This window comes from Atractosteus spatula, chromosome 6, assembly GCF_055471065.1.
Source record: "Atractosteus spatula isolate fAtrSpa1 chromosome 6, fAtrSpa1.hap1, whole genome shotgun sequence".
In the NCBI taxonomy this organism is placed as follows: Eukaryota; Metazoa; Chordata; class Actinopteri; order Semionotiformes; family Lepisosteidae; genus Atractosteus; species Atractosteus spatula.
This window is the reverse complement of record NC_142711.1, coordinates 19,260,171-19,321,118: the sequence shown is the minus strand read 5'-3', so window position 1 is coordinate 19,321,118 and position 60,948 is coordinate 19,260,171. Positions and strand designations below refer to the sequence as shown.

Sequence of the window (60,948 nt, the reverse complement as noted above, 5' to 3'; positions counted from 1 at the left end):
TGTCTGTATTGGGTGACCCATATAGGAATCACAGCCCTTTATATACATACTGTAGTTCCCCTATTTCAGGGGACCGAAGGTAATTGGACATTTGGCTGCTCAGTTGTTTCTTGGCCACAACAAAAATTGTGTCACTGTACTTACGAACTGCACTGTATAATTACTCAACCCATCAGTGCACATCTAGTGTCTCATTGGGCGGTGTTACGATTTTAGAAAAGAAATCTAACAACAATTATATAAGGAACATATGTTTACATACATACGCTCCACCTACAAAGACTTAGAAACTCCAATCATAATAATACAAATTCGCAGAAAATATGGAAAATGGCAAATATGACATGTCTGAATGATACAATCAAATAAGTGTCATCTCGAATTATTCATAAAATTGATCCTGGTAAACAAACATTATCCAGATTTAAACTTGAATTAGATGATCAGTGTGTATTTTATAACATGAATGAAGAAACTATATTTTATTTGTTCTATCAATGTATTCAAGCCCAAATGTTTTGGATTAACTTGGAACATTTATTTAGTTCTTTAACTATTAAGATTTCTTATAATGGATTTGACATCTTACTTTATTTTACAAGCCCAGACATGGACCAAAAGTTTATATTTATGATATAACTATAATAAATTTACTACCATATCCATAAAATGGTCAAAGTCTTCTTCAAATATTGGTTGAAACAGAAATGGAATTTTATGTTAAAAAACATGTTCAAAACATTAAAAGTAAGAAAGCTAAATGAACCTGTGAAATCTCAAGAGTATATTAAATTCTTTCTGGAAAGTAACACAGACTGGTCTTAAAATGTGTGTGTACATTATTTTGTTCAATGTTGCTTAATGTAATGTGTTTCCTGTTAATGGTCATAAATAAATCAATATATAAAATCATAAATAAAAGTGTAATTAATCACAGAATCTTCTGTCTTCATCTTCTCTGCACTGTACACACTGTGCACTGGTGATCCAGTCCCTGCACTTGTAACACTGTGTCCTACCCTGGTGATCCAGTCCATGCACTGGCAACACTGCGTGTCCTACCCTGGTGATCCAGTCCATGCACTGGCAACACTGTGGTCCCTGGTGATCCAGTCACTACACTGGTATTGGTGTCTATTGTTCCTGTTGCTGCACGTGACAATACACTTGTTCACACAACACCCAAACTCTCGGTACACTGTACATACACAGTCACACACCTGAGACTTGAGAAAATCAAACTTTAATTTCAGGTCAAGATTACAGTGCAAGAGAGAAAGTCATTTAAGGCAGCGAAACAGATTTATCTTCTTTTAGAACAAAACTGTTAATTAAAATAAAAAAACTTTGAAAGAGAAGAGTCTAGCAGTTTCCACAACAGATTAAACTGGACTCGTTTCCTCAAACTCGTTTGTGAAGGATTACAGTAACATTCCAGAGAGGGCTCGAGAGAATGAGAGAGAGACAGACGTACAGTACGCTTGGGATTTTGTTCTGAGCTGTTAAAAAGGGAACACTTTTAAAATCAGTTAAAATTTTCAATTTTTAGAAATTCATCCTGTGAGGGAAGCTTGTTTTTAATCATCTTCATGACCCAGGGCCAATGAATTACTTCTCAGCTGGGGCAGACGGGCTGACCAAGGTGCTGATGAGAGTCCTGGTCTCCCCCAGGGGGAGTATCGCAGCTGGAGGGCTGCAGCAGCAGGGGCTGATTCGGATGGGGAGACTGCCCAGGCCGACCTCTGGCTTCATTCTTACAGATCTTAAGTTGTGATCCACCGGGAGAGGACTGATCCCGATTCTGATCCACCGGCAGAGCACTGATCCCGATTCTGATCCACCGGCAGAGCACTGATCCCAATTCTGATTCACCGGCAGAGCACTGATCCCGACAGATTAACAGACAGTGGACTGATCCCGATTCTGATCCACCGGCAGTGGACTCATGGTGCTTCTGATCCACTGGCAGAGGAATGATCCCGATCCTGATCCATCGGCAGAGGACTGATTCGATTCTGATCCACCACCAGATCCCGTCTTCAGATCGGACAGGAGAGATCAGGAGAGATCGGACCCTTCCCGGAGTGTGCCGAGCCGGAAGATCGGGGAAAACTGCTGGTAGAGCTGCTGCAGTCGGGCCAATCCGGCAACACTGGTCTCAGACCTTCTGCCTGCGGTGCATTGTGGGAAAGGCTGGCAACTTCCAATTGACATGTGAAGCAGACTCCGAAGGGAAATCTGATTCCTGACCAGCCAGGGGGAAACCGGCTGACCTCTGTGAGACTCTCGGACATGGCAGGGGCAGTCAGGGGTCTACTCAACCAAAAACAGGCCAGAATTTCCACAGAGATCTTGAAGATTCACTGTGAGGAGGCCGTGCTGGGCAGCGAGGGGTTAACGACGTCTTTGTCTCAGCCGGCTGGCCGCCCAGGAGAGTCCTGACCGTTCGGCGGGCTGAAACCAGAGCTCAGACCCTCTCCTGCTGGTTTCATGGGGGTGTGGGGCAGATTTGGGAGAATGAAGACTGTTAGTAAAGAGCCCCAATGAGTTTCTGCATCATGAGGCTGGTTCATTAGCTAATTAGTTAACGAGAGGGTTCAGAACCGAAGCAAAGGAGAAGGGATTCAGCTTGTAGCCGGTTCCGGTGTAGAACTTGTTCTGGAACTCCACCCTGCGAGAGAGGGAGAGGAACAGAGTCACACACAGCCTGGTACTGCGCTGGAGTGCACACTCCCCTCTCACTCTCTGAGGAACACAGAGTCACACACAGCCTGGTACTGCGCTGGAGTGCACACTCCCCTCTCACTCTCTGAGGAACACAGAGTCACATGAGCCTGGTACTGCGCTGGAGTGCACACTCCCCTCTCACTCTCTGATGAACACAGAGTCACACGCAGCCTGGTACTGCGCTGGAGTGCACACTCCCCTCTCACTCTCTGAGGAACACAGAGTCACACACAGCCTGGTACTGCGCTGGAGTGCACACTCCCCTCTCACTCTCTGAGGAACACAGAGTCACACACAGCCTGGTACTGCGCTGGAGTGCACACTCCCCTCTCACTCTCTGAGGAACACAGAGTCACACGCAGCCTGGTACTGCGCTGGAGTGCACACTCCCCTCTCACTCTCTGAGGAACACAGAGTCACACGCAGCCTGGTACTGCACTGGAGTGCACACTCCCCTCTCACTCTCTGAGGAACACAGAGTCACACGCAGCCTGGTACTGCGCTGGAGTGCACACTCCCCTCTCACTCTCTGAGAAACACAGAGTCACATGAGCCTGGTACTGCGCTGGAGTGCACACTCCCCTCTCACTCTCTGAGAAACACAGAGTCACATGAGCCTGGTACTGCCCTGGAGTGCACACTCCCCTCTCACTCTCTGAGGAACACAGAGTCACACGCAGCCTGGTACTGCGCTGGAGTGCACACTCCCCTCTCACTCTCTGAGGAACACAGAGTCACACGCAGCCTGGTACTGCGCTGGAGTGCACACTCCCCTCTCACTCTCTGAGGAACACAGAGTCACACACAGCCTGGTACTGCGCTGGAGTGCACACTCCCCTCTCACTCTCTGAGGAACACAGAGTCACACGCAGCCTGGTACTGCGCTGGAGTGCACACTCCCCTCTCACTCTCTGAGGAACACAGAGTCACATGAGCCTGGTACTGCCCTGGAGTGCACACTCCCCTCTCACTCTCTGAGGAACACAGAGTCACACGCAGCCTGGTACTGCGCTGGAGTGCACACTCCCCTCTCACTCTCTGAGGAACACAGAGTCACACACAGCCTGGTACTGCGCTGGAGTGCACACTCCCCTCTCACTCTCTGAGGAACACAGAGTCACACACAGCCTGGTACTGCGCTGGAGTGCACACTCCCCTCTCACTCTCTGAGGAACACAGAGTCACACGCAGCCTGGTACTGCGCTGGAGTGCACACTCCCCTCTCACTCTCTGAGGAACACAGAGTCACACGCAGCCTGGTACTGCGCTGGAGTGCACACTCCCCTCTCACTCTCTGAGAAACACAGAGTCACACGCAGCCTGGTACTGCGCTGGAGTGCACACTCCCCTCTCACTCTCTGAGAAACACAGAGTCACATGAGCCTGGTACTGCACTGGAGTGCACACTCCCCTGTCACTCTCTGAGGAACACAGAGTCACATGAGCCTGGTACTGCGCTGGAGTGCACACTCCCCTCTCACTCTCTGAGGAACACAGAGTCACACGCAGCCCCACTGCATGACACAAACACACAATGACAACCTGTCAGAATGATACACACAAGCCCCCAGTCTCTGACCGCAGCCCATGGCCAGAGTCTCTGACCCCTGTCTGTGTCCACCATCCACTCCGGTCTCACCAGTGCAGCCTCAGGGCGTGCAGGAAGGCGGACAGGCCCTCCATCACCAGCAGGATGGAGATGGTGAGGACAGCGAAGACCGAGAACACCACGAACAGGACCACCGAGCCCACCAGACCGGACCAGGACAGCGCCAGGTGCATCACCATGGTCCACAGCACCTCGGACAGCTCTGAGAATGAGAGGGCATGCTGAGTGGACACTGGACACAGCACTCACAGGGGCAGGGTGTGTGTAGTGTATATACTGTAGCAAATGTAGCATATATACAGCAGTATATATAGTGTGTGTAGTATATATAGTGTATGTAGTGTATATACTATATATACAGTAGTGTATTTAGTATGTGTAATGTATATAAGTGCACATAAATAGTATATATAGATCTGTAGTGTATACAGTGTGTGTACTGTATATAGTACACATACAGCAGTGTATATAGTGTGGTGTATATACTATACGCAGTAGTATATAGAGTATGTGTAGTGTATATTGTGTGTAGTGTATATAGTGTATACAGAGTTGTTATAGTTAGGTCCATCTAGGTTCTGGTCTCCAGTTATCTGATATCACACGATGCTGCAGTTGAGAAGAGTGCAGTTCTGCAGGGAGCAGTGGGAGTGGGTGTGGGCTGTGACGAGCGGGTGGCAGGAAAGTGGACTCACGCGCGTGTGCCAGGCTCAGGGCCCACAGCCGCAGGTAGGAGGCAGTGTTGGAGATGCAACCCAGGCAGTACTCTATAGTGTGGATCGCCTGGTGCATGAACACCTCCGAGAACTGGAACTGCAACAGCACCAACAGTTAACACAGCCCAAAGCTACCGCATTAATACAGCACTATCAACCCCTCTCTCTCAGTGCAGTGTTCATGCACTGTAGTGTCCAGTCAGTGTGTCTGTACTGTATTAACCCCTCTCTCTCAGTGCAGTGTTAATGTACTGGAGTGTCCAATCAGTGCCTCTGTACTGTATTAACCCCTCTCTCTCAGACCAGTGTTAATGTCCTGTAGTGTCCAGTCAGTGTGTCTGGACTGTATTAACCCCTCTCTCTCAGTGCAGTGTTAATGATCTGGAGTGTCCAGTCAGTGTGTCTGGACTGTATTAACCCCTCTCTCTCAGTGCAGTGTTAATGTCCTGTAGTGTCCAGTCAGTGTGTCTGGACTGTATTAACCCCTCTCTCTCAGTGCAGTGTTAATGTACTGGAGTGTCCAGTCAGTGTGTCTGGACTGTATTAACCCCTCTCTCTCAGTGCAGTGTTAATGTACTGTAGTGTCCAGTCAGTGTGTCTGGACTGTATTAACCCCTCTCTCTCAGTGCAGTGTTAATGTACTGGAGTGTCCAGTCAGTGTGTCTGGACTGTATTAACCCCTCTCTCTCAGTGCAGTGTTAATGTCCTGGAGTGTCCAGTCAGTTAGCTTGTGCTCTCTCAAACCTCTTCATGCTCTGCTCCTTGACTCTCCAGATCTCCATCAGCAGCATTGATAGATGCTGTTTCTTCTGAAGCCAGTAGGGGGCGGCGGTCTGAATTAGAAGTGCGCTGAGAGAGATGAAAGGCAAGAAGAGTGAGTGAAAGAGATGAGATGCAGAAAGCGCTTTAACACTCTGTACGGAACACTGACACACTGTGTTAATAAATAAAACACATATCCATTGGCAATGCAACTCTCTCCTTAATGTCGAGCTCAGACCGACTGGCACACTGACCGTGTGTTCATGTTTATCACTGGTGACTGACATAACAATATAACTGATGCAACAAAATGATATTCATGCCCATCAGTGGGGCACAGACACTGTGTTCATGTGCATCAAAGTATATAACTGGCACGCTGACACAGTGTTAGTAGTATATACCTGGCACACAGTGTTAGTAGTATGTAGTGCCCCTGTGTCTTCAGGTTTGTGTTCCAGCTGAGGTCCTAATCACCTAAGTGACATGCTGCATGCTGGCACACTGTTAGTGTATATAAGTGACATGCTGCACTTTTAGTGCACTGTTAATGTATATAACTGGCACACTGTGTTAGTGTATATAAGTGACATGTCGCATGCAGCACTGGAACAAGTAATAGGTTTATTCCATGCTGAAAAAAAGAAAAAAAGAGAACACAATGTTTCGGCTGTGGAGCCTTCTTCAGGTGTCAAGCACTGTGTAAGTGTATATAAGTGACATGCTGCATGCTGACAAACTGTGTTAGTGTATATGACTGGCATGCTGACACTGGGCATGTTGACAGTGTGTTAACGTCGAAAATGGGCAGACCTACTCTCTGCATTAATATCTGTAACTGACTCACTGATGCTCTGTCTTAATGTGTATAAATGGCACTGATGTACAACGTTCAAGTACTGTATTGAAGTGGTGCATGACACACTGCCTCAATGTGTAACTCGCCTATTGAAGCACAGTGTTAATGTATGTGTATAGCACACCAAAGTGCTGTGTACACATATGTAACTGGCATGCACACATGCACGCAGACGAAGACAAGCCCACCTTGTTGCTGAGCTTGGCTCGGTGGTTACAGTAGGTATGGAGAGGTTTCCCAAGCAGCAGGACAGGCACTGCACACACAGCACAGATCACCAGCACCTTCTGGACAATGAGCTGAGAGAGAGACAGTGCGCGCATTACTGTACTGCAGATCAGGGAGTCTGGCTTGAACCCCAATCCTCATCGCAGACACGCACAGCTACAGAAGAGTTAGAGAAATTAGGGCAGACTGACAGACAGGTGTGCAGTCCAGGGTACAGAGACAGAGATACAGACAGGTGTGCAGACAGTACCTGTCCAGTGTGCAGTCCAGGGTACAGAGACAGAGAGACAGACAGGTGTGCAGACAGTACCTGTCCAGTGTACAGTCCAGGGTACAGAGACAGAGAGACAGACAGGTGTGCAGACAGTACCTGTCCAGTGTACAGTCCAGGGTACAGAGACAGAGAGACAGACAGACAGGTGTGCAGACAGTACCTGTCCAGTGTACAGTCCAGGGTACAGAGACAGAGAGACAGACAGACAGGTGTGCAGACAGTACCTGTCCAGTGTACAGTCCAGGGTACAGAGACAGAGAGACAGACAGACAGGTGTGCAGACAGTACCTGTCCAGTGTACAGTCCGTGGGACACAGACAGAGAGACAGACAGGTGTGCAGACAGTACCTGTCCAGTGTACAGCTCCGCATTGTCCTTGCTGCTGGAGAACAGGAACATGTCTATGAAGTGGATGAGGATGCTGGGGGCAGTTCTGGACTGCCCTGGTCCGTACACCACCCACTTGAACAGAATCATGAACACCAGGTAGCCGAACAGACACAGCATGAAGACCACCTCCGGCAGGAAGACCAGGAATATACTGGAGATTTCTTGGAAGTGCCTGGGAGAGAGAGAGGGATTAAAGAGCACAGCTCTGGCTCGATCACAGCGTGCCAACATGTAGACAAACAGGCAGCCTCACCTGTAGTTACACACACTGAGACAGACTCCAAATGTCATGTGAATGATCCCAATAATTACAGACATCTTCATCTTGTAGGAGTTGAGGAAATTCAGATGGTTGTTAGACAAACTCCAGATCTACAACAAAATATAATGGATTATGCCCTTCATTGACTTCTGATGACTTCAACACTACTGATTCGTGAAGCAATGAGAGACTGACACTCTGACACACTGAGGGACTGAGGGACACAGTGAGAAAGTGCCACACTGCCTGACATGGTGACACACTGTCACACTGACTCAGGGACAGACTGTTACACTGAGAGACCCACTGTCGCACTGACTCAGGGACAGACTGATACACTGAGAGACCCACTGTCGCACTGACTCAGGGACACACTGTTACACTGAGAATGTGCACACACTGTCTGCCACAGGGACACAGGGTCTGACACACTGTCTGCCACAGGGACACGCGGTCTGACACACTGTCTACCACAGGGACACACAGACACACGGTCTGTCCCAGGGACACACACACACACGGTCTGTCCCAGGGACACACGGTCTGTCCCAGGGACACACGGTCTGTCCCAGGGACACACGGTCTGACACACAGTCTGCCACAGGGACACACAGACACACAGTCTGACACATAGTCTGCCACAGGGACACACAGTCTGACACACAGTCTGACACACAGTCTGACACGGGGACACGGGGACACGGGGACACGGGGACACGGGGACACGGGGACACAAAGGGATACGGGGACACAAAGGGATACGGGGAACAGTGAGGAGACATACCGGGTCGATGCCAAAGGGGTAGGGTCCCTGGAACACTCCGGTGATGACGGGGTCCAGACTGAGGTACTGGTTCCCTCTGAGAGTCTGCTGACTGAGAGAGAGGAGAGCGAGACACAGGGGGGACAGACACACACCCACAGTTACACAGCGACCAACCAAGACGCCGATCTGTGAGACGAAACAGACCACCTCTCTAACACAGATGCAGAGGAACAGAAGTCCTGCAAGACTGGCCTCTGTAGCACAGACATATCCATATCATAAAAGTGTGTAAGACAGTCTGGCGGGATGTCTTGCAAGACTGACCTCCAGTTGTAGTTCTCGAACATGGGCCGGACATGCCAGGCAGAGGGGAAGGGGCTGAGAGCTTTGCTGAAGCACTCGTTATAGACGGCACCCGTGTAGATGGAGAACAGTCCCATCAACAGAATCAGGTATCGTCCTCCAAACATCATCTGCCAGATCTAGCACAACAAAGCAACACCACAATTAACACCATAACTGTGAGCTGCAGTTCACCCACTGAGCCTGTGCAGAGGGGGCGCTGTTTCTCACTGCAGGACTATATAATAATAAAATCAGTAGGAACACACTGGAGTATAACCCCTGTTCTTGCACAGTGAGTGACCAGTCTTTCTCATCAGATAACTAAGGAGACAGCTTTCTGGTGTGCAAAAAAAACTGATACACTATATACACAAAATGGTCAAAATACTCAATGTACATACCAACACAATCCACAGCCCTTACAAACCTCAAAACAGCCCAAACTGATCTTACACCCCCCTCACACACACACAGGGCACCCCGATCGTACACCCCCCTCACACACACACAGGGCACCCCGATCGTACACCCCCCTCACACACACACAGGGCACCCCGATCTTGAACCCCCCTCACACACACAGGGCACCCCGATCGTACACCCCCCTCACACACACAGGGCACCCCGATCTTACACCCCCCTCACACACACACAGGGCACCCCGATCTTACACCCCCCTCACACACACACAGGGCACCCCGATCTTACACCCCCCTCACACACACACAGGGCACCCCGATCGTACACCCCCCTCACACACACACAGGGCACCCCGATCGTACACCCCCTCACACACACACAGGGCACCCCGATCTTACACCCCCCTCAGACACACACACACAGGGCAGCCCGATCTTACACCCCCCTCACACACACACACACAGGGCAGCCCGATCTTACACCCCCCTCACACACACACACACAGGGCACCCCGATCTTACACCCCCCTCACACACACACAGGGCACCCCGATCTTACACCCCCCTCACACACACACAGGACACCCTGATCTTACACCCCCCTCACACACACACAGGACACCCCGATCTTACACCCCCCTCACACACACACAGGGCACCCCGATCTTACACCCCCCTCACACACACAGGGCACCCCGATCGTACACCCCCCTCACACACACACAGGGCACCCCGATCGTACACCCCCTCACACACACACAGGGCACCCCGATCTTACACCCCCCTCACACACACACACACAGGGCAGCCCGATCTTACACCCCCCTCACACACACACACACAGGGCACCCCGATCTTACACCCCCCTCACACACACAGGGCACCCCGATCTTACACCCCCCTCACACACACAGGGCACCCCGATCTTATACCCCCCTCACACACACACAGGACACCCTGATCTTACACCCCCCTCACACACACACAGGACACCCTGATCTTACACCCCCCTCACACACACAGGGCACCCCGATCTTACACCCCCCTCACACACACACAGGGCACCCCGATCGTACACCCCCCTCACACACACAGGGCACCCCAATCTTACACCCCCCTCACACACACAGGGCACCCCGATCGTACACCCCCTCACACACACACAGGGCACCCCGATCGTACACCCCCTCACACACACACAGGGCACCCCGATCGTACACCCCCCTCACACACACACAGGGCACCCCGATCTTACACCCCCCTCACACACACAGGGCACCCCAATCTTACACCCCCCTCACACACACAGGGCACACACCTCATTGGTGCTGCTTCTCAGTTTGGGGTCCTTCTCCTCCAAGACCATCCACAGAGCGAACACCGTCATGAGAATCCCGTGGCCCACATCCCCGAACATCACCGCAAACAGGAAGGGGAAGGTGATGATGGTGTAGAGAGCTGAGACACACAGAGTCAGAGCCAGTGAGAGACAGGCACACCAACTGGAGAGACAGACAGACAGTGAGACACACACAGACAGGTACCAGGGTTGACCTCCCGGTAGCTGGAGAGACAGACAGACAGACAGTGAGACACACAGACAGGTACCAGGGTTGACCTCCCGGTAGCTGGAGAGACAGACAGACAGTGAGACACACAGACAGGTACCAGGGTTGACCTCCCGGTAGCTGGAGACACAGACAGACAGTGAGACACACAGACAGGTACCAGGGTTGACCTCCCGGTAGCTGGAGACACAGACAGACAGTGAGACACACAGACAGGTACCAGGGTTGACCTCCCGGTAGCTGGAGAGACAGACAGACAGTGAGACACACACAGACAGGTACCAGGGTTGACCTCCCGGTAGCTGGAGAGACAGACAGACAGTGAGACACACAGACAGGTACCAGGGTTGACCTCCCGGTAGCTGGAGAGACAGACAGACAGTGAGACACACAGACAGGTACCAGGGTTGACCTCCCGGTAGCTGGAGAGACAGACAGACAGTGAGACACACAGACAGGTACCAGGGTTGACCTCCCACTAGCTGGAGAGACAGACAGACAGTGAGACACACAGACAGGTACCAGGGTTGACCTCCCGGTAGCTGGAGAGACAGACAGACAGTGAGACACACAGACAGGTACCAGGGTTGACCTCCCGGTAGCTGGAGAGACAGACAGACAGTGAGACACACAGACAGGTACCAGGGTTGACCTCCCACTAGCTGGAGAGACAGACAGACAGTGAGACACACAGACAGGTACCAGGGTTGACCTCCCGGTAGCTGGAGAGACAGACAGACAGTGAGACACACAGACAGGTACCAGGGTTGACCTCCCGGTAGCTGGAGAGACAGACAGACAGTGAGACACACAGACAGGTACCAGGGTTGACCTCCCACTAGCTGGAGAGACAGACAGACAGTGAGACACACAGACAGGTACCAGGGTTGACCTCCCGGTAGCTGGAGAGACAGACAGACAGTGAGACACACAGACAGGTACCAGGGTTGACCTCCCGGTAGCTGGAGACACAGACAGACAGTGAGACACACAGACAGGTACCAGGGTTGACCTCCCGGTAGCTGGAGAGACAGACAGACAGTGAGACACACAGACAGGTACCAGGGTTGACCTCCCGGTAGCTGGAGAGACAGACAGACAGTGAGACACACAGACAGGTACCAGGGTTGACCTCCCGGTAGCTGGAGAGACAGACAGACAGTGAGACACACAGACAGGTACCAGGGTTGACCTCCCGGTAGCTGGAGACACAGACAGACAGTGAGACACACAGACAGGTACCAGGGTTGACCTCCCGGTAGCTGGAGAGACAGACAGACAGTGAGACACACAGACAGGTACCAGGGTTGACCTCCCGGTAGCTGGAGAGACAGACAGACAGTGAGACACACAGACAGGTACCAGGGTTGACCTCCCGGTAGCTGGAGAGACAGACAGACAGTGAGACACACAGACAGGTACCAGGGTTGACCTCCCGGTAGCTGGAGACACAGACAGACAGTGAGACACACAGACAGGTACCAGGGTTGACCTCCCGGTAGCTGGAGAGACAGACAGACAGTGAGACACACAGACAGGTACCAGGGTTGACCTCCCGGTAGCTGGAGAGACAGACAGACAGTGAGACACACAGACAGGTACCAGGGTTGACCTCCCGGTAGCTGGAGACACAGACAGACAGTGAGACACACAGACAGGTACCAGGGTTGACCTCCCGGTAGCTGGAGAGACAGACAGACAGTGAGACACACAGACAGGTACCAGGGTTGACCTCCCGGTAGCTGGAGAGACAGACAGACAGTGAGACACACAGACAGGTACCAGGGTTGACCTCCCGGTAGCTGGAGAGACAGACAGACAGTGAGACACACAGACAGGTACCAGGGTTGACCTCCCGGTAGCTGGAGACACAGACAGACAGTGAGACACACAGACAGGTACCAGGGTTGACCTCCCGGTAGCTGGAGAGACAGACAGACAGTGAGACACACAGACAGGTACCAGGGTTGACCTCCCGGTAGCTGGAGAGACAGACAGACAGTGAGACACACAGACAGGTACCAGGGTTGACCTCCCGGTAGCTGGAGAGACAGACAGACAGTGAGACACACAGACAGGTACCAGGGTTGACCTCCCGGTAGCTGGAGACACAGACAGACAGTGAGACACACAGACAGGTACCAGGGTTGACCTCCCGGTAGCTGGAGAGACAGACAGACAGTGAGACACACAGACAGGTACCAGGGTTGACCTCCCGGTAGCTGGAGACACAGACAGACAGTGAGACACACAGACAGGTACCAGGGTTGACCTCCCGGTAGCTGGAGAGACAGACAGACAGTGAGACACACAGACAGGTACCAGGGTTGACCTCCCGGTAGCTGGAGAGACAGACAGACAGTGAGACACACAGACAGGTACCAGGGTTGACCTCCCGGTAGCTGGAGACACAGACAGACAGTGAGACACACAGACAGGTACCAGGGTTGACCTCCCGGTAGCTGGAGAGACAGACAGACAGTGAGACACACAGACAGGTACCAGGGTTGACCTCCCGGTAGCTGGAGAGACAGACAGACAGTGAGACACACAGACAGGTACCAGGGTTGACCTCCCGGTAGCTGGAGAGACAGACAGACAGTGAGACACACACAGACAGGTACCAGGGTTGACCTCCCGGTAGCTGGAGAGACAGACAGACAGTGAGACACACAGACAGGTACCAGGGTTGACCTCCCGGTAGCTGGCCACCCCGTAGGCATCGACGATGGTCTGGAACCCGGCCGTGAAGGAGTTGGTACGGAACAGCGTAGGAGGGACGTCCGAGGACGGGATGCGGTTATAAAACGAATCGACGCCTGAGCCGCTTTTGCTCTGACACCAAGAGAAACACAAAAAGAGGTCACAGGGTGCTCCCTCTCCCCCCAGTCCCCCCGGTCCCTCTCCGCTCTCCCCCGGCTCACCGATCCCTCTCTCAGCGCGGTGTTCAGCCGGTGCAGCTCGGTGACAGGGCACCACACCTCTGCGATCAGGCACTTCTCCGTCACCGACACGCTGCACATGTTCAGCACCAGGTAGACGGCCTTGCTCTTCCGGATCTGGACCATCCACTGGGGCAGCGAGGCCACCGCCTTGCTGAGGACCTGCTGGAGGAAGTGCTCCGTCTGGGACAGCACCTGGCACAGGGAGAGAGTGGGAGAGAGGGATCAGTGCTGTAGCCCTGCAGTAGAGACTGCAGTACTGCGGTACAGACTGTAATATTGTTGTTCCCCTGCAGTAGAGACTGCAGTACTGCGGTACAGACTGTAATATTGTTGTAGCCCTGCAGTACAGACTGCAGTACTGCTGTACAGACTGCAGTACTGCTGCAGTACTGCTGTATTACTGCTGTATCCCTGCAGTACAGACTGTATCCCTGCAGTACAGACTGAATCACGGCCGTATCCCTGCAGTACAGGCTGTATCATGACCGTATCCCTGCAGTACAGACTCTATCCCTGCAGTACAGACTGTATTACTGCTGTATCCCTGCAGTACAGACTGTATCACTGCTGTATCCCTGCAGTACAGACTGTATCACGACCGTATCCCTGCAGTACAGGCTGTATCATGACCGTATCCCTGCAGTACAGGCTGTATCATGACCGTATCCCTGCAGTACAGACTCTATCCCTGCAGTACAGACTGTATCACTGCTGTATCCCTGCAGTACAGACTGAATCACGGCCGTATCCCTGCAGTACAGGCTGTATCATGACCGTATCCCTGCAGTACAGACTCTATCCCTGCAGTACAGACTGTATCACTGCTGTATCCCTGCAGTACAGGCTGTATCACGACCGTATCCCTGCAGTACAGACTGTATCACGACCGTATCCCTGCAGTACAGACTCTATCCCTGCAGTACAGACTGTATCACTGCTGTATCCCTGCAGTACAGGCTGTATCACGACCGTATCCCTGCAGTACAGGCTGTATCATGACCGTATCCCTGCAGTACAGGCTGTATCACGACCGTATCCCTGCAGTACAGGCTGTATCACGACCGTGTCCCTGCAGTACAGGCTGTATTACTGCTACAGTATACAGACTATGTAAGTGGTGTACTGATACCCTGTATCAACAATAGAGACACCCTGTATTCACAACAGTAGAGACTGTATCGCTACAGTAGAGACACCCTGTATTACTGCTGTATTGATACCCCATATCACTACACTACAGACATCCTAAATTACTCCAAAACCAGTACAGCCCTCCAGCCCTGTACAGCCCTGCCTGAATTCTAATAAATGGTAGGGTCTGTTTCATGCCTTTTGATGGAGTGTTTAATGCAAGCACTGTGGCAATACTGTTGTAGACACAACTCCGTACAGTACTAACAATGGACTCCTCTCCAGGACAAGGACCCCAGATGAAGAGACTGTGTGTCACAAACCCACAGTGAGCTCAGATTTCTCAGTTTTCTCTGAAAATCCTCAAGTCTCCTCTGTCTTACAGTACGTAACAGGAACAGACTTGCTAAAGAAGAAGCTCATGACCTCAAACCCCTCCTCACCGATATGATCTCCTCTATTCGCTTTTCCAACCCCTCCAGGATCTCTTGCCTCTCGTTAGCAGTCTCTGGATAGGCAAAGATATTGGTGTGATAGCTGGAGGGAGAAAAACACTGAGTTAATACAGTCCAGACACACTGACTGGACACCCAGTACATTAACACTGCACTGAGAGAGAGGGGTTAATACAGTACAGATACACTGACTGGACACTACAGTACATTAACACTGCACTGAGAGAGAGGGGTTAATACAGTACAGACACACTGACTGGACACTCCAGGACATTAACACTGCACTGAGAGAGAGGGGTTAATACAGTCCAAACACACTGACTGGATACTACAGGACATTAACACTGCACTGAGAGAGAGGGGTTAATACAGTACAGACACACTGACTGGACACTACAGGACATTAACACTGCACTGAGAGAGAGGGGTTAATACAGTCCAGACACACTGACTGGACACTACAGTACATTAACACTGCACTGAGAGAGAGGGGTTAATACAGTCCAGACACACTGACTGGACACTACAGTACATTAACACTGCACTGAGAGAGAGGGGTTAATACAGTCCAGATACACTGACTGGACACTACAGGACATTAACACTTCACTGAGAGAGAGGGGTTAATACAGTCCAGACACACTGACTGGACACTACAGGACATTAACACTGCACTGAGAGAGAGGGGTTAATACAGTCCAGACACACTGACTGGACACTACAGGACATTAAGACTGCACTGAGAGAGAGGGGTTAATACAGTCCAGACACACTGACTGGACACTACAGGACATTAACACTGCACTGAAAGAGAGGGGTTAATACAGTCCAGACACACTGACTGGACACTCCAGGACATGAACACTGCACTGAGAGAGGGGTTAATACACTCCAGACACACTAACTGGACACTCCAGTATATTAACACTGCACTGAGAGAGAGGGGTTAATACAGTCCAGATACACTGACTGGACACTACAGGACATTAACACTGCACTGAGAGAGAGGGGTTAATACAGTCCAGACACACTGACTGGACCCTACAGGACATTAACACTGCACTGAGAGAGAGGGGTTAATACAGTCCAGACACACTGACTGGACACTACAGGACATTAACACTGCACTGAGAGAGGGGGGGTGATACAATAATAGTAACACAGTTGATGTAGACAATGTCAGTAAGGGTAGGGGTGTGAACCCCAGTGTCCTGACTGCTGGTCATTACAGACCCATCAGTAAACTGTAGACTACAATGCGACTTGAATGTCAACAATGTCAGCACATAAGATTTGTTTAGAACAAACAGTGAAACCAGAGGACACAAGTGGAAACTGTGGAAGAAAATTTAAAACGGAGAACGGGGGTGCTTCTCTACACAAAAGGTGGCGGGAGTGTGGAACAAGCTGCCCTGCCATGTTGTTGAAATGTATTCCCTGGTTTCCGTCAAGGAACAGCTGGATGAGGTGCTCAGATCAATCAACTACAGACGACTTAATTGATTAGGCGGGTCGAATAGCCTAGTCTTGTTTGCAACCCGTCTTGTGTTCTTGTGTTCTTAGCTGAGCTCCAAACTTCACTAGGACGTTTGTGAGAACAGGACATCAGTGTCCAGGACAGTGGCAGCAGCAGACGTTTGAGCTGATCGTGTGCAACAGGCATGGAGGTGTTGTTGCATTACTGCTGTGGATTTGATATCCAAAATGCTATAGGCTGCCTGGCAAGGGTTTGATCAGAGTGACAGGAAGACCCACCAATCACAGATCTTCTTCACTTTCTGGCCAATCTGGTCCCCCCAATAGGAGATGAGGAAAACTGTCCACTGCACCATCTCTCCCTGCGATTGGACGAGAGGAAATCCCGATCAACACCAGAGATCAGATCATGTCATGAAAGGCTTTGATTTCGGAACCAGAGGAGCTCCTTCGCCTTCTCTCAGCCCTACAAGGCAAGTCTAACAGGACGGAGGGAGAGGCGGAGAGAAACTCACAGTCTCGGGCACCTCCACCGGCTCCTCCATCTCACGGAAGTTGACGATAATGTAGCCGCGACAGGCCCGCCACAGCAGTCGCTCAAACGCAGGCACCTTCCAGGGGTGAATCACACCCGCTATGAAGCTGAAAGAGGGAGGCAGTGAGGACCATGGGAAGAGGCACCCAGCTCCACACGCGCAGTAACCCTCCCCCTGTCGCAGCTCCACACGCGCAGTAACCCTCCCCCTGTCGCAGCTCCACACGCGCAGTAACCCTCCCCCTGTCGCAGCTCCACACGCGCAGTAACCCTCCCCCTGTCGCAGCTCCACACGCGCAGTAACCCTCCCCCTGTCGCAGCTCAACACACACAGTAACCCTCCCCCTGTCGCAGCTCCACACACGCAGTAACCCTCCCCCTGTCGCAGCTCCACACGCGCAGTAACCCTCCCCCTGTCGCAGCTCAACACACACAGTAACCCTCCCCCTGTCGCAGCTCAACACACACAGTAACCCTCCCCCTGTCGCAGCTCCACACGCGCAGTAACCCTCCCCCTGTCGCAGCTCAACACAGACAGTAACCCTCCCCCTGTCGCAGCTCAACACACACAGTAACCCTCCCCCTGTCGCAGCTCCACACGCGCAGTAACCCTCCCCCTGTCGCAGCTCAACACACACAGTAACCCTCCCCCTGTCGCAGCTCAACACACACAGTAACCCTCCCCCTGTCGCAGCTCAACACAGACAGTAACCCTCCCCCTGTTGCAGCTCCACACACACAGTAACCCTCCCCCTGTCGCAGCTCCACACGCGCAGTAACCCTCCCCCTGTCGCAGCTCCACACGCGCAGTAACCCTCCCCCTGTCGCAGCTCCACATGCGCAGTAACCCTCCCCCTGTCGCAGCTCCACACACGCAGTAACCCTCCCCCTGTCGCAGCTCCACACGCGCAGTAACCCTCCCCCTGTCGCAGCTCAACACAGACAGTAACCCTCCCCCTGTCGCAGCTCAACACACACAGTAACCCTCCCCCTGTCGCAGCTCCACACGCGCAGTAACCCTCCCCCTGTCGCAGCTCCACACACACAGTAACCCTCCCCCTGTCGCAGCTCCACACGCGCAGTAACCCTCCCCCTGTCGCAGCTCCACACACACAGTAACCCTCCCCCTGTCGCAGCTCAACACACACAGTAACCCTCCCCCTGTCGCAGCTCAACACACACAGTAACCCTCCCCCTGTCGCAGCTCAACACACACAGTAACCCTCCCCCTGTCGCAGCTCAACACACACAGTAACCCTCCCCGTCGCTCCACACACACAGTAGCCCTCCCCCTGTCGCAGCTCCACACACACAGTAACCCTCCCCCTGTCGCAGCTCCACACACACAGTAACCCTCCCCCTGTCGCAGCTCCACACACACAGTAACCCTCCCCCTGTCGCAGCTCCACACACACAGTAACCCTCCCCCTGTCGCAGCTCCACACGCGCAGTAACCCTCCCCCTGTCGCAGCTCAACACAGACAGTAACCCTCCCCCTGTCGCAGCTCAACACACACAGTAACCCTCCCCCTGTCGCAGCTCCACACGCGCAGTAACCCTCCCCCTGTCGCAGCTCCACACGCGCAGTAACCCTCCCCCTGTCGCAGCTCCACACGCGCAGTAACCCTCCCCCTGTCGCAGCTCCACACACACAGTAACCCTCCCCCTGTCGCAGCTCCACACACGCAGTAACCCTCCCCCTGTCGCAGCTCCACACACACAGTAACCCTCCCCCTGTCGCAGCTCCACACGCGCAGTAACCCTCCCCCTGTCGCAGCTCCACACGCGCAGTAACCCTCCCCATCGCAGCTCAACACACACAGTAACCCTCCCCCTGTCGCAGCTCAACACACACAGTAACCCTCCCCCTGTCGCAGCTCAACACACACAGTAACCCTCCCCCTGTCGCAGCTCAACACACACAGTAACCCTCCCCCGTCGCAGCTCAACACACACAGTAACCCTCCCCCTGTCGCAGCTCCACACGCGCAGTAACCCTCCCCCTGTCGCAGCTCCACACGCGCAGTAACCCTCCCCCTGTCGCAGCTCAACACACACAGTAACCCTCCCCCTGTCGCAGCTCAACACACACAGTAACCCTCCCCCTGTCGCAGCTCAACACACACAGTAACCCTCCCCCGGGTTAACACAGTAAGACACGCAGTGCTGAAGACATCAGGCAGAAAGGTAGAGAGATACAGACAGACACAAAGAGACAGGAGGACAGACAGGCATTCGGAGAGACAGGAAGACACCAAGAAGCAAACAGAGGGGCAGAGAGAGGCAGACAGAGACAGAGACCCAGCGGCTGACCTCAGGCGGACATCCTGTCTGTGCTCCACTCCGGAGTCGACAGGAGACAGACTGACCTGTACAGACAGAGAGAAAAGAGGACATCAGCATCAGACAGACATCTGTAGTTCGCTACAACTGCAGAGTGGGGGCGCTCTTTATCCATATGAACACAGACTGTTTTTTATAGAATTACACTCATTCAAAGAGCTTTATAGGCAAAACAGATTAATTATAATGTTGCCAAGGCAATTACAATTAGTAAACATTCTAACACAGGACTTTTGAGATTCCTCCTCCAGTAGAAATGGAAACTGTTCAGGTCTGTCTCTGTCTAGTTTTGATGTCCAGGCTGTAGTCACCGAGTCTGTTCTCCCCGGACAGTCAGGTCTGTCTGTGTCCAGTGTCCATGTACAGACCGTGGTCACAGAGCCTGTCCTCTCTGGACAGTTAGGTCTGTCTGTGTCCAGTGTCTGTGTAAAGGCCCTGGTTACTGAGCCTGTCCTCTCTGGACATTCAGGTCTGTCTGCGTACAGGCCCTGGTTACTGAGCCTGTCCTTTCTGGACAGTCAGGTCTGTCTGCGTACAGGCCCTGGTTACTGAGCCTGTCCTCTCTGGACAGTCAGGTCTGTCTGTGTACAGGCCCTGGTTACTGAGCCTGTCCTCTCTGGACAGTCAGGTCTGTCACAGGGAGTGTCGCAGGGTATGCTGGGAATTGTAGTCGTGCCCTGACCTGAGTCAGCGTGCCCGTCAGCGAGTGAGTCTGCTGCAGGACTCTCTTGTACTGGGTCAGGCTGGCCAGCTGCGATCTCAGAGAGTCCCTGTTCCGGGACACCTCCCTCAGCTCCTGGGCCAGCCGCTCGCTCTCCTCCTGGATCTGCAGGGCCTCACGAGCCTGGGGGGCCGGGGGGGCCGGGACGGGCAGGGGCAGGGGCCCGGACAGCGGCGGGGACAGGGAGCGACGGATCTCCTGCTCCAGGAAGGCTAGGAAGACAGACAGGGGCTGATAAAGCACAGGTCACACAGTCAGCGCCGGCGGTCACTCAGACGCAGGGCGAGTCCAGAAATCAATACGGGGGCCATGTGCAGAAGGGACACAGCACATAACAACACACCTACGGCCTTCTGAGCTAATCCTGCTCGGCAGTCCCTGGATCTGCGTGTACCAAACACAAGGCATCAGAATCTCAGGGAGGAGCCAGAAAGACAGGCTGGGGGAGGCCATCCCAGAAACAGCAATCCAGAAGCCAAGAGCCCCTTCACACAGACACCTGATCCCCGAGCCCGGACAGTGACGTCAGCGTGCTCAGGAGTGCAATCCCCCCAGCCCCGGGGGAGGCCTGTGGAGCTGCAGGCACCTGGCCTGGACCTGTCACAGGGCGCCGTGGCCAAGAGACACTCACTGAAGGTCTTCTCCATCTCCTCGCACCGCCGCACCTCCCCAACATACTTCCTCTGAAAGGCATTGACATTGGGGTTCAACTGCAGGAGAGAGAGAGAGAGACTGACCGTCACTGACCGACACTGACCGCTCTCACTCTGGATTTTGTCAAGTAGACGACGACACTCACGTCTCGGAATTCCACCAATCCCAGCTCTCCAAGCTCGCTCACACAATTGTACGCTGATCCTGATTGGAGGAACAGCTGAGCAAGACAGACCTCTTCACTGCGGAACAGAGAACCCATTTCACCTGAAAGAGAGAGAGGGCTTAATACAGTCCAGACCCACTGACTGGACACTCCAGTACATTAACACTGCACTGAGAGAGAGGGGTTAATACAGTACAGACACACTGACTGGACACTACAGGACATTAACACTGCACTGAGAGAGGGGTTAATACAGTACAGACATACTGACTGGGCACTACAGTACATTAACACTGCACTGCAGAAAGACATCATAGTTTTAGTCAGACAACATGGGATGTTGTCTCCTGGCAGGAGTATATGAGTTAGTCTGTATGTGAACATGATTTGTCATTCTCCTGTGTGCTGGCTTGTCTGCTCGTGATCAGACAACTGCACTCAGACAGCGCTGACTAATGGTTATTTATAGTGAAATACACAAACTACTGATAGAAAAGATGAGAAACAGACTGAACGCTGTCCTTCCTCCTTTCTCTCTCCTTCTCCCTTCATGTGATGCTGATTAGTAGTTAAATTACCACTAATGGGAAATTACACTCCAGTACATTAACACTGCTCAGAGAGAGAGGGGTTAATACAGTCCAGACACACTGACTGGACACTACAGTACATTAACACTGCACTGAGAGAGAGGAGATAAATCATTACAAAATATCTTAACATTAAAATAACTGAAGAGAAAGAAAGAGTGAGAGGGAGAGGGAGAGACGAGAGAGACACAAGGAATGAAAGAGAAAATATTTCCTCTTTCCCTGACGTACATTCCCAAGAGCTGCACGTAGTGAAGAAATATCAGAATGTCCTGAACTCAGTTCGCAGGCAGACTTCCCCAAAACCCCCAGCTATTATTACTGCCAGTTTTAACGGTCGAATGAGTGAAACAGTCGCTGTGCGAGCTCTCGAAACACACGGTTAACTTCCTCAAACACAAACACAGACATCAGGCTCGGTCACTCCAACTGCAGACTCACACCAAACCTCCCCTCCAGGCTAAAACTCAGCTGCGGCACAAGCCCCTGCAGCAAACGGAGCGGTCACGAACACGGCACGCCTGTTATCATCGTTGGCTGGACCCGGGTGTCAGACGCAGACGCTCGGACGAGAGTGTTTTCTGGAAAGCGGTTTTTACACCTCAGCTTCACGGCTGGACAGGAGCCGCAATCAGATATATCCACACCCGCTGAAGATCTACGATCGCGGTCTTACCTCAGGTTTGTCACCCCGGCAGCGTGTCTCCGCCTGCGCAGCCAGACTCCGAGTGATCTCCGGGCGATCAGAGCCGCGGATAGCAACTGCCGAGACTTCCGCACCTCAGGCTGCGGCCCGGGTCACGTTACCTCCGCGTGCCCGGACGCCACCGGCCCCACTTCCGCGTTGGCTGCACTTCCGCCTCTGGCCGGTGGAGCCGAGAGGGCGCCCGGCTGGCTTTCGGAGGCGCGCAGTACAGATAAGCACATTTCAAAAACAGACCCGCGGGGAGATAGCTGGGTCTCCAGAAGCCCTCGGTCTGTGATTTCCTGATGTGGGGACAACTGTGCACAGAACAGCCGTCAATCTCGCCCGACAGAGCCTTATTGGCGCGATAAGATTGGACAAGTCTCGGCACAGCCTGGATACGTTCCAAGGGGAACAGGTCGAGCAGGCAGAGATGTCTGTAACAGACATAGATAAATACAGAATGACCAGCAGACACGTACGCTGCCTCCACACTCGTTTTTCAGGCATTACAGATTGTGTGCACAGCGTTCAGTATGCAGGCAAACACTTCACTGTTACCGTACCCGGACATGTCCTGAGCTCTCCGTCCGGGAGGAATTTCCCCCTTGTTTTTGTTCATTGTACAAATATCTATTGGTACAAATATCACCGGCACCCCCCTCCCTCCAGTCCATGGACTGTCCTCTTGAGTGAATGTTCGAATGTGGTGACCCCAGATTTGATACTTGACGTGATAGCAGGTTTGTTGGATATGATGTTGCTCAACTTGTCACGGGCAGTTCTTAATTCTGCTGTCTCTGTCCACCCCAGGAGTCACTCAGCCCGACCTGAGTGTCTCTGTCCACCCCAGGACACACTCAGCCCGACCTGAGTGTCTCTGTCCACCCCAGGAGTCACTCAGCCCGACCTGTGTGTCTCTGTCCACCCCAGGACACACTCAGCCCGACCTGAGTGTCTCTGTCCACCCCAGGACACACTCAGCCCGACCTGAGTGTCTCTGTCCACCCCAGGAGTCACTCAGCCCGACCTGTGTGTCTGTCCACCCCAGGACAAGCTCAGCCCGACTTGTGTGTCTCTGTCCACCCCAGGAGTCACTCAGCCCGACCTGTGTCTCAAAGAACAGATGCTTCCAATTCAGTGCCGCAAGGGGGCTGGAGTCTGTCCTGGCAAGCAACAGACTCATGGTACATCCTGGACTAGACACCAGTCCATCACAGGCCACACACAGACACCGACACTCACATACTCACCCCAGGGCCAATTTCCCCAGAAGCCAGCATGTGTTTGACTGCAGGAGGAAACCAGAGCACCTGGAGGAAACCCCCACTAACGCAGGAAGAACATACAAACTCCACACAGACAGTACCCCAGGCACTGACCCCAGGGCTCCAGTAGTGAGAGGCAGCGATGCTGACCACAGCACCACCTCTCGTTACACATGTGCTGCAGCACAACGATCACTCAGGACTGCTACAGTGAGCAGGAACAGCTTTCTCCTTCCATGGCAGGCCAGGAGAATGAAGGAGATACCGACCTGCGGCGATCAGGGCTCGCTCTCCAAGGATTCTCACCAGAACAAGTTAAAAAGGCAAAGTTTACAGGTCAGATAGCAAGAGCTGGACTTGTGTCCCTACTGGGAAAACAACATGTGGGTTGACATTTCACTATCAGGCAGAGCCCTTATCTTAAGATTGCCCTTGTTGTGAGGCAGAGACAAAGCTGTTCAAACACACAACGCTCTTGGCCAACGTCTGAAGTTACACAGCTGTTTTTAACTGGTCAAAACTGCAGACTGCAGCCTTTCTTTCAGCTAGGGAATATTGCCAATAGTAAGAGAAATAAGGAACTTAAGACAGGTCACAAAAGGAGGCTATTCTGCCAATCCCAAGCCATTTGGTACTTGATAGCTAATTGATCTGAGAATCACATCCAGACCTATTTTAAAAGTCAGGCCATCAGAAGAAAGCTGACTGCTTGTCCAGCTGCTGACGGGAAATCCTTCAGAGCATCTGGAAGGGATGTAGAAGTCCGCGCATCACGCGGTAGGGAGCAGTGAGTCAGGATGGCGTGTGGAGATTCTTCATCAGGGTGGAAAATCAGGGCTCTTTGCAGCACAGACAGTTTCCTCCCTTCTACCACTTAAACCCCCGCCTGGCACAGAAACACTACTTCTTCAAGCATGTCTGAGGTCTTCATGGTTGTTAGAATAGACCTACAATAGAGAAATTCTTCTTTTATGCTACCAGTGTCCAGACCTAATAAAAAGTAGCGCTTGACCGCACTGCGACACGATATTCTCTTCTGTACCCTGTTTCAGAATACCTCAAGAGATGTCGACAATTCAAGAACAAATTGCCTCATCTGACCAAGGAACTTCTCCATCTTCTATCGCTGCTCCTACCCACAGAGCAGCCCACCCATCTCCATTGCACAAGGCTTGACAGGAATCTCTGCAATACCTTAAAGCTTCTGATTTCTGCAATCAAAAACCAGACTCTTTAAGATGGCTCTAGCCATCTTCTTCAACAGTACCAACATTTTAAAACCTAGGTGTGCATTTTTAATGATCATTTCAAGTTTTATTAAAAGGGTTAGTCCTATTTAATTCAACAGTTAAAATAATTAAGCACAGATTATACAAATCCAAAAAGGAATCTGTGTAATGAGTATGCACCCTGTGTATTACTCCTGCACCCCCAGATTAAGAACCCCTGGGCTAGACAGTGTACACGATGCTTTCACAATGTTAACACTTGCGTCTTGTTCGTCACTCGCCTCTGCTAGCGCAGCGCTGCCCTCTTCGCCAGCCGATGGGAAGCCGCAGGAAGACCACTTTTCCCAGCCCTGCTGCTTGGGCATCTCGCACAGGAGCACAGCACTCTCCCGGGTGTGCTGGGGCACTGATCCGAATTTCTCCGGTCTCCCCTCAGCTCCACACTTTTACAGAGAGAAGCTCTCCCTTGTGCTCCCTCCTGGAGTCTTAAATTAGAAGAAGGCGACTTTTCCAGCACTGCTGCAGAAGGAAACCAGTGGCTCTCGCTTCCTGGACAGGAGGGAGATCCGGAGCAGACCCGCAGAACGACAGAAGGAAGAGGCGGACACGTGCCGGGAGTAAAGGATTTTATTATCAGGATTATTACTGCGTACAGATACGGACCGGTTTCGGAAATCTTTCTGCCACTATAAAAACAGCAAAGAAACGGACACTGAGCCCACCGGGCCAAGGGCGATACTCGCGCTGGGATCTCCACACGCGCCCAGGCCAGACGGGGGCGGCACATGACTGTATAGAGCTCATGAACAGGCCCATGGGCAACTTGAAAAACCTACAAGACATCTGAAATAAAAACTGAACTAGAAGGTGGCGTCAGAGGCCTGCATGACTGCAGACAGCCACCAGGGGGCAGTCTGCACACACCGCACGGGTACAGAGGAAGGGTTCGGCAGCGCTGAGGGAACGTGGTACATATACAGGCTAGAAGGCAGCGCCAAGGGAGAGGGGCAAAGAAAGCAGGAGGGCGAGTGAGAGAGATGAAGGCAATGGGCAAGGACAAAAATTAACAAAAAAATCTTTTAAAAAACACAAAGACAACCTGTTACTGCATCAGACAGGTCAGTAATACAGTTAACATCATTATCATTTTCAATAATCATGTACTTCACAGCATGTCCTCGGCATTTCTACTCATGGCCACGGGGCTCTCTCACAGGCTGTAGAACTTGAGGCTGCGGTCCATCCCAGAGGAGGTTAGGAACTGGGCATGCTGCCCAAAGGCCACTCCTGTCACCAGGCCTGTGTGCTCTGTGTGAGAGAGAGAGGGGTTAATACAGTCCAGACACACTGACTGGACACTCCAGTACATTAACACTGCACTGAGAGAGAGGGGTTAATACAGTCCAGACACACTGACTGGACACTACAGGACATTAACACTGCACTGAGAGAGAGGGGGTAATACAGTCCAGACACACTGACTGGACACTACAGTACATTAACACTGCACTGAGAGAGAGGGGTTAATACAGTCCAGACACACTGACTGGACACTACAGGACATTAACACTGCACTGAGAGAGAGAGAGGGGGGTTAAAACAGTAGGCAGTTACAGTCCAGTTACAGTAGAGGTTGGTTGTTAAAAGCTAAAGGAGTAAAGGAGTTTAGTTTGTGTAGTGTTGCTTCGGGAAGATGCTCTTACCGGTGAAGTTGAGGACTTCAGACCACTGCTTGCAGATATAGACCCTGATGTCAGACCCTCCTACTGCCAAGTAAGTTCCGCTCTGGTCAAATATCAAGGACTTCACCTGCGAACGCAGAAGGGGGACGTCAGCAGGGCCCAGAGCAGCCATCCAGCCCGCGGCCCCAGGAAACTCGCGTTCGGTGCATCAAGCGCACCAAAATCACACCCGCTGAGACTTACATCACGGATAAAAACACACCCGCTGAGACTTAGATCACGGATAAAAACACACCCGCTGAGACTTAGATCACGGATTCCATCCCCAAGTCCTAGCGCACCCTGAACCCGCCGCACGTCAGAAGCGACGCTTTCTTAGCTGTCGCGAGAGCACCGAGAGTGAGCGAGCGCTCTCAATACTGCAGCGCCCCTCCCCGATTTCCCCAGCTCCTGCGAGACCGTGGACTCAAGGACAGGAGAGCAGAGCTGCAGGCTCACCGGGGTTTATTAACCCTGTTCGCTATTCTCCAGAGTCGAGAAAGATTTTGGAAGGTGCATCACTTCTCCGAGTCCAGCAACGTGATTTACTATTCCTTTCCCATCACACTGTCCACCTGAGGTACTGTATTTTCAATATGAAGGATAATGAAGGATAAGAGGTCTGTTCCCCTGAACCCTCGCCTGGTACAGGGCACCCCGGACCCCTCATACCCCCCCCAGCATGGGGCACACTAGCCCCCTCACCTCGTAGGAGTGGTCCAGCGTGATGGTCTTGAAGTTCTTCAGCTTCCTCAGATCCCAGAGCTTGACGGAGCAGTCCTGCGCGCCGGTGGCCAGGTAGTAGCCGTTCTCGGAGAAGGCGATGGCTGTCACAGGGCCGCTGTGGCCAGGGAAGTTGGCCACGTTGGTGCGCTCCTTCAGGTCCCAGATCTTGATCTGGGAGTCGGCTGTGCCCGTGCCGAAGATCAGCCCGTCAGGGTGGAACTGGGCGCAGGTCAGGGCTGAAACAGCAGACGGCATCAACGTTAACAACAGGCACAGTGAGGAGGCAGCAGGCCTGCACGCTGGCCTGTATGAGCAGAGCTGGGGCATGGGCCAGAGCCGAGGATGATGGGGAAACACGTCAAATACAGGTGGAGCTGGGGCACGGACCAGAGCCGAGGATGATGGGGAAACAATACTATGATAAACATATCTGTGAACAAATCGTGAGGGACTCTTACTCCAGTGGTGGATCACTGCCAGACAACTACATTAACATCAGTATTAACAGAACGCTAACACAAAACATCAGCAAACAGCTGGCCTGAGAAACCAGGAGCACCTGACCCAAACTCCTCCCTGGGAGGAGACGCGCTCAGGCGTGGCCAACAGGGTGGCAGGGCAGACACTCCTGGACCCCTGCTAGAGCTCACTCCCGGAAGAGGAACGTCACCCATGAGCCGTGCCCCCGTCTATTTCACACTAGGACAGTAGTGGGTTCCTATCCTGTCCTACTCCATGCAGTGCTGTAATACAGCAGGTTACTGATCCTTGGCTGACCTCTCATCCCAGACTCCCAGACTCCACGGACCAGCCTAGGATGATGACGACATTTGCACATGGAAGGGCTTGATTCTCGCAGGGCTAGCAGACTGACGGGGGACAGAGGGGGGACTCACCACAGCCAGCAGCCTCGTCGGTCACCTTGGTCAGCACTCGGCCGGTCTGGATATCGGAGAACGCCCAGTACTGAGGAAGAAGTGAGGACAGGGCTACGGTGAGCAAGACTGCTGGACAGAAAAGGCAGCTTGAAGTACACACCTCACATCGCACCCTGGAGATGAATCACGCCACGCTGGCTCGTTAACCGCCATGTGCTGCTCGCTTACGTCAAGTGAGGCATGAAGTGTTCAGAGCAGAGCTGCTCGGCCTGCAGCTCTTCCAGTCCACTCCATTGCAGGTCTTGGCTCCAACCACCCCGCCCCCCATAGCAACACTGATCCTGTTCCCACCAGTGTATCACAGAGCTGGCTGGAGCAAAGCTCCGCGACAGACCAAGATCAGGATGACCACAGCCTGACAGAACACAGGTACGAGGCGTGCTGGACAGGGGCAGGAGCTAGCCCAGCTGGCACAGGAGGCTCTGGGAGACTGCTCCCTGTGGTCACGCTGCACTGGGAGAGCTTCCGTACACGAGCCAGGAGACGCAAGTAGAAACTACAGGGAAGAGCATTTAAAACTGACGACAGGAATTACAGGCCTCCTGTTTTAACTCTTACGTTGTCTTATGTTGTTGAAGTCAAGGTCCCTCTACTTTCGAGGAACAGCTGGATGAGATCCCGGGATCAATTAACGACTGAACAGACTGGAAGGGCTCCTCTCGTGTGTGACTTGTGGCAGACTGGAACAAACTACCCAGCCGTGTTGACGAAGCCAATATCCTGGCTTCTTTCAAAAAACAGCTGGACGAGATCCTTCAGTCCAGGTCAGAACACACAGGCTGCCCAGCCATGTAGTTGGAGCCGATACCCTGCGGCTCCTTTCTTTCAGGAACTCGGACAAGAATGTCCTTTTCACAAAGGGTGGCAGAGGTGTGGGACCATAATGCCCAGCCATTATGTTGAGAAGCTGATATCCCGACTTTTCCTTTAAGAAACAGCTGGAATGAGATCCTCAGCTCAATTAATTACAAACTACCAACTGGGCTCGATGTGCCAAACAGCTTCCTATAATCTCTATGGAGTGACTTTATGAATTATGGATCCCAAGAGACCATGTAAAAAAATGTTATGTGATGAAGCAACATGCATCCCTCTGACTGCAGCCCTAGTGGCAATGTGGAATGAGCCGGGTCCACAGCTCCAGCCCATCCCTGCCAGAGGACCGCTCTGAGGGCAGCAGTGCGTGCAGACCGCAGCACAGCGGGAAACATGGCGCAGCTGCAGCAGGGTTACCTGATCCTCAGAGGCACTGAGCAGGTAGTCCCCGGTGGCGTGCAGAGAAAGGCCAGTCACCCCGCTCTCGTGAGCACGGATCACCTGGACACAGCTGGAGCTCGAGACCGACCACACCCTGATAGTGCTGTCCGGAGAGGAAGAGAACACCACCGACTGAGGGAGGGAGAGAGAGGGGAGGGGGTTAATACAGTCCAGACACACTGATTGGACACTACAGTACATTAACACTGCACTGAGAGAGAGGGGTTAATACAGTCCAGACACACTGACTGGACACTCCAGGACATTAACACTGCACTGAGAGAGAGGGGTTAATACAGTCCAGACACACTGACTGGACACTCCAGGACATTAACACTGCACTGAGAGAGAGGGGTTAATACAGTCCAGACACACTGACTGGACACTCCAGGACATTAACACTGCACTGAGAGAGTGGGGTTAATACAGTCCAGATACACTGACTGGACACTACAGGACATTAACACTGCACTGAGAGAGAGGGGTTAATACAGTCCAGACACACGGACTGGACACTCCAGTACATTAACACTGCTCTCCAGTGAGAGACAGACCTGTGACGGGTGGTAGATGACACTGGTGACCTTCTTGGTGTGTCCCTTCAGTGTAGCCATGATGTGCTCAGCATTCTTGTCAAACACAACCACATTCTTGTCAGCGCCACCTGAAACAGAAGCACAGGAGGTAAGGGGAGAAGGGCCGGTGGCTCAGCGCAGAGAGGGGAGAGTGATCCGATGGCGTCCTCACCTGTGAGCACTTTGTTGGTGTCCGTGGGGCACAGATCCAGGGCCAGGATACCAGGGATGCTGGCACTGTGCAGGCCCTGCGGGAGATGGAGAGATGGTAAGTCTTCACGCGCCAACACTGCAGCTGAACACAAAGACTCCTCCCTTATCCCAGCTGTGCCCAGCAAGGATTGCAGTTCACAAGGTCACAATTCCCATCAAATCCAGTTCTGCAATCTAACAGGAGCCATACGGAGCATTCCCTCCCCTCCCCCAACTCAGCATCTTCTACCTCTGGACAAGGCTGTGAACCCCTGCCATCACCACTTCACCCCACCCCTCTCCTAGACCACACTCACAGCGTGAGAGGCCACTTGTCTGTACTTGCTGAGATCTTCAGCCCTGACCAGCTCTTCGGGAACGGTCTTTCCTCTCTGCAAGAAAGAGGAAGCATGGGTTACCGAAACAGACAGGGAAGAGTTTAACAGACATACCGTGAGCACGTACTGCAATGACTGTGCCGTACTATGTTATGACTATTAAATGTTATTATCATCATCATCACTGTGCGAGAGAGTCAGAGCAGAAAAGGGGGGAGAAAAAAGTATTCAGCCTCCTCAAAGGTAAAGTCAGCCCAGGGGACTTTGCAATTAGGACAGAAACACAAACCAGAAATCACAAGCGGAAACTGTGGAAATACATTTAAAACTGAGAACAGAATTCACTTCTTTACACAAAGGATGGTGGGAGTGTGGAACAGGCTGCCCAGCTGTGTTGTTAAGCTGATACCAGCGTTTCTTTCAAAAAACGGCTGGATGAGATCTTTGGATCAGTTAACTACCTAACAGGCTGGAAGTGCTGAATAGCCGCCTCTGGTTTGTGACTTGTCTTGTGCTCTTAAGTAGAGCCAGTGTGGGGGAGAGACACACAGGTAATGACAGTAAGAGCAGACAGAAAGACAGAGCTTCCTCGCAGACTGACCTTCTTTCTCTCGGTGGTCAGGACAGTGGCCTTGTCTTGGAGCTGAAGAGAGAGAGGAAGATATCAGTTAATATAAACCCACTGCTTCAGGGCAGACAAGCTTCTGGACTGTGTAGCACACTAAGAGCCTCGAGGCCAGATGACCTCTGTGAGCGCAGTCAAGCCCTCGCTGGCTCACAGGAGGGCTGTGAGGAGAGCCCTGAAGGCACTGCGGCACGGCAGCCACACCGACAGGCTGCTCACCAGCTCCTCTGTGGCCGCGTCGCCACAATGGGAAGATATCACTCATGAAACCCTGCTGCATGGGAGTAGCAGCTGTAGACCTGTACCCCAACAAATCCAGGCCCCTGCTGGATCTGGGGGGCAGGTACAGGCTGCAGTGGGCCTGCTGGATTTGGGGGGCAATAAGCTGCTGTATTTGAGGGGTACGGGCTGGATTCAGTGGAGGTTACTCTGTGAAGAACAAGTGTCCCATCAGGGGGCAGTGCTGCTCTGTCAACTAGCTACAGAAGCGGATCCTGGGAGCTCGTCTTTAGCACAGAGTGAGCACAGAGCTTACTGAAAAAAGTGACCAAACACTGCAGGAGGTATGAGAAAGAGCAGCTTACAGTACCTTTTGTATGATCTCCGGAGTCATTCCCACTTGCTCGCTGACCTCCATGGGCTCCCCACCTCCCTGAGAGAAACGAACACTTGTCACATCGATCCACACATCGCATCCCGGGTAACTTTACACTGACAGGCAGGTCGTTTAACCAATGACTCACTGCGGCAGTGGGCTGGGAGGCGGGCACTGCCTGTGGAACCACCAATCCTGCCTGAGGCTTCAGCGTCGCCAGGGCTACAGAGAAACGCAGGGAGCGATCAGTTTGATGTCTAACAAGGATGAACGACAACAGGCATCCAGACAAAAGGCACCGAGAGCTGTACCTTCTCTGGCAGCTGTGACCTCCTTGGTGAGCCGGGCAATGACACGGCAGGCGGCGTCATGCTGATACAGAGCGTGAGACAGCTCCTGACGAGTCGTCTGAAGCTGCTGTCTGAGAGTGAAGCTGTGCAGCATCACTGCATCCTGAAAGACAGACAGTGGAGTTACTACAGCAAATAAAACACGACAGACCCTCACTGGACACTCCAGGACATTAACACTGCACTGAGAGAGAGGGGTTAATACAGTCCAGACACACTGACTGGACACTCCAGGACATTAACACTGCACTGAGAGAGAGGGGTTAATACAGTCCAGACACACTGACTGGACACTCCAGGACATTAACACTGCACTGAGAGAGAGGGGTTAATACAGTACAGACACACTGAGAAACTCACCCACTCATCCTGTAGTGCCTTGAGAATGGCAGGAATACTGGTTGCAGAGGGAGCCTTGGGCCTGATGGGGTGAGAGACTGAGAGAGAGACAGGGTGATTAATAGAGACGGTCCCTCTGGAACTTGACAGGTCCTGACACCAGCAGTGGGAGCTCTGCGCATCAGGAACTCGATTCCTTCAGCACAGAAATCAGAAACTGTTTGGACTGTACTTAATGGGTTTTTTTTCTGAAGTCTCTAGCAGTACACAAGGCTTGCTTCTGCATAAGCCAAGAACACAAATAAGACCCCAAGGCTCAGACACCAGGGAACTGGAACAAACTTCTTTCTTCACTAAAGCTAGTTTACTGGTGGAGGTGGGAGTGGGAGTGTAAAACAAACTGCCCTGCTATGATGTTGAAGCCGATACCCTGGACTCTTTAAAGAGACTGCAGGCTGAGATCCTCGGATCAGTTAGTAACTAAAAAGCTTGGACAGGAAAGGAATCCTGATATACATGCATTTGTTCCAGTGGAAGTGTTCAGTCCAACATGAACGCTCCAATGCAGCACTTCCAGGGGCGAAAGAAGCTACAGCTCTCCCTGCCCCTGCTGGGATTAGACCCCGGTGGCTCTCGGCCGCTGCAGAGAGGGGATAACTCCACGGCCGAGTTTGACACTGTGCACGAGTCAGAAGGGGCGACATCACTTCCGTAACTCGCTGAGCACTCTGAGCCCCGCTACATCAGCGGGAACAGCAAGCATGCGTGTGCTTTCAGGTCGGCTGACAGCCTTCCCCGGCTGTGCAGGAGCACACGATGCCGTGCGGAAAAGGACCCTTCCCTGCGCTGCTCAGCTAGATCCACCTCTCCCAGGACGTAGCTCCCTACCGGGTCAGTCATGCGGTAGAAAACAGTGCTGAGGTTCATCTTTCACTCCTCCTACAGCAGCGAGCTGCTCGGGCATCCCAGCAGTGCAGTGTGGGAGATGGCAACGGACAGGCGACACACCTCACCTTTGATGTCCACGAGCTGCTCTTCAGACAGCAGCTGGACAGCAGACGAGGTCGGGATTAGGGTTAGACTGACAGCAGACACACAGAAGCCTCACCCTTGATGTCCAGCAGCTGGACAGCACTGGGGCGGGGATTAGGGTTAGACTGACAGCAGACACACAGAAGCCTCACCCTTGATGTCCAGCAGCTGGACAGCACTGGGGCTAGGATTAGGGCTAGAGTGACAGCAGACACACAGAAGCCTCACCCTTGATGTCCAGCAGCTGGACAGCACTGGGGCTGGGATTAGGGCTAGAGTGACAGCAGACACACAGACGCCTCACCCTTGATGTCCAGCAGCTGGACAGCACTGGGGCTGGGATTAGGGCTAGAGTGACAGCAGACACACAGACGCCTCACCCTTGATGTCCACCAGCTGCTCCTCGGACAGCGGCTGGCCGGTGATGGGGTCAGCGCCGTTCTCCGCGATGTACTTCTCGATCAGCCGCCGCTCGAACACCTGGTTGGACACCGGGGACACGCAGGGGTGCTCCGGCACCTCGTGACAGACTGGGGGAGAGCAAGACGGAGTCAGTGTCCACTGAAGTTCACACACCTCCCCTCCCACGGCAACACAGACACGGCTGTTTACCCACGAGGGTAACGGCCTCTCTGAAAACCATCTGGGAAAACAAAAGCAGCCGTCTTTGAGCGTCTGCATCAGGCCCTGCGGCGCACAAACCCGCCTGTGCCCAGGCAGCGGGTACTGTTACCACCAGAACTGCAAGGCCGGAGGACCCCTGCACAGCTCCCTTCTCGAGTGGGGGGAGCCTCACGCAGGACTGTGGGCTCACACGTGCAGTGGCACAATCCTGCCGCCGCCGACGTTACTTTTAGGCAGAAAAACCCGTCTCAATAAGCAGCGATGAGGCGCAGAGACTGCAACACGGGAGAGAAACGAACTTCGTCACCTCCCCGACCCGCACTCCCACCTCACCTCAACTCGCGCACCCAAAACATTCCCAGAAACACAGGCTTTTTCTGCACAACACACGAAACCCACGCTGCTGCTGCTACCGGCAAATTCACGATGTGTATCGCCGCAAGCCCTGGAAAACTCGACTGCGTGCCGACATTTACAGCGCGTCTTTACTTCACAATGAAACTCTTTTTTTCCGAGCTTTCCCGGCGGCCAGGACTTACTAGCACAAACGAAAGACATGATTCAAACCCTCCAGCCAACAACGGAACCGGGTGCTGGAGATCTCCGCTGTTCTTTCGGTAGATTTGATTTATTTTTTACACACTTGTCCCAGCGAATTACAACTCTGTAACAACACGCCGCGCGACTTAGTACCGCCGCGGCGCGCTCGGCATGCTGGGATAGCTTCCGAGAGCTCCCGGTCCTCCAGCCCCGCCTTCTCCCACATCTTGACCAATGACAGGTGTTCTTGCTCGGCGCGATGCTCCTCCGACACCGCCCATTTGACAAATTGAGCCAATCCGCAGGCGAATCACGATTTACAGGCCCGCCTCCTTCTGGGTCGAGAGAAAGGTTGTCGTTAGAGCGCCAGGTACTCTCATTTTCATTGGCTAGAACAAATGTCTGTTAGCAGTATGCGACTAGAGTGGGAAAGCCAGTGAGTGTGTGAGCTTGCAGGTCATCCTAAGAAATGTTACGTCTAACCCATTTGGTTGGTAGTAGCTATTAGCACTAGAATCCCATCCAGCTATTTCTTGAAAGAAACCAAGTGTGGAACAAGCGGCCCAGTTCAGCTGAGTTCGCTTGTCATATGCACGAGTGCAATGAAATGCTTGTTTGCATGTACGCTCCAATACAAAGACATTGAGGAAACACCAAAATATAAACACAGGACAGCAGTAAAGTGAAATCACATACAATTTAAAATACAAGTCAGCACAAGAAGTGTGGAAAAAAACCTCAGTATGAGTCAGTGGTAGAGGTAGAATTGAATAATCTGAAGTAGTTCAGGTGGGTAGCTGTGCCAGCATGCGTAGGCTGCAAAGGAACAAGTAATAGGTTTATTCCACGCTGAAAAGAGAAGAGAGAAAACACAACGTTTCGGCACCTGAAGAAGGCTCAACGGCCAAAACATTGTGTCTTCTTTCTTCTCTTTTCAGCATGGATTGAATAATCTGACAGCTTGCAGGGAAGAAAGTGTCTCTGAATGTGGGGGAGGTTCGTGACTTTATGCTCCTGTAACGCTTACCAGAGGGAAGGGGGGAGAAAAGTGAGAAACCAGGATGATTTGTATCCACTGATTTTGTTGAAGCCGATACTCTGGCTTCTCTCAAGAACCTGGACGAGGTCCTGCAGTCAGGTCAAGAGGCATGTCTTTACACAAAGGGCGGTGGGAGTGTGGAACAAGCTTCCCAGCCATGATGTTAAAACCAATACAATGGTTTCTGGATGCTGGATGAAATCCTGGGATCAACTAGCTCCTAACTACCTAACAAGGGGCGGAGCGGTGGCTCTGTGGCTGAGGATCTGCACCTGTGGCTGGAAGGCTGCCGGTTCAAATCCTGCAGCCAGCAGAGGAATCCTACTCTGTTGGGCCCCTGAGCAAGGCCCTTAACCCCAGCTGCTCCAGGGGTGCCGTACAATGGCAGACCCTGCGCTCTGAGCAGGTGTTGAGCGAGGGAGAGAGTGAAGAGCCAATGATTTTAAGAGAGAGATACGTTGTTGTGAAATCGACACCTCGACGCTGCTGATGAGTCAGGTCTGTTGTTGTCGTTCTTCCGGGGACATGCATTCTGGAAGAGTTTCATTACCTGCTGCATTTCACAGGAGCAGAACGACATTGCGCCTGTAGAGACTGACGATCGTGCTTGTCACATCTGGGCAGTGTGTCCCTAATGACTCACCTGTTAGCCTTTTATGACTGACGAGTGTGTCTGTAGTGACTGCGGTGGCTCTGTGGCTGAGGATCTGCGCCTGTGGCTGGAAGGTTGCTGGTTCAAATCCTGCAGCCAGCAGAGGAATCCTACTCTGTTGTAACTGCTCCAGGGGTTAATGGCTGACCCTGCGCTCTGACCCCCAGCTTCTCTCCCTGTCTGTGTGTCTCATGGAGAGCAAGCTGGGGTGTGTGAAAAGACAAATTCCTAATGCAAGAAATTGTATATGGCCAATAAGGTGGTCTTATCTTATAACAGGCTGGATGTGCTGAATAGCCGCCTCTGGTCTTGGGTCGGTGTGGGGGAGAGACACACAGGTCTGCTTACTGATGGGAGATGGGGATTATTAGGAGGCCATGAGGGGTAAAGGCCAGGGGGATATTTGGCCAGGACACCAGGGTAACACCCCTACTCTTTTCAAGAAACGTACTGGGATTTTTAATGACCACAGAGATTCAGGACCACGGTTTTATGTCTCATTCAGCTTTTTTACAGTCTAGCGTCCTCGCCACTATACTGGGGTATTAGGACCCACACAAACCACAGGGTGAGCGCCCCTACTGGTCCCTCTAACACCTCTTCCAGCAGGAGCCTTAGCTTTCCCAGGAGTCTCCCCTCCAGGTACTGACCAGGCTCACTCCTGCTGAGCTCCAGGGGGCTACCAGCTGGGAACTGGGAGCTGGGATCTGCAGGGTGATAGAGCTGCTGGCTCCTGACACCTTATTAACTTTGCTGATTGATCTCCATGTTAATTGATTGGATAATGTCATGTCTTTTATTTTCGTTTTCCAGGATGTTTCTGCAATAGTAAACATAATATTTCTGACGTCTTTGTTGGTGATACAAAATATGTTGTAGTCCTGTACTGGACGCTGTCCATTTGCCATTAGGGAATGACAATAATAAAGTTTCCTTTGGAATTCAATCGCATACAAACTACAACTCCCGAAATGCAACGGTGCTCCAACGCCCCTCGCCAGGCACGGGCTTGGCTCCAATTTAACATGCATACTGTGTGAGTCACTCCGCTTTAGTCCGGCGGGTAGGGCGGAGCGGGCTGGCTCAGGTCGTTTAAGGAGATACAGCTCAGCAGAAGGCTTCTAACATTGTAGCGGTAACTAATATTAGCGATTGGAGCGTCCTAAACATTGCCCGTGTTTGCTCGCTCAGTTAGCCGAACTTTTAATTGCTTCGCTGTTTTAACTCGCTTTTTCCGATATCGTCAGCCTTTAATTAAAAAAAAAATATTACTTCTTTAAAACAGCAACAAGTAGTTAAACCCGGATCGAAAGCTACATTAAGGAGCCCTCGCTTGGACTGAAGACAGACCTCCATTTGCACAAAACTCTCCACTCCAGCGCCAGCTGTGTATTTTTTTTAAAGATATCTATTTTTAGCCGCAGAAGGTCGCGGCTTAGATGTGGTGTTTTAGATTTCAGTGCGACTTTATTTTATCTCCCAGTGAACTGTGCCTTCGTGTGGCTCAGCAGTCCAGACAAGGTTGTACAGGCTGTGACAGAGGCGCATCTTACACCAGGATATATCATTTTTAACAAAATACATAAATCGCCGCTGAGTTTCAGTTGATGTTCGAAGTTTTTCTGGAGTCTTTTTAGCAACCTATTCGTCGTCTTAAATTTAATGTTCTACAACCTGGTTTAACTGGGAATCGAGCGGGCTCTGGACCGCAGATACTTCATGAAGGAGAGCTGGTTCACTCGCACTTGAAGAGGTTCCTTTCAAATTGGATTTAAACTTCTATTATTGCGAGACAGCTGTGCGTTTTCTAAAAAAAAAAGGGTTGCTCTCTGATGAGTAACATTCACAGCTTTACGGGCTAAGCAGGGCGGACGGGGCTCAACTCCAGGTTTTAAATCGCGAACTCGCGCGTCGGCTGTGTTGCAGTCCCGATCTCGGACAGGTGCTGGCGATGGCTTCGTACCCGCTCCGGAGACCCTTCGCTGTGCTGCTGGCCGTGCTGTGCGCGGCCCTACCGGCCTGTCTCGGGCAGCCCGGGCCGGCCGGGGAGAGTCGGGGAGGCGGCGGCACCTGGAACCAGCTCCAGGGTGTGGTCGCCGACGGCTGCGGACGGGCGCGCCGGGCGGCGGAGTCGGTGGTCGGGCCGGAGACCCTGGACAGCGCGCTGGAGGTGAGGCTTGAGCCCGGCGCTTTCCGTCCTCATGCGCCCGGGCTGGACTCTGGGCTGGGCTCGGAGATGGAGCCTGGGGGTTATTCTTCTCTTACGCCGGGAGTGACGGCTACTGGGACATCACCTGAGGTTTCTGGGCAGGGGGACGGCGCCCAGAGTTCAGCCTATCCTCTGTGACCTTTGACCCTCCCGATTCAGCTGCCGGGTGTCGGTGCTGCCCAGGACGTGGGTCAGAAGACAGTTTGCACTGGTTGGCACAGAGACATGGCGCTGTGGTTCCCAGCCCTGGTCCAGGGGAGGAGGCAGGGGGTTAGTGTTACTGTTAGTGTTGGCTTGCAGTTCAGTTGATCTCTTCATCAGTGGTGTTGATTGCCACCCTGAATCGATCTGTCTGTTTGCTTGTTCAGACTTCTGTTCACAAACCCTTGAGCCTAAAATTGCACAGAGAACGCAGCCCCATAACCGAAGGTGCAGTTCCAGTTAAAGCACTGCGTTCTTGCTGGGGTGTTGATCCGCTGTATTGGGCCCGGCTCCAGGGGTTCTGGTCTGCTGTATTGGGCCCGGCTGCAGGGGTTCTGGTCTGCGATATTGGGCCCGGCTCCAGGGGTTGTGATCTGTGGTATTGGGCCCGGCTGCAGGGGTTCTGGTCTGCGATATTGGGCCCGGCTCCAGGGGTTGTGATCTGTGGTATTGGGCCCGGCTGCAGGGGTTCTGGTCTGCGATATTGGGCCCGGCTCCAGGGGTTCTGCTGGTCTGCGATATTGGGCCCGGCTCCAGGGGTTCTGATCTGTGGTACTGGGCCCGGCTGCAGGGGTTCTGCCAGTGAGGCAGCAGTAACGCTGACCCTGTCCTGGCAGGTCGCTCAGAGTGCGGTGAGAGTGCTGTCAGAGGGAGCTGCAACTGGGCTGAACGTCGTCGCTGGACTCTGTATCGAGCTGCTGAAAACTGCAGAGGTCAATGGTGAGAGATGATGTTCAGTGGCTCACATGTCATTCTGGTCTCCCTGTGCGCAGGGTGCACTCTGCACTGACACTGTCCTGTTGTCCCGCACAGTCCGCCTGACCACGCCCCTCTTCACTGCCGAGGAGGTCGCCAAGATGATGCAGTGGGGCCTGGCCACCCTGATTGGATACTGGCTGATCTCCCTGGCGCTGCGATTGGTTGGCTCTGTGCTGAGGCAGATCCTGTGGCTGGTCAAGTTCAGCCTGTTCATGTGGGCTTTCTTCTCCATCCTGTACCACGTGGAGGATCCGTACAAGAGGGCTGTGCTCCTGGTGGCCCTGCTGGTTGTCTCCGTGCTCCTGGGGGGGATGCATGGGGCAACGGCAGACGACAAACACCGGAGTCTGGAAGCCAAGATGGCAATACTGGAGAAACAAATACTGGACCTGAAAAGGAATTCTGGAAAAAAGAACGCCATTAGGGAGTGAGAGAGAGGGGTTAATACAGACACACTGACTGGACACTACAGTACATTAACACTGCACTGAGAGAGAGGGGTTAATACAGTCCAGACACACTGACTGGACACTACAGTACATTAACACTGCACTGAGAGAGAGGGGTTAATACAGTACAGACACACTGACTGGACACTACAGTACATTAACACTGCACTGAGAGAGAGGGGTTAATACAGTCCAGACACACTGCCTGGATACTACAGGACATTAACACTGCACTGAGAGAGAGGGGTTAATACAGTCCAGACACACTGACTGGACACTACAGTACATTAACACTGCACTGAGAGAGAGGGGTTAATACAGTCCAGACACACTGACTGGACACTACAGGACATTAACACTGCACTGAGAGAGAGGGGTTAATACAGTCCAGACACACTGACTGGACACTACAGGACATTAACACTGCACGAGAGAGTTATTGAGATAGGAAAGTATCTGGATGTGTGTGCATTCTTATACCTTGTAGTGCCCTAGGGCCCTCAAGTCTTAGTGATATATAAGTATGATATTTAATTGTTTATACATTATGAAAGGACATGATACAAGATGATAAGACGAGAAGAAAATGTCTACAGGAAATCTTATTCCCTGTGTAATTGGCATATTAAACACAGCTAAGTGACTGTTTCCTGTATGGAGCTAGCAGATTGTGTGTAATGAGAGTGTGATGTGTGTTTATGTGTTGTTGCATGTCTATGATTATTATTTGTTTTTAATCTGTATTTTGAGTGTTGTTTTTTGTAGTTTTGTACGGTCATATCAAAGAAAAATCTCATATCTCATATCTCAACATTTTGTCTCATACTGCTTCCCCACACTGTCTCAAAGATGTAAATCAGATCAGTGGTCCCAGTACAGATCTCTGGGGTACTCCTCTAATTTCATTACGCTAATTAGAGTATTCACTTCTTATCTGTTCCCTCTGTTTTAGATTTAATAGCTAATTCTCTGTCTAGACACATTTCCCTCAATGCATACCACCTTACAACTTGAGAATTAATTGTTTTTGGGGAACTTGACAAAAGTGCTTCTGAAAATCTTAACACTCCATACCATATGCCCTATTTGTATCTATGTGTATCTGTTCCTGTTGTTGCGTGTTCAAAGATCTCTAACAAGGTGAGACAGGAGCTACCTTTTCTAAATCATCGCTGAGTATATTTCATCCAGGTCCCCTACTTCAGTTCTAGTGTTTCCATTACTTTACATGCAAGAGGAGTCGGATGTCTAGGTCTACAAGCACCTGGTTCAGTTTCTCTCCTGCCTGCTTTATGAGAAAGGAGTTACAGGAGCTATTCTCCAGTCTCTGGGTCCTGTCTCTGTGTTTAGGGACTGTTGGAAGACCACTGCTCTTCTCTCATTGCCTGGACAACAATGATGGTGAGATCCCACCGGGCCCTGGGGAATTATTAACTCTGGGGGCTTCTGGGACTGAAACTCTTCCTTTTCGCCGCTGTATATCAGTCACGTGACTCTTCCGCCATCGCAGGGGACCTGGGTGACGTCACTCCCTGAAGAAAGAAGACGCAATATCTTGATAACGCAACGTGTTTCAGCTTCAGAAAGCGGCAGAAACGCGACTTTCAGCAGCACAACCCGGCACAGACAAGTGACGTTGTTTATGCTGGTTGATAAAAAAAGGCTTCACGGAGCTCTGGGTTCCGTTAGGACGTAAACCAGAAATTCAACCGTGAATTAAAACCGAAGTGTGCAGCAGTTACCAAGCCCCGGTAGGGGGTATTCACTCCTTTCCGTACCGTGTCTTAGTTTAGGGCATCTTACTCGGCTGGTTTCATCCGGCTACTTCACCGAGTGTGCAGGCGGAGACAGAGACTGGTCCCTATAGGAAGTAAACGTGCTGACAAGATTTTAAAGTATCATCCAGGTGGGGCTGCACACTGGTGGTGGTGGAGGGGATCCCCATTACCTGTAAAGAGCTTTGAGTGGAGTGTCCAGAAAAGCGCTATATAAGTGTAAGCAATTATTATTATTATTATTATTATTATTATTATTATTATTATTATCATCATGTGCGCCACTGGGCAAGACTTGAAGGATTGACAGGAATCTTCTTTTTGACTTTTAAACCAGAAGGATGAGATGAATTTGAGATGTTGAGGTAATTTAATCGGATGCGGGCGACATTGCCACCTCTCCGCGCGGAATGGTTAGAAAACGGATGGACTGACAAAACCAAAACCAGAAGAAACTCCGCAGGAACAAGAAACCCGAGGCCTGAAAACCCACGCAGGGTACAATCACCCGCACCCGCTCACTGCCGGCGGGGCTCGGGCGTGGCCGGAAGTCTGCACTGACACCCCGCGGGTGCAGAGGTGCCCCGGAGCCCCCGGAGAGAGCAAACACTCCCCACTCACACACGATCCGCTCAAACAGGCGAGAGGCGGCAGAGCGGGCCGGGGGCAACGTGAGCAGGACGGATATATATCCGCCCACACCCACTCGTGTCGGCACCACTGTGGTTTCGGGGGGCTTCGTTTTAATTTGCTAAGAACCGAACGCCCCTCGAAGGCAAACTCTGCACGGGGTGAAAGTCCTAAGGAAGCAAGAGCTTCGGCACTTTGAGATCGAAAAGATGTCCTGGGGTGTTTATTTAAAAAAAGTGACGGCACGTGTCACGTCATCGCCACGTGGGACATTACGGTCAGCGGGAGGAAGTTTCACGCGCGACGCGCCTCGTCGTCCGCCGCTCCTTGTGACGTCACAGCGGTCTCCCTGCCGCCCCGCGCTGCTCCGGGTGTTAGTCTCGAGGGAGGCCAGTCAGCTGTCACACCGGATCGCCGCGAGGGGCAAAGTCGCACCATGTCGCGCATTCCTGAGACACAATGGCGAGCAGGGATGTGAAACACAGAGAAGTGAGTTTGCCCTTTTCTGTTAGCCAGAGAATGAATCTGTGGAATTTATTTTGTTCTCAGAATATGGGGTTTGGAATCTAAATGTGACCCATTCTGTGTGTGTACATCTGTTTCTACTAGGAGTGATTTATTTTTAATGTGTGCCTGGCTTGACTGGTGTACACTTTGAGTCATGTCTTAATTTTGACAGGGAGTTAAAGAGTGAGAGAACATTACATCTGAATCTTTATTCTGTGTCAGTGAGCACTGATAGTTGTACATGCTGTAATGGGCATCCTTAACCCCCATCTTCCCTTCTGGTTGGTGCCCAGCCCAGTTCTTAGCCATGAGGAAGTCACAAACGGCCCATCCTGCTCGTTAGTAGCTAATTGATCCAAGACTCTCATCCTGAGAGAAGTCAGGGTACTGGCTTCAACAACATGGCAGGGCAGCTTGGTCCACACTCCCACCACCCTTAGTGTAAAGACGGGACTCCTGTTCTCATGCTCTTCCACATACAGTATGTCCTCTAGTTCGTGTTTTACTGTTCATTCTGAAGAAATCTGCTGGGTTGAATTTTTCAGTGACTTTGAGGGCTTTGAATAGAGTTGTCTCAGATCTCCTCATGGTTTTCTGAGACAACTTCATGGTCTTCTGTCCATCAGTGTGGGACACTGCCTTCAGACTAAAGAGACTCAGTTCCTTCAGCTTGTCAGTGTGGGACACTCCCTTCAGACTAAAGAGACTCAGTTCCTTCAGCCTGTCAGTGTGGGACACTCCCTTCAGACTAAAGAGACTCAGTTCCTTCAGCCTGTCAGTGTGTGTCACTCCCTTCAGACTAAAGAGACTCCGTTCCTTCAGCCTGTCAGTGTGGGTCACTCCTTTCAGACTAAAGAGACTCCGTTCCTTCAGTCTGCCAGTGTTGGACACTGCCTTTCAGACTAAAGAGACTCAGTTCCTTCAGCCTGTCAGTGTGTGTCACTCCCTTCAGACTAAAGAGACTCAGTTCCTTCAGTCTGTCAGTGTGGGACACTCCTTCAGACTAAAGAGACTCAGTTCCTTCAGTCTGTCAGTGTGGGACACTCCCTTCAGACTAAAGAGATTCCGTTCCTTCAGTCTGCCAGTGTTGGACACTGCCTTTCAGACTAAAGAGACTCAGTTCCTTCAGCCTGTCAGTGTGGGACACTCCCTTCAGGCTAAAGAGACTCAGTTCCTTCAGCCTGTCAGTGTGGGACACTCCTTCAGACTAAAGAGACTCAGTTCCTTCAGTCTGTCAGTGTGGGACACTCCCTTCAGACTAAAGAGACTCCGTTCCTTCAGTCTGCCAGTGTTGGACACTGCCTTTCAAACTAAAGAGATTCAGTTCCTTCAGCCTGTCAGTGTGGGACACTCCCTTCAGGCTAAAGAGACTCAGTTCCTTCAGCCTGTCAGTGTGTGTCACTCCCTTCAGACTAAAGAGACTCAGTTCCTTCAGCCTGTCAGTGTGGGACACTCCCTTCAGACTAAAGAGACTCAGTTCCTTCAGCCTGTCAGTGTGGGTCACTGCTTTCAGACTAAAGAGACCCAGTTCCTTCAGCCTGTCAGTGTGGGTCACACCCTTCAGATTAAAGGGACTCCCCCTCCTTGCCTAAGTCCTGTCCCCAGGCCTAGTTGGGTTTCCTCAGTGTGGCGCAGTAGTAAGGGTCAGGGGTCTGGCCTCCTCAGGGGAAGGTTGCAGGTTTAAGCTGGTCAACTGTGAGCAGGGTGCTTCACTCCTGCAGCTCCTGTGTCAACGGGTGCAAATTTACTGCAAAGAGGAAACAGTCAGCACCCCTAGAACCAGATCACCCCACCCCGGAGAACAATTTCACTATCAGTTCTCGGCCAGAAAGGATCTGTACTGCTGCACCCCAATAACTGATGGTGCTGCACCACAGACAGATGAGATCGAGCCCCATTGTAAGCTGCTGTCTTTGTGTTGTCTCAGGGTGTCCCTCCCCTCGCCGGGACGGAGGTGGCTGACTTCCTGCTGGATCAGCCTCTGGGAGCCAAGACCCCGATCGTCCCCGGAGTTCGCACCACTTTGTACACCACCAGCCTCTGCGAGAGGGTAAGAGCTTCTCTCTGGACATGAGCACGCAGCAGTTAGTCCTTCTGTCTCTTTCGGCTGTGAGCTGGGGATGAGTTAGAGGTATACTGTGAAGTTGACCCGACCATCTTGGCTCAAAAGTCGAGCGCCATGGTGTGGCCTTGAGCCAAGATGGCTGCCTGTTAACTGAGGAAACAGCTCCAAAAATGAGGCACGGCTGGTCTGAGTAAGCCTTTAGCACTCTGGAGGACGTTTTACTACCACATGGAGAGAAAGGAGCTGTTAGGATAGGATCTGTGTGGAATCCCACTCCCCCTGAGTGCTACATACTCACCCAGACCAGCTGTGCCACATTCTGCAGCTTTTCTCAATGAACAGGTGTCCATCTTGGCTCAAGGCCACACCAGTGGCACCAAGTTTTGAGCCAAGATGGTGGCTTTTTCACTGAGCCACCTTTTAGTACAGCAAAGGTTCCTTGTGGGAAACCCAGAGGGGGAGTGAGAGTCAGAGACCACAGTTGAGCAGAGGAGAGATTCAGTGAGGATTTGCACCCCTCTCTGTCCAGTCTCGGGGACCTCACCATCCTACTTCATCCTGCATCACGGCCTGTGACTATCATTACCATTATTATATATGGCACCGAGGTGCTGTGCAATAAAACAGTCCAGCAAGAGCTGCAGGGAAACACAGGTGAAAACTAGAATTGAAAGCTGGCATATAAAAGTGAGTTTTAGAAAAGTGATTTTGAAGATAGATGTGAAATGCCTGACTTGGGCTGGGAACTGAGATAAATATTGGTAGTTTTCGGAACATATAACAGTAATATGTCTGGGCTGCTTGTTTTAGACCCTGGGCATGAATACACATTTCGCATACCCCAGCTTGCTCTCCATGAGACACACAGACACACAGACAGGGAGAGAGCCTGGGGTCAGAGCGCAGGGTCTGCCATTGTACGGTGCCCCTGGAGCAGTTGGGGTTGCAAGGGACTTGCTCAGGAGCCCAACAGAGTAGGATTTCTCTGCCGGCTGCAGGATTTGAACCGGCAACCTTGCAGCCACAGGTGCAGATCCTTAGCCACAGAGCCACTGCTCCACCCCAATATTGGTAGTTTTCGGAACATATAACAGTAATATGTCTGGGCTGCTTGTTTAAGACCCTGGGCACGAATAAACAAACACAGCCTACAGAAGACAAGCCTACTACTTTGCAAAAGGCAGCACCAAAACAGCAATATCCGCATGTCAGGGATTTGAAAGCAGCTGAATTCCCCTCCAGTTCAGCTTGCTGTTGAACGAATGCACTGGCGCCCCCTGGTGGCTGTGGGCTGACATGTCGCCTGTCCCCCCTCGGCAGCTGCATCAGGACAGCGCGGATTTTGTGCTGACCGACCCCAGTGGCCGGCTGCTGGACAGCACCTACAACAGCCTGCACGACCCCAACCTGAAGCAGTTCTTCAGCCAGCGCGACCGGCAGCGCCTGCTCGTGCGCCAGGGCCTCCTCACGCCGCAGAAGAAGGTGAGTGAGGATGGAGGCCGGGGGCCGAGGACGCAGGCGGAGGGCAAGGGGAGAGGGTCTCACCACACCGTCCTGTAATGCTGGCTCTGACAACCTCGGCCCCTCCGTGACCTCTGTGACCCAGGAACTGATTCTGACTGCGGCTGCCCCATGAGCCCCATCTGGAAACCCTGAGGCTGAGCGCCTGAATGGCTCCTGCTGAGCCCAGACCCAAGCCCTTGCCTCTGCACCTGCCCCTGACCTTTAACCCTGCTGCTCATCTGATGTGTGAGCAACAGTAGAGGTCAGAGGTCACACCCAGTGTGTTGTGGTGGCTCAGTTGGAAGAGCTAGTTGAAAATCAATATAGGATGATATTTGATATAGGACAACATTCAGAAGCGTGACCCAATAGACAGGCATCCTCTACAGAGTCAGTGCTGTGTCGCCTCTCTGCACTGATAGTCCTTCCTCTATAGTCTCAGTGCAGAGCCTGTCGCTGTGTCGCCTCTCTGCACTGATAGTCCTTCCTCTAGAGTCTCAGCGCAGAGCCTGTCGCTGTGTCGCCTCTCTTCACTGATAGTCCTTCCTCTAGAGTCTCAGCGCAGAGCCTGTCGCTGTGTCGCCTCTCTGCACTGATAGTCCTTCCTCTAGAGTCTCAGCGCAGAGCCTGTCGCTGTGTCGCCTCTCTGCACTGATAGTCCTTCCTCTATAGTCTCAGCGCAGAGCCTGTCGCCGTGTTGCCGCTCTGCACTGATAGTCCTTCCTCTAGAGTCTCAGCGCAGAGCCTGTCGCTGTGTCGCCTCTCTGCACTGATAGTCCTTCCTCTATAGTCTCAGCGCAGAGCCTGTCGCCGTGTTGCCGCTCTGTGCTGATTGTCACTGCTCCTGTGTTGTTCTGAAGGTGATCTGCAGCACTAAGGAGTTCAACCAATACCGGGAGTATCTGACCATGGTGAAGCTGGACTGGGAGAAGAGCTTCTTGCGAGAGCAGGTGGGGGTGGGAGCCCGATCGAGCTGCCGACAGCGGGGTCTTGTCGTCTCCTAACTGTAGGGGGTTGCCTTGCTGACCGACTCCCTGGTTTTTACAGAAGGAACTGGTGAAGAAGTTCCTGGTCCTGCAGGAGAAGAAACAGATCCCACCAGGAATATCTGTGTGCCACCTGCGGGAGTGGCTACTGGATTGCGGGAGTGCCGCACGGATCTGGAGGTGAGGAGGAGGAGGGACGCTGGGGAGCTTGGAGCACTGGGCCCTCATGTGCACTCATGCTAACATGTGGCCTGATGGAAAACAGGAAGGGGTCAGATCCAATCCAGGGGAACTTCACTTACCATCAGGCCAAAGTAATCAAGAAGGAAAGATGCAGGCAGTTGTGTAGATCACAGCTAGATCGATTGAGAGACAGGTAGACAGTAATGAACAGGAAGGTGACTGGCCCCAGCTTGGACACACAGATTGACAGAGCGAGAGGTCAGGACAGCACTTAGGGCCTCAGGTTAGGGCTGTGGGTTCAGATCTCAAGTGGTCCTGAGGGTTATCTGCTGTAACCTTGAGAAAGTCTGTGTGCTGAGATGGCTCTAATCACCATGTTTGTTGCTTGCAATAGCTAGAATTCTCTAGCTAGACTGGTGGCCTGTATATTATATTCTAGACAGATGGAGCTGACCTGTATATAATATTATCCATTAATTCTCACGGCCCGTATACTGACCTGCTCTGTGCTCTGTCTGAAGGGCCCGCAATGGCAGGACTGAAAACCAGAACACCCACAGCTACTCGGAGCTGGTAAGAGACAGGCGACAGCGTCACTCCCTCCCACACCCCTCCTCACCCTCACTGCAGTGTGTAAATATTCATCAAGCCCACAGGCCTGTTCCATCTCCAGCCGGGAGATGACGAACATCTCTAGATGCCTCTGGATCATGGTTTTAAATGTTCCATTCATGGTCAGGTGACTGTGAAGTCCCCATTGCCTTCTGGGTAATGTTGGTCTTGTCTGAACTACATCTTGTCTGAGCCAGCTGCCCTTTTACAGTACACTAGTATCGGTGATAACTATTTGAGTTCTAGATTAATGATAATTTTCCTGTGCAGTGGACACCCTGACAAACATTACTGTGTCTTACTGTGGTCTGCGTGAGCACAGATCCCACTGCCCTGATTAGCTGTGCTGTTTTTGGAAAGAGTCTGGAGGTCGTACTTGACTGGGGGTGTGTAGCTGCAGTCTGATGGTTTGATATGATCTTAGCCTGCTCCTTCAGACACATGTGTTCGCAGCAGTAATGGCCGCAGGGCTGGCTCTCCTGAGAAGCCTGGTTTAAGAATCTGTGTCCACCACTCTGGAGCTCCTGGCTGCAGGAGTCAGTGCGGCGGCATGCTGACCTCTGACCTCTGACCTTGGCGCAGGCCTGGCGCGAGAGACTGCGTCAGCAGCTGCAGGAGCTGGAGCTGGAGGTCCACAGGGAGCTGCGACTGGAAAGGCGCTGGGACAAGAAGGTACCGCCGCCCTACAAGAAGCGCTTTTCTGCAGAGCTGCCTGTCGACAGCAGAGAGAAGCAGGGTGACTCTTCACCTGGAGGGGCAACCGTCATCCTGCTCTGACCTCTGAGTCACTAGGAGGGTCCCAGCTTAGAATCCCTGACCCCTGACCTCTGACCTCTAAGTCACTAGGACGGTCCCAGCTTAGAATCCCTAACACCTGACCCCATGATCCACTTTGAGTTGCCAGGACAGGGTCCCAGTTTAGTATCCCTGTCCATTGACCCCTGATCTCTGATCCCTAAACCATTCTAAATCACCATGAGGGTCCCAAGTTAGAATCCCTGACCCCTGACCCCTGACCCCATGACCCAACATGAGACAGTCACTGCTCCTTCAGGTGGTCTGTTCTTCCTTTGGATCAGATGTCAGTCTGTGGTCCTGAAGTCACCCGTCAGATAGTCATGACACAATGATCCCTGTGTGTCAGAGCCTTTCTAACAGGGCGTGTCTTGTGCTACAGAAGGCGCCGAAGCAGGACATGCACTTGGCAGCAGTCCCAGAGGAAGCCCGTGTCCACAGCGAGGCAGGTGAGACTCGGCCCGTCTGTCTCCTGGAACTGCTGGCTGACCTCCACGGCCATGGAGATCTGCTCAGAAAACAGGGCTTCCTGGGGGTCTCAGGGTATCCCAGAGACTCTCAGCGTATCCCTAAATCTCTCGGGTATCCTGGGGACTCTCAGGGGTCTTCAGAGACTCTTGGGGTATTTCAGGAACGTAGTTATTGCGGTTAATTACTACGATAGTTTGCATGCTGATTTCCCACGGTCTCCTCCTGTTTTGCTTTTCCTATGATTTGATGTTTAAGGACACTGAGGACAAGACCAGTCCGATGCACCAGTGGACCCCTGGGGCTCGCGCTCATGTGTGGTGCCGGTTTGTTCCAAGTCCAGAAGGTCGTTCTTACTGACCTCTGACTTGTGCTGGGTTAGTGAAACCGAGAAGGAACTTCGCTCACTCTCTCCTGTTCTTCCTCAGCAGTGAGTCAGACAGAGACCCATCGTTCCTCGGCTCTCCCGTCTCGTGCAACAGAGACGTCTTTGTCCCCAGGAGAGACGAGCTGCCGCTCAGAGCCGCCCCAGAAGTCTCTGAGCATGCATCTGACCCACCTGTGAGTTTGACCCAGTATCCTGGCTCCCTGTTGCTTGATTTCTCTTGCAGGCATGAGAGTCACTGTGGGTGTGTCAGATAAAGTGTTACTCCCACTTTGGATGTGTCTGATACAGTGTCACTCCCACTATGGGCGTGTCCGATACAGTGTCACTTCCACTGTGGGCGTGTCCGCTACGGTGTCACTCCCACTGTGGGCGTGCCTGATACAGTGTCACTCCTACTGTGGGCGTGCCTGATACAGTGTCACTCCCACTGTGGGCGTGCCTGATACAGTGTCACTCCAGTTGTGGGTGTGTCTGATATAGTGCACTCCCACGATGGGCGTGTCTGGTACCGTGTCACTCCCACTGTGGGCATGTCTGATTACAGTGTCACTCCCACCGTGGGTGTGTCTGATACAGTGTCACTCCAGTTGTGGGTGTGTCTGATATAGTGCACTCCCACTGTGGGCGTGCCTGATTACAGTGTCACTCCCACTGTGGGCGTGCCTGATACAGTGTCTCTCCCACTGTGGGCGTGTCTGCTACAGTGTCACTCCCACTGTGGGTGTGGGCAGTTCTAGTTGCAACAAAAACCAGCAAAGACAGGGATCCTCCAAGATCAGGACTGAGAAGCCTGCAATTTCCAAGATGCTCCTAAAATTTTATGCACGCACCTTCCTATCTCGAGTTCTTCAAACACCCAAAATTGCTGACTAAAGATCTGATCAGCCCATTTGTGATCAATGTAGGTCCATTAGCTCCCGATGATCATGGCGGAGTACTGGCATGCAGGGGGATGATTTTTTTAATTGATGAAATCAGTGTCTGCTTTAACAAAACAGAGACAGGATACCTGCAGCAGCAGGTGCAGAGTCTTACGACGTGTGTCCAGATGTTTCCTGGAAAGCTGTCCAGCTCCATACTGATTCTGGATAGAGCAGAGCAGAGCTGTGAACATGTGGAGAGGCCACATCAGTGTCAGCACTCACAGATAACCGCCATGGTGTCTGAATGCTCAATCACGATGACTTGTGTCAGCTGTGTCTTGTCTCTTCACAGAAAAACGAGCATAGAAGAACAGCTAAGACAGAGAGTGAGTATTCTTCCAGCCTACCGCGCACTGCCACACGTCACTAACTACAAGCCCAGGTTCGGTCCAGCTGAATGACAGCGGCTTACTTGGCCGAAGCTGAAGGTCCGAGTGAAGGGCTACCTCATGGGCACAGCAGCTCCTCCCCTGGGGTTTGAACCCGCAACCTTCTAGTCCTGAGGAGGACCTGATCACCGCTGCACGGTGCTGCTTGCTCTGAAAATGGCCTTTTATTTTCTTCCATGTTTCTGTAAGACTGCAGCCTGAGCTAATTGAGTACAGGGCAAGGTTTCGTATGATTTATAACAGTAAATCCTTTGATAGAACAGTGCACTCCTTTTTTATCAGCTGCTGTTATGATCTCTGTAGGTGTTGCACTTTGACTAAATGAAGGTGGTGCAGCTGTCCTGGGTTCGATTCCGTGCCGGGCTGCCTGTCTGTGTGGAGTTTGCATGTTCTCCCCGTGTTGAGGTGGGGTTTCCCCCCAGTGGCAGTGGGCCAGTGGCCTGGCTGCAGGACGTGGCCGGGTGCCTGGACAAGGCCCCGGTGAGGAAGACGAAGGCCCTAGCCGCCATGTCTGTTGTGCGCAGGTCTCCGCGGAGGAGCTGGGCCCCGTCCTGGGGGGCCTCGTGAGATGGGTAGTGACGGCCGTGAGTGACATCCTGATCCCGGCCATCCAGGAGTTCGAGGAGTCGCCCGGCTGCCCCAGCAACACCTCGCTCCAGTGCTGCGCCAGCAGCTCGGGCTCCCGCTGCGAGCTCAGCCCCCTGCACAGCGCCAGCCCGGGCGGCAGCGCCAGCGGCTCGGCCTCCCGCTGCGAGCTCAGCCCCCGGCACAGCGCCAGCGGCTCGGCCTCCCGCTGCGAGCTCAGCCCCCTGCACAGCGCCAGCCCGGGCGGCAGCGCCAGCGGCTCGGGCTCCCGCTGCGAGCTCAGCCCCCGGCACAGCGCCAGCCCGGGCGGCAGCGCCAGCCCGGGCGGCAGCGCCAGCGGCTCGGCCTCCCGCTGCGAGCTCAGCCCCCGGCACAGCGCCAGCCCGGGCGGCAGCGCTAGCGGCTCGGCCTCCCGCTGCGAGCTCAGCCCCCGGCACAGCGCCAGCCCGGGCGGCAGCGCCAGCGGCTCGGCCTCCCGCTGCGAGCTCAGCCCCCGGCATAGCGCCAGCCCGGGCGGCAGCGCCAGCGGCTCGGCCTCCCGCTGCGAGCTCAGCCCCCTGCACAGCGCCAGCGGCTCGGCCTCCCGCTGCGAGCTCAGCCCCCGGCACAGCGCCAGCCTGGGCGGCAACATGGCCACCCCAGAGGCAGTGGAGGACGCCCTGATGGAGGTCGACCCCCAGGAGTGTCCCCCCTCCGGAGCCGAGGAGGGTGAGGACCTGGCGGGGTCCCCCGCTGGCCCGCCGCTCCCCCCGCGCCCCCCATCCTCGCCCCTGGTCAAGGAGGCGGGGGCCCTGGTGTGGGACGTCATCTACAAGGCGGTGGACATTGTGAAGCACCTGCAGGCCGGCGCCAGCAAAAGCGCTGTGGCCGCCTTCTCAGTGTCGTCCGCGGAGGTGCGCCCTCTGAGCCCCCCAAACCTGCAGTGCCCCCTGAGCCCCCCGAGCCCCCCCAGCCCGCAGTGCCCCCCAAGCCTCCTGAGCCCGTCCCTCAGCCGGAGGGCCGAGAGCATGGTGTGGGGTGTGGTCTGCAGGGCCGTGGAGACGCTGCAGCTCCTGCAGGCGGAGGCGCAGGCGGACTCAGTGTCGCCGGAGAGAGTGACCTTTGACCCCCCCTGCCTCCTGGACACCCCCGAGCCCCCCTCCTCCAGCCAGGCCCTGCGCTGCCGGTCGGTGGAGAGCCAGTCCTGCGCCGACAGCTCGGCCTGCAGGCTCCTGGGCGGCCGGTCGCCGGCCCGCGGCTCGGGAGAGCGTTCGGAGGAGGACGTGGAGCTCGGCAGCCTGGCCCAGGAGATCGTGGGCGTCATCCTGCGGAGCATCGCCGAGGAGACGCAGGAGGAAGAAGCTCTGAAGCTGGAGCTCCAGGCGTCTGCACCCGACAGCCGGCCGACGCCAGCTCCCGCGCCCGGAGAGGGGAGAGCGGTGAGTCCGGCGCCTACCGGCCGCTGTCCGGAGTCCAACCCCTCCTCTTCCTCTTCCTATTGCTCTTTGGCCGAGGAAGACGCGTCTGAGCTCAGCCTCCAGACCCGGGAGCTGGTGAGCGCCGTCTTCCAGGGGATCCAGTCCCAGCTGGCCAAGGAGGAGCTGCAGAGGGCCGGCTCCGGGCAGGGCGGGCGTCCCTCCAAGGAGAGCCTGCTGGCCCGGGAGATCGTGGCGTCCGTGCTGGCCAGGCTGGAGGAGCCCCCCCCCACCGGGACGGCCCCGCGCCCCGCCAGCGCCGCGCGCTCCCACCTGGCCGTCGGCGGCCCGAGGCACCTGGGGGGCGTTCTGGACGGCCTCAGGTCGAAGCTGCAGAGGAGCATGGTCCAGCCCGTCCGGCACATCATCGAGAGGCTCCTGCCCCCGCCGCCGCCCGGCCCCCCCGCCGCCTCCGCCTCCGCGCGCTGCTCCCTGGCCTCGGACATCGTGGCCGCCGTCCTGCAGGGCCTGGCCGACGCCGCGGCTCCGGGGTCCGAGGAGGGCGAGCAGGAAGTGCGCGGGCTCCTCCGAGCGGCGGCGTGCGACCGGCTGGCCTCGGGAAGGTCGCTCCAGCCGGCCGAGGTCCAGGCCGTGTCCAGGGGGCTCGTCCAGGCGGTGGTGGCCAGGCTGAAAGCCTACGTGAGCCAGGAGGCCCAGTCCATGTCCATCTCCAAGTCCACGTCCGAGTCCACGTCCGAGTCCACGTCCGAGTCCGAGTCCCTGTCCCTGTCCCTGTCCCCGTCCCTGTCCCCGTACGAGTCTCCGTCCCCGTCCCAGTTCAGCATCCGCACGTCGTCAGGGGAGCTGGACAGCAGCTCTCCGGACTCGCTGGAGCTGATGGCAGCCTGCACCGCCGGGCCGGAGCCCCAGCAGGGACAGGCCCGCGCCGCCCCCGACCCGCAGCGCGTGGTCAGCCAGATCCTGAGGGCGGTGCGGGCCGCGCGCGGGGGACGGGCCCCGCTGACCGTGGAGCAGCTGTCCACCACCATCACAGATGTCCTGTTCTCCAGCCTGTGCCCGGACAGCCCGCCGGCCCGGCCCAGGCGCGCCCACCCCGCCAGCGTCCCCGTCTCGCCCTCCGCCACCTCTCTCCGCAGTGACGCGGGCGCCGGCCTGCTCCCGGAGCCGCCGGCGGGAGAGCCGGGAGAGCCGGGAGAGCCGGGCCGCGGGCGCTGCAGGAGGATCTCCCCGGAGCCCTGGGCGCCGCAGCGCAGCCATGACGGGCGGCCGGAGGACGGCGCGCCCGCGGAGGCCTGCAGGAGCGCGCCCGCCCTCGCCCCGCCCCGCACCCCCGCGCTCTCGGAGCCCGGCGCCCGGCTGCTGCGCGGCGTGCTGGAGAAGTTGGTCGGGAAGCTGCTGGCGCAGTGCCTGGGCTTCCCCGCGGCGCTGTCCCGCCAGCTGGACAGGAAGAGCGCCCCCGCGGCCAGCGAGAGGGAGGGGCGGCTGCGGTCCTTCCGGCGCAAGCTCTCGGGGTCGGTGGCCCCGCTGGTGGGAGAGGCCGCGCAGGAGCGACGCGTGTGGCCCGACTCCCAGCACCATGACGGCATGCTGGCCGCGCTCTGCAGCCTGCTGGTCAGCATGATCATGGGTGCACTGGTGCCCGCGGACACCCCCCCTGCCCAGCACAGGAGAGGTGAGAGGTCATAGGGCACGGACACCTCCAGGAGGGCAGGAGAAGGGGGATTTCTGAGTCACAGCCAGTGTGTGTATTCTAGCTGGACTGTAGACTGTATATAATATTCTAGATAGATCACAGTGAGTGTGTATTCTAGCTGGACTGTAGACTGTATATAATATTCTAGATAGGTCACAGTGAGTATGTATTCTAGCTGGACTGTAGACTGTATATAATATTCTAGATAGATCACAGTGAGTGTGTATTCTAGCTGGACTGTAGACTGTATATTATATTCTAGATAGATCACAGTGTATATTCTAGCAGGACTGTAGACTGTATATAATATTCTAGATAGATCACAGTGAGTGTGTATTCTAGCTGTACTGTAGACTGTATATTATATTCTAGATAGATCACAGTGTATATTCTAGCAGGACTGTAGACTGTATATTATATTCTAGATAGATCACAGTGAGTGTGTATTCTAGCTGGACTGTAGACTGTATATTATATTCTAGATAGATCACAGTGTATATTCTAGCAGGACTGTAGACTGTATATAATATTCTAGATAGATCACAGTGAGTGTGTATTCTAGCTGTACTGTAGACTGTATATTATATTCTAGATAGATCACAGTGTATATTCTAGCAGGACTGTAGACTGTATATTATATTCTAGATAGATCACAGTGAGTGTGTATTCTAGCTGGACTGTAGACTGTATATTATATTCTAGATAGATCACAGTGTATATTCTAGCAGGACTGTAAACTGTATATTATATTCTAGATAGATCACAGTGAGTGTGTATTCTAGCTGGACTGTAGACTGTATATAATATTCTAGATAGATCACAGTGAGTGTGTATTATATTCTAGATAGATCACAGTGAGTGTATATTCTAGCTGGACTGTAGACTGTATATAATATTCTAGATAGATCACAGTGAGTGTGTATCATATTCTAGCTGGACTGTAGGTCGCCTGTGTCACACCTCCAGATAGACTGTCCATCTCACCTCGTTCCGCAGGAGCACCGGACGCCGGGGCCAGAGGGAGGCCGGAGGGCCGCAGCCGCTGCACAGCAGAGCGGACAGCGCGGCCCGGAGCTTCCCTCCAGGACTTGCCCGGCGCCGGAGAGGTGCGCGCCCTCGTCCCGCCGGAGGCCGGCGCCCCGCTCCTGCGGGCGTCATCCAGGCCTTCCGGAGACGGGAGTGCGGCGCCCTCAGAGCTCTCCCGGCTCCAGCAGGCCGTCATCCAGGCGAGCTCCCTCGCTGACCTGCCGATCCCGTCTCTGGGTCCCGTTGATCGCCCGATTTGCTCCTCCTCCACGTCCTCCTCCTCGTCCTCCTCCTTCACGTCCTCCTCCACGTCCTCCTCCTCCTCATCCTCCTCCATGTCCTCCTCCTCCGGCCTGACAAACATTGTGGAGGACATAGTCACCGGGCTGCTTGGGACAGTGGCCCCGGTGTGCACTCCTCCCGACGGCTCCAGCCCTGCTGGTGAGCTGGACAGGCCCGCCTCAGCCCTGAGCCACATGGCCGTCGGCCTGGTAGACTCGGTGCTGGAGGTGGTCTCTGCCAGGACCAGGGCCTCCCGCCCCCCCACCGCCAGCGCCAGGGAAGCTGCCAGCGCCGCCGCCCAGAGGGACCTGGTGCAGCAGAGCGGCTCCCTGGACGCACTGTGGGAGGCGCTGAGCTCCGGCCCGCCCGAGACCGTCTCTGCCACCAGGACCACCGTGGAGGCCCAGGAGAGGCGTCCCGGGGACACGCCTGTGGGTAAGTCCTGTCCAGAGCCGCAGCCCAGCCTGGCTGCGTCCCTGACTCCACACTCGGGCAGGAGGGGACTTCCTACCTCCAGAGTCACGGGCAGGAGACTGGGGCCGGTGTGCAGCTTTGATCGAGCCTCCTGGGATTGATTTGGCTTGTTTGATGCCAGCTGATAACGCGCCTGTCAGGCTCTCAAAGGCCCACGCTTGAGGGGTCAGGGCCGGGCTGCCCAGGTTTAGAGCATCAGTCTCCAGGCGGCCCCCCTCTCCACTCTTCTCAGATCTGTGAGGCGCTTCCAGGGTGCGGGTGGCGGGGGGGGGGAGTTTTTGGGGTACCATTTGTGCACATGCCACATGGAATGTCCTGGGGGATGAGGTCTGGGGTGTCCTGTGAGTGCAGCCTGTCTGTTTCTCCTGGGGGGTCAGATCTGGGGTGTCCTGTGAGCACAGTCTGTCTGTTTCTCCTGGGGGGTCAGATCTGGGGTGTCCTATGAGCGCAGCCTGAACCCAGAACCCAGAACCCAGGATTTGAGAGAGACGTAAAAATCCAGATTTAAGAAAAATAACGGTCGTCTGTTTTGTCTTTCAGGTCGTGGGGAAGCCCTGCTCAGGCGTGTCCGGCGGGGCTGTAACATTCTGGCAGCGTGCCTAGCCCGGGCATGCTGCTTCAGACCACGGCGCAGTAGATAAAGTAGTCAGTTGCAACACAGGATTGTAAACGTGTCCATCTGTGTGTGTGTGAGTGATGAGTGTGTGTAGTATGAGCGAGTGTGTGTGTGTGTGTGAGTGATGAGTGAGTGTGTGTGAGTGATGAGAGTGTGAGTGATAAGTGTGTGTGTAATTGTGAGTGTGTGTGTGAGTGCTCTGTACAGTCTGAGGAGGAGAAGGAGGTGTTTACTTACTTGACACATAGTTTGCACTTCTGAGAGTGAAGAACCATGACGTTTCTAACTGGGTTTTATCGTTACGTGACTTCGACTCCTAAATCGGGGTATCTGTGCTGTTTGCGCATGGCTCTTTGAGCGCTGTGCTCTGTGTGTGGCTCCCCAGTCCAGTGTGTGTGTTAATAAGGGGGTGACCCTGTCTCCCCAGTCCAGTGTGTGTGTTAATAAGGGGGTGACCCTGTCTCCCCAGTCCTGTGTGTATTAATAAGGGGGTGACCCTGTCTACCCAGTCCTGTGTGTGTGTTAATAAGGGGGTGACCCTGTCTCCCCAGTCCAGTGTGTGTGTTAATAAGGTGGTGACCCTGTCTCCCCAGTCCTGTGTGTATTAATAAGGGGGTGACCCTGTCTCCCCAGTCCTGTGTGTGTGTTAATAAGGGGGTGACCCTGTCTCCCCAGTCCTGTATGTGTATTAATAAGGGGGTGACCCTGTCTCCCCAGTCCTCTATGTGTATTAATAAGGGGGTGACCCTGTCTACCCAGTCCTGTGTGTGTGTTAATAAGGGGGTGACCCTGTCTCCCCAGTCCTGTATGTGTATTAATAAGGGGGTGACCCTGTCTCCCCAGTCCTGTGTGTATTAATAAGGGGGTGACCCTGTCTCCCCAGTCCTGTATGTGTATTAATAAGGGGGTGACCCTGTAAGAATGGGGGTGACCCCCTCTCTCCAGTCCTGTGTGTATTAATATGGGGGTGTCCCTGACTCCCCAGTCCTGTGTGTGTTAGAATGGGGGTGACCCTGAACTTTAGTGAAATATGTAACCGGTACATGTACTGGTACAATGGAATTCTTACTTACAGAAAGTCTCTCGAATGTTAAAACAAGTGTAAAAACACAAAGTGCAGACAGTGCATCAAGACAATATACAAACAGACAATGTACAAGTAAACAAGTTTACTGTTTCTCTTTGCCTGGTTAAATGCTCATCTAGTGTGTATTGCTAAGGGTTCTATAGCATTCCAGTTGTTGTTATGTTTGTGTGTGAGTCCCAGTGAGAGGGGTAGTGTTGTTTGGCTTGTGTTGTGATTTGGTTGACTGATTCATGCAGTTTTAGCTGTGCTGTCATGAGCCAGGTTGGTGTCAGTGAGCCTCAGGACCAGCTGGCTGAGGGGGCTCTTCTCTGGGCTCAGCTCTGGGCTCAACAGGGCCTTGTGGTTTTAGGAATTCTGGTTACAGAATAAACACAGCTGGTTGTGTGATCCAACATGTTTGCTAAATGTGACAGTCCTTCATCACAAACATCGATTATGAAAAAGCAGTATGATATTGGATCTGCTATTTTGATCAACAGAGGAACATATATTTACATATGTAGTTCAAGTAGGTAGCTGCTTTAGCATGTGTAGGCTGCAAAGGAACAAGTTAAAGGTTTATTCCCTGCTGAAAAGTGAAGAAAGGAGACAACGTTTCGGCTGTGGAGTCTTCTTCGGGTGTGACATTTATATATTTACATGTATAAATTAACTTCTTGACAGAAAATGGTCTACACATCTATGTATTTTGAATGTTATCACACCCACGTCCCCGAAGTGCACACGCATCACATTAATCATGGAGTGTGAACTGAATCAAAGTGGGAGGGATTAAGGTCACCTATTTTCTTAACCCATTTGTCTGTCAGTCGCAGCGCTCCAGGCACCTCACTGGCTGTGTTGTTTTGGAGTGACGGGCTGGTTCAGCCAATGGCAGCTGCGGGGAGGCGGGGCTTCCAGCGTGTCCTCGGGAGTTGAGCAGAGGGGGGGCGAAACCTGAAGTGTTGCTCGTGCCGGATTTTCTGGGCTGGTTTTTTTTTAAACCAGCGGAGTGTCGCGCACGAGCCCAGCGGCCGGTACCCGCAGATTCGAAGAAAAGCTCCGCTCCCGCTCTCCGCTCATCTCGAAGAGCGGATCGGAGACGAGACCGGGAGGGACGACTGTTCGTTGATGAAACCCAAATAAACATCAACTGGAAGAGACGGCGAGTGGCCCCCCTGAGCTTGGACCGGGACTGTCGCGTCTGCTTCTTCGAGTAACAGAATCTGTTCAAGTCCGGGCAGGAAGAAGAGCGGGGCTCGGCCGAGGCTCAGCGGCTCCTCCGGCGGGTTGTAGCCCCGTCGTGTCGGGTGTCGCGGGTCCGGACGGGACGTGTGGAGGAACCTGCTCTCTTCCCCCACCTCCCGGCGAACGCAGAGAGAGGTCACCCGGCGCCGCCGAGGGCCGAGAGGAGGTGAGCCCGTCTGATGTCGTGTGTGTTTACCACGCCTGCTGTGCATTTGACTTTTAACTTTGAGTTTAGAAACAAAATAGTTGAGTTGTTGAGTAACAGCAAAAGTTGTTTTTGATGCTTCATACAGAAAGATGGCACAAAACACATCATTGGCTTTGGGGGAAAAAAAAAATCTCATCATGAAGGGTTTGGTTTTGGTCACATAGACCACCCGCCCACCCAGGGTCAGTAGCTCGTGTTTTCACAAGAGAGCAGCGCAGCGACCAGTCAGCAGTAGCCAAAAAGGCACAGACCGGTCAATTGCTTCTATTCACAGAAGACTAAGTGAGACAAATCCTCCAAGCAGATAACAAAGTCCCGAATATAATGCTGGAAACGCAGTTCATTTTGCAGTGTCGTGTCATGTTGCAATAACATCTCAATGGCGAGGTTAACCAGGTTTCCCGTGACTGACTAAATCAAAATCAAATCAAAGTTTATTTATCAAATGCACAACAATACGGTGTGCTGCAGTAGTTGCTGGCAATGAAATGTCTTTTTCTGCGAGCTCACAAAAATGACAAGAATCACAAAAATCACAAAATTGAGGTTACATTTTTGAAATGGAATAAAACTCAATGTGAGTAGAGCTGTTATGTGTCCATGGTGTATGCAATATATACATGTAGTGCAGTTATGCTGGATATAGTGAGAATTGTGTGTCCATGTAACCATTACAGGTGATTTGCTAAGGAGCCGCAGATTGGCTGTTTAGCAGTCTTATTGCCTGGAGGTAGAAGCTGTTCCGTAGTCTGTTGGACTTGGACCGAATGCTTTGGTACTGTTTACCGGACGGTAGGAGGGAAAACAGTTTGTGACTGTAAGAGCTC

The 60,948-nt window shown here is 53.3% G+C and overlaps 4 protein-coding genes across 4 annotated transcripts; 2 read left to right on the top strand and 2 right to left on the bottom strand.

Annotated features, from left to right (window-relative positions):
- Nucleotides 1-1,227: 1,227 nt before the first annotated feature.
- Nucleotides 1,228-22,729, bottom strand: LOC148832604 (V-type proton ATPase 116 kDa subunit a 3-like). The gene is made up of 20 exons (XM_088919187.1): nucleotides 22,618-22,729; nucleotides 21,331-21,452; nucleotides 21,163-21,241; nucleotides 20,493-20,743; nucleotides 19,781-19,836; nucleotides 17,448-17,574; nucleotides 17,212-17,294; nucleotides 15,445-15,538; nucleotides 13,850-14,062; nucleotides 13,610-13,760; nucleotides 10,676-10,815; nucleotides 8,918-9,075; nucleotides 8,612-8,702; nucleotides 7,819-7,937; nucleotides 7,524-7,737; nucleotides 6,862-6,972; nucleotides 5,797-5,901; nucleotides 5,032-5,149; nucleotides 4,367-4,538; nucleotides 1,228-2,671 (listed from the first exon to the last, which is right to left on the bottom strand). Exons 2-20 carry the CDS (start codon nucleotides 21,445-21,447, stop codon nucleotides 2,581-2,583), a joined length of 2,490 nt encoding a protein of 829 aa, XP_088775313.1. The 5' UTR covers nucleotides 21,448-21,452; nucleotides 22,618-22,729; the 3' UTR covers nucleotides 1,228-2,580.
- A 3,006-nt stretch (nucleotides 22,730-25,735) lies between these two features.
- On the bottom strand, nucleotides 25,736-35,158 carry prpf19 (pre-mRNA processing factor 19). Its single transcript, XM_088918887.1, has 15 exons — nucleotides 34,975-35,158; nucleotides 34,192-34,341; nucleotides 32,801-32,877; nucleotides 32,402-32,543; nucleotides 32,239-32,312; nucleotides 32,085-32,147; nucleotides 31,472-31,513; nucleotides 30,850-30,924; nucleotides 30,513-30,588; nucleotides 30,320-30,429; nucleotides 29,742-29,897; nucleotides 28,467-28,536; nucleotides 27,550-27,806; nucleotides 26,827-26,932; nucleotides 25,736-26,431 (listed from the first exon to the last, which is right to left on the bottom strand). Exons 1-15 carry the CDS (start codon nucleotides 34,991-34,993, stop codon nucleotides 26,334-26,336), a joined length of 1,515 nt encoding a protein of 504 aa, XP_088775013.1. The 5' UTR covers nucleotides 34,994-35,158; the 3' UTR covers nucleotides 25,736-26,333.
- A 3,331-nt stretch (nucleotides 35,159-38,489) lies between these two features.
- tmem109 (transmembrane protein 109) lies at nucleotides 38,490-41,089 on the top strand. The gene is made up of 3 exons (XM_088919131.1): nucleotides 38,490-38,836; nucleotides 39,694-39,796; nucleotides 39,890-41,089. The coding sequence occupies exons 1-3, from the start codon at nucleotides 38,618-38,620 to the stop codon at nucleotides 40,264-40,266; spliced, it is 699 nt and encodes a 232-aa protein (XP_088775257.1). The 5' UTR covers nucleotides 38,490-38,617; the 3' UTR covers nucleotides 40,267-41,089.
- A 2,059-nt stretch (nucleotides 41,090-43,148) lies between these two features.
- On the top strand, nucleotides 43,149-57,624 carry LOC148832601 (uncharacterized). The gene is made up of 14 exons (XM_088918128.1): nucleotides 43,149-43,178; nucleotides 45,124-45,246; nucleotides 46,582-46,743; nucleotides 47,625-47,714; nucleotides 47,812-47,930; nucleotides 48,455-48,506; nucleotides 49,128-49,217; nucleotides 49,723-49,789; nucleotides 50,240-50,369; nucleotides 51,412-51,445; nucleotides 52,033-55,180; nucleotides 56,168-56,810; nucleotides 56,892-56,944; nucleotides 57,524-57,624. Exons 1-14 carry the CDS (start codon nucleotides 43,149-43,151, stop codon nucleotides 57,622-57,624), a joined length of 4,842 nt encoding a protein of 1,613 aa, XP_088774254.1.
- The last annotated feature ends 3,324 nt before the right edge of the window (nucleotides 57,625-60,948 follow it).

Coding starts and splice junctions, on each gene's coding strand:
- LOC148832604 (XM_088919187.1), bottom strand. CDS start 21,447: ATGGGTTCTCTGTTCCGCAGTGAAGAGGTCTGTCTTGCTCAGCTGTTC. Junction 17,575..19,780: donor AGACAGGATGTCCGCCTGAG/GTCAGCCGCTGG, acceptor TCCCTCTTTCAG/CTTCATAGCGGGTGTGATTC. Junction 7,738..7,818: donor CTCAGTGTGTGTAACTACAG/GTGAGGCTGCCT, acceptor TCTCTCTCCCAG/GCACTTCCAAGAAATCTCCA.
- LOC148832601 (XM_088918128.1), top strand. CDS start 43,149: ATGGCGAGCAGGGATGTGAAACACAGAGAA. Junction 49,218..49,722: donor AAAGGCGCTGGGACAAGAAG/GTACCGCCGCCC, acceptor CTTGTGCTACAG/AAGGCGCCGAAGCAGGACAT. Junction 49,790..50,239: donor CCGTGTCCACAGCGAGGCAG/GTGAGACTCGGC, acceptor CTTCCTCAGCAG/TGAGTCAGACAGAGACCCAT.
- tmem109 (XM_088919131.1), top strand. CDS start 38,618: ATGGCTTCGTACCCGCTCCGGAGACCCTTCGCTGTGCTGCTGGCCGTG. Junction 38,837..39,693: donor CCCTGGACAGCGCGCTGGAG/GTGAGGCTTGAG, acceptor CTGTCCTGGCAG/GTCGCTCAGAGTGCGGTGAG. Junction 39,797..39,889: donor GAAAACTGCAGAGGTCAATG/GTGAGAGATGAT, acceptor TGTCCCGCACAG/TCCGCCTGACCACGCCCCTC.
- prpf19 (XM_088918887.1), bottom strand. Junction 32,148..32,238: donor CCTCCCAGCCCACTGCCGCA/GTGAGTCATTGG, acceptor CGTTTCTCTCAG/GGAGGTGGGGAGCCCATGGA. Junction 30,925..31,471: donor TGACCACCGAGAGAAAGAAG/GTCAGTCTGCGA, acceptor TCTTTCTTGCAG/AGAGGAAAGACCGTTCCCGA.